Consider the following 55866-nt stretch of genomic DNA (forward strand, 5'->3'; position numbering starts at 1 on the left):
TCAATAAAAAATAAAGTGTCAAACTAGGCACAGGAGCTGAACAGAAAATACGGTTGTGAGTAGACATTGCCTTATGTCTATATAAAACAGTACAACATTCTCTGCTTTATCCTCCATCCTTTCTGTGTCAGAAAGTAGAGCCAGTCGGGGAGAGAAGACCTCGGGGCCGGCCAAGGAAATGGGTATGGGACTAACATACACACTCACTCATGCACACAAATATAATGAGACATGTATCTCAAATGTCTCTAGACTCCTATCTCTCTTCATAATCTGGGGATGTACAACTCCAGTCCTTAAGGGCAGTAGGGCCCTCTGTTTTTCCTGACTGATGTCATTGATTGACAGGAGGAGCATCCCCCTCACCCGGTGTCCTATAGGTCTAAATCAGCCACTGATTACAAGACAAACATTGCACCCCCCCTTCACAATTGAAGTTGTCCACCGCTGAGCTATGCGACGGAGAGTTTTACTGATTCGTTGAACGTTTTATCTCTTCTCCTCCTGTCACTTTTATTCTTCTCCACAGCCCCAGAAAGCAGTTCAAGAGGTAATCCAGGAACAGCAGGTAAGAGATATTGTTAGTACAGCATAATATGTCATATTATGTTTTTTTTTTCTAAAATGTTTCCTCTTACCTATTGTACTTGAGCGCTACTTTCATGGAGGTGAATATAGGCCTGAGCTAAGGCGGAGTGCGCGAGACACTTCCGTTCATACAGCACCTTCTTTCAGAGAATCAACAGATTACACCAACAGCTTCCACAAAAAGAGGCCAACGTCACTCAGCACCCTCGTCCATCTTATCACAGTTTTCGCTGCAGAGCCGAGTTTCAAAGAAGTTAAAACACATTGAGAACTGAAACCGTTAAGACTCCATCTTTCAGACACAGACATGAGAAGGGGAAGAATGAGTCAATGCTGAGAGGGGAAACCTGATATAACTGCTCTCTTCCCCTGTCGTCTTGGTTTCCTGACATAACCGTCTTCTCCCTAGCATTTCTTGGTCTCACAGCCAGACCTATTTCCCCACACCACTCATCTACACACTCATTCAAGTATATCATTACTCTCTCACACACACACACACACACACACACACACACACACACACACACTAATGTCTGTATTTTTGTGTCTTGTCACAGAGTCCTTCAGAAGAAACTGAGGGCCCCTCACAGTCACAGTCTCTGCCCGCTGAGGCTTCGCCATCTCAGGCTCCAGCCCAGGAAGTGGAAGAGGGGGAATAGACAGTGTGCCACAAAACTACCTCAAGGTTTGGGCAGAGACAAAGAGGTGTACAATCCAACCTCCATTGTCATGAGGATTCCAAAAAAAAAAAAAAAGATAATAGCCCTGCTTTGTAGAACAGTAGGCCTGATGGTGGTATTGTGATTGGAGTCTGTCCAGCACTGAGGCTGGGTCAATGATGGACATAGCTTTGGTCAGTTGATTGATTACTTAGGATTCGGGTCAGTGGGTGGGGCTGTTCAGAGATTGGTTGATGTGTGTGTGTGTGTGTGTGTGTGTGTGTGCGTGCGTGTGTGTGTGCGTGCGTGTGCATATGCGTTTGTGGTGTTAATGGTGGTGGCATGGTGGGGAGGGTTTTTTTTAAAAAAAGGATGCAGCTGCTGTCATCAAATTTGACTGACATTTCAAAACACATTACCGGGACAAGATTCGTGACCCATTTCAGCCCTTTGTCACACAGGAGCTCGACTCAAACGTCATTGTCTGTCCTGATTGTGAAGAAACACGCCGATATTTTGTTAGGTATACGTTGGAATGGGAATACATGAACATGAACAGAATTAAGTCTGAACTCAACAGTGACATGACATCACACGTCAGGTTTTGTTTTTACTACATTGCTCTAACCAAGCTCATAAAAACCTTAGGGGGACATACTTGCGAACATTTAGAACAAGTTTTTGTTTAAGTTTAAGCATCTGCCAATTGAAATTGTTGACATAGTTGGATATGATCAAATGCTACACGTTAGCTGTTCCCATTAAATAATCCTGGCACATTTAGCCCTATGCTAACCTCACCAGGTGGCAGTGATTCTTTCCTGTAACAAATTTTGCATCTGCCTATCAAAGATCCTAAACTTTTTCTACACAAACCAATGGCATTTCTTAAAATAGGTGAACTTGCCCAGAGGGATATATTTAAACCTCCAAATTCAAGGTTTACTTTTGTTCCACTTCACTTGGTCTCAAGTGTAGAGTGACAATATTGCGTGATCATCGCATCCTTGACTAGGCTACTAACGTTACGTTAGACAAAGCTTGTTATCACATATATAACAAAATTGTATGTTTTTGCTTATCCGTTCCACATACATCCACGTGCTTTTACAGAGAAAATGTAAAGGAGGTCCGTGCAACATTTAAGTTGATTGGACATCGTAAAAAAACAAAAAAAACAATATAGAACTTTGAAAATACATAAAGTGTCACAGTATGATGTGTTCTGCAATACGCATTATACTGAGACACTTCCTGTATTTTAAAAGTTCTATATCTTGAAAACTTGATTGCTGACATCAACAGTGGTCTAAAGAAATACCAAAAGATAGTTTTTGAGTTGAATTTTCCTTTAATAATACATATATAACGTTGTACGTATAAGTGCAGCCTACATAAGAAAATAAGTGGGGGTTTTGGTCTAACGGTAATCTTATACTATGATATTATATTCTGTATTTTAGGCCTATGCAAAATACAAATGAATCATTAAGTGTCTTGCGAGACACTGATTCAGCTTTGATCCAAACTTTATTAAACAAGCACCGTTCCTAGAAGTGGTGGAGCGCCGTTCCGGCAATGGCAGCACTGAACCCCTGTGTAGCAGTAGCCTATGTGTCGGTCTGCAAGAGGGACTCCAAAAAGTTCCTCATTAAAGATATTTGTCATCTTAATTTACAAGGTTCTGGCTGCACTTCCCTTCGCAACACACTATCACAATAAATGTAATTCTACATTTCAACGGAAAAAACATTATCTCACCTGGGATTCAAACTTGCCGCAAACGGCAAATGGTACCAGGAGCCAGGCTGGCTACACTGTGAGCTGATTGTCCACTTGAAGTTGCTTGTGTGTTTTAGTAACTTTGAATAGCAGATCCTGCCATTTGACTTCTGTTAAGGACGCTTCCATGGACAAGTGTTGGATCATGTCCAAATACGTATTTTAATTAGCTGATACGGAATTTGAACCAGATATAAATATACATACATACAGCCATCTGGTGAGCTATACGGCCACCTGGTGAGCTTAGCATGTGCCAGGTTATGTAATGGGAACAGCTAACATGTAGCCTTTGATCACGTACAACTACATCAACGATTTTAATTGGCTGATGCTTAAACTAAAACTTAAACTTGTTCTAATGTTCACAAGTATGGCCCCCAGGGATTTATTTGCCTTAATATAGCTATGCACATAGCTATTCAGGTGCAATTCACATGTCATTCTACTCAGTTATGATATTATTCCATTTTTATTGTGTATTTCTGATCTGTTTTTGACATTCACAATATTACTTGACACACATAAACCTCATTAAGACCTTAACTCACCTCAGTTCCTTTGCCTTTCAGTCTACCTCAGTCACAGAAAAGCAGAGGAGAACTCTTTATAGCCTCTCCCCATACCAAAAAAACAAACAAAGACACACACACACACACACACACACACACACACACACACACACACACACACACACACACACACACACACACACACACACACACCTACTCAGGACAATCCCATACACACTGTACCCACTAGCCTCACACTCTCACTTCCACTTCCATGCTGACTGACTCTTTAAGCGGGTCCCAGCAGCAGCCTTTAGTGGTAATGCTCTGATTAAATATCTGAGATCAGACTCGGGGCTCGATTCTATCAGATCCGTGCTACATTCACATAGCGGTTGTTTTGGAGGTGGAACTGCGTTAGAGCTGTCAAATTCACAAGCGGCTCCTTGAGTTACCTTATCGCGGACACTGCCATTGGATGCAACGAAACCACACCCGACTTTACATCCAACACATCTATCATGGATCATTTCTATCATGGATAGAGCCTACACTTTCTATCGAAGTTTTGGACTAACGCGGTAGGGATAATAAGGAAGGAAGGGAGGGGTTGGTGACACACATGATTAGTTAGCTCATACCGCAGTAATACTGGACCTCCAACACTGCCAAAACATCCCCGATGCGGATGTCGGCCAACGTGGGTTAACACGCGATCTGATAGACCAAGGCCTCGATTCAATCTACCTGGGTTCAAAATGACCCGATATTTTACTGTTTACTGTAGTTGGTTACTTACTCCTTACTTTTTTTAAATTGTTTTATCACAACCTCTGTGAGACCTTACATTTTTCTCTCGCTTCACTTTTTACGTAAGATACAATGTGATCATTATTTCATTTCAAACTTTCACACTACAGATGTGTTGCATTAACAATCCTAACATTAGTTGAACTGATGTCAATGAAGTGTGAGACAAGAAATAGTGAGTTAACACTTTGTTTTGGATCTTACTGTAATGTGTTTCTGGAGTGCGTGGACTTATCCATGTGCAATCTTTTTCTAGGGAAAGTTCAAGCGTTTAGTTTTCTGTCAGTTGCAAGTTAGTATGTCTTTGAGTCTTTTCCAACCTAGACTTTTTCTCTTGTTACTTCACCTCTTTGGATGGCATCACTGTTTGCGCTGTGGACTACCTCTGAAACTAGTCTGCTTTGGCCCTCAGTGGGGTGACTGGCTGGTTTTAGCTTTGCTTGTCCCCTGCAATCTTACCATAGCTATGGAACAACTATATCAGAGGTCCACTCATCTCACTTTGTTCGTAACAGTATACTGTATACAGATGTAGGATCTTAATTTGATCACATTTTTGTCACTGAGAAATGCAAACTTGTAGTATATTTGAGATTTAATGTATCAACCCTTAACAAAAATGTTAATGAATTATAAACCACATAATAATTCACATTTCCTGTTGCTGCAGGATTATGTTTCTGCTGTAGCAAACTGGATCAAATTAAGATCCTACATCTGTAGGTAAATAAACCCAAAGTACTATACTATGATGTCAGTAAGAGTGCCTCCTAACCTAACCACAGTCATACCTCAGCAATGTCAGGATAGCCACTATCTCTATTATAATCACAGTGTTGCTCTAAATGAGCTGACTGATATTGATATATTCAGTATAAATATTTTAGGAGTTTATTTCATGTACTTGTTGTTATGCTTTATGTATGAGGGTTTTTAAATATTGAATAGAGTAGTTAGGTTCTCTTATCTTGTAACATCTCCAGTTTTAATCTTTTTTGGTGTTTGCGATCGATGAATGAAAAAGTCTCCCTTTTCATTTTAGTCTTTCATATATTGTTTGATTTATTTTTGATTTCAATCCATTTGAACTTGAATACACAACTCAAAAGGCTGTTTTCTAATTTGCCTCTGATCTGTCTCGCTTCAATGTGTGTTTGCATGAGTATAGAGGTGCTACTTGGTCTTTCTGTTACCAATAAAAGGTTCACATATGTTTGTTTATGTATTCATCAAAAAATTGTAGCACAATAAGTGGTCGTTAAAATACTGTGGTTTAAATACTCTATTTTAGTGTATAGAAACCAATGCATCTGCTTTATTACTTGTTAACGAGGAAACACACTACTAGTAATACTCTGAGGACAAATGGAGAGTTCCCATAGAGGCGTAAGTGCTGAAGGACACATTTTGGACGTGTGTGGGTACATAACAGTATAGTAGTGTACACTGGGTGGGTTACAGTTCCCCAGGCATTGTCCTGCAGCAGTAATAGTTCTCCAGATCTCCTGATGTTGTGTTCTAGTTTTCCAATGTGCAGAACGTCCAGGTCTCTAGTCCACCACCATTATGGAAGCAGTTCAACATTTAGCAAAACCGTTTTATAGGAATCACTTGTCAAATGTGGTTGTCTACATTTAGCAGCAAAATACAAACGTGTGGAAATAAATAATACATTCGAGACAAAGTTCTCATTAGAGAAGGAGGTGGGAGATCCAGCAATTCTGCCACCAATATCACTTAACTATAGAGAAAGAGAGCGATCCAACAATGCACCGCACTTGGAAGTATTTGTGCAACCAATAACAACCAGTGCAAAATCATTACTCGCATCATTTCCCCATATATCCCACCGTAGTCACTGACGACAAGTTATAAACTGTAGACAATGAAAATAAGACTACGCTACAACTAAAACATCAGAATTCCCTTATAGCCCACCCTGAAAAAACATTCTCCAAACATCAGTCTGTTTCCATGGCCTTCAATCCAGTTTTCCTTTTTTTTCCCTGAGCGACAGATCTCTATGATGGGACAGCTAGTCCCCACTCCCCCCCAGTCCCCTCTCATGCATGGAAGAGTGCTGTTATGCATTGAGAACGTTGGCTACGTCTGTAAAGACCAGGCGACTGGGCCTCTGCGTCATCCCCTGGGAGGTGGTGAGAGTCTACAGGAGGTGGGGTGGGGGCAAAACGGTATAACTGTGAGACATGAGACACCATATTATTTTGTACTGCCATGGTCATAAGCAGTCATATCAACAGTTTTTTATTAATATTTTGTAACCAATGAATAATGAATCTGCCACTGCTATGACTGCTTATTACATATGTTTTAGTGATGTAGCGTTAGGAACAAAGAAAGGGGTGGGAAAGTGAATCGATTACTTATATATATACACACTTACAGTACTAGTCAAAAATTTGGACACACCTACTCATTCAAGGGTTTTTCTTTATTTGTACTATTTTCTAAATTGTAGAATAATAGTGAAGACCAACTATGAAATAACACATATGGAGTCATGTAGTAACCAGAAAAGTGTTATACAAATCAAAATGTATTTTATATCTTAGATTCTTCAAAGTAGCCACCCTTTGCCTTTGACAGCTTTGCACACTCTTGGCATTCTCTCAACCAGCTTCATGAGGTAGTCACCTGGAATGCATTTCAATTAACAGGTGTGCCTTGTTAAAAGATAATTTGTGGAATTTCTTTCCTTAATGCGTTTGAGCCAATCAGTTGTGTTGTGACAAGGCAGAGGTGTGGTATACAGAAGATAGCCCTATTTGTTAAAATACCAAGTCCATATTATGGCAAGAACAGCTCAAATAAGCAAAGAGAAATGATAGTCCATCATTACTTTAAGACATGAAGGTCAGTCAATCCGGAAGATTTCAAGAACTTTGAAAGTTTCTTCAAGTGCAGTCGCAAAAACGATCAAGCGCTATGATGAAACTGACTTTCGTGAGGATCGCCACAGGAAAGGAAGACCCAGAGTTTCCTCTGCTGCAGAGGATAAGTTCATTAGAGTTACCAGCCTCAGAAATTGCAGCCCAAATAAATGATTCACAGAGTTCAAGTAACAGACCCATCTCTACATCAACTGTTCAGAGGAGACTGAGTGAATCAGGCCTTCATGGTTGAATTGCTGCAAAGAAACCACTACTAAAGGACACCAATAATAAGAAGAGACTTGCTGGGGCCAAGAAACACGAGCAATTGACATTAGACCGGTGGAAATCTGTCCTTTGGTCTGATGAGTCCAAATGTGAGATTTTTGGTTCTAACCGCCGGATATAATATAATATAACTGTAGATCAGTGAACAATAGATCGCTGCTGGGGATTCAAGATGAGTCTGAACATAACGGAACCGTAAAGACTTCTGTGTCATCGTAGGTCTACAGGAGATTATCAGTATCATTGAACATGGGAGTGCAGCTGCAGCACTGCTTCAGGCTTGTAGTGTATATAGTACCTTGTTATTGGATCCTGTGAGGTTGCCGTCCCGGTTGTGGTCCAGTAGTTCCTGTTCCAGGTCATCCTGTTCCTCTGCCGGGTCAAAGTTATACATGGGCATCAGCTGGTGCCTCAGCTTCTCCAGTCTGGGCGGTGAACACAGGGCAGAGGGGGAACGAAAGGGTTAGAAAAATGTATCTCGTATTGAAACCTTTAATGGAATGTGAGAAACACACATTACTGACAGTTCTCTCAATGCTATGATTATTTGAGTATGCGTGAAGGACAGCCCTCCCTTTCACAAATCCGGCTGATAACTTCAACTCTTATATAATGAACTACATTGCAATTCAAGTCAATGTCCTCACCTCTTCCGTTTCCTGATATACAACATCTGGGATGGGAGACATGGTGGGGCACAGGAAGACACATTGTTAATTAGATAAAAAAAGGGGCAAAAGTGACTCGTTCATACTGAACACTGTCATGACAAACAGACATATTTTGTGGGCATGGAAACTAGGTAGTGACTAAAGCGATTGCTTTCTTACCATGACCAATGCCAGGCCAATTACGGTGATGATGCCAAAGGGCACCAGCACCATGCCCATCCCCGAGCCTTCTAACGCCACCTCTGACAGCTTGGTGGCGTTGTAGCTTGTCTCGTTGGTTGTTGTTATAGTAATGGTACTGGTCATGAGTGTTGTTCTGGATGCGGTGACATTGTCCCGTTCCATCCTTGCGTCCGTGGTAACGGCGAGGAGGGAGGTCATGGAGGTGGGGGTCATGCTGGAGACAGTGGAGAGAAAGCTAGCGCTGGTTTTGGCCATGGTCGAATCCATGGTTTCAGCTGAGATGAAACAACCGAGGAATGTAGAGAGTTGTCTTGTTGTGTTCCACTGCTGTGGGTGTCTCAATGTGTCTCTTTTCTGTATCTCAGTCACCCATGTGTGTCACAACAGCCACAGGTTGTCTCTCTCTGGACTGAGGTCTGCTGAAGCATTGGGAATGCATTGAGCACACCAGAACACACTCTACAGGCAGAACCTGAAACAAATCGTTTTACACCGTCAGATCGGAAAACAAACAAACATATTATGCACACTACAATAGCATATCATCTGGCTCTGGTTTGGTTGGAGGTTGGTTTTGGGTGTGCATGTGTGTGTGTGCGTGTGTGTAAGACAGGCCACAAACATCCTTCCTTCCGCAAACGGTTTGGAAAGAGTGGGAAGAGGTTTAGGTGGGTAGCATGTTTGAGGTCTGAGGGACACATATGTCAAACAGGAGGGGGTTTTCATTCTGATTATATAAATAAAAGGCAAAGCCTCTGATCACCTGCTGAAATTAGTCAGGTGTGTATCTTGATCTAAAATGACGAAACAAACTGCCACCAAGATGCATCATCCATAAATACTAAACTAAATGCAAAATAATCTTGTCTGTTTGTCACAGTGCTCATGACATGACTAGAATTTCGCCACGTAAAAGTATGTGTTTGTAGAAGTAGGTAAAAGCATATACATCCCCACCCCTGATTCCATCAGATTGAACCCATAACCCGTTGTGCCGACAGGGTAGCAGGTAGTGTTGTGGGCAGGATGTGGGCACCAGAAGCAGAGAAAAAGGTGTCAGAACAATGCAGATACAATACAGAGGAAAACAAATCCCTAGACATGGATCTATATAGACTTTATAAAGGGCTTGTGAAGGCTTCATTAAGCTTTCATAAGATATAATTAGAGGGTCAATGTATTGAAATGCTGAATTATGCCATGTGTATTGTTGGCCAATAGTATGGCAGACATGCGACACCCTACTATAGCGTCACACAAACCGTGAAAACAAAGACACATGAGCCATCCCGGGTCCCGCCCCCCTCAGAATGCAGCCTGCCTGCATGCCTGTCTGTTCACCTAATGAGGAACATGTGCAGTGCAAGCTCTCAACCAATCAACACCAAGAGCAAGTCTCAGCCTTTGTCACTGTCCAATTAGAGATCAAATACAGTACAAAGACAGTCAACATAAAATGTCCATAATATAACCTGTTTATCTCTTATTGTCTTATTCACACCATGGAATGTTGTTGCATAGTGATCATTCCTCTGTAAGCCAATGAGTATAAATAAATAAAGGCTTTTAATCCTGCCAACGTGACATGCAAGCTCTTGCCTTAAATGCCCTCCCAGATTAGTGGTATATGTTGTGTACAGTACCTACCTTTCGTCGATGTGGTAGGAGAAGCACTATAAAAAATGTTAAAAAAGGAGCCGTAGGAGGCAACAAGATAGAGGAGGCGTAATATCTTAGGGAGAAGGAACGTTTCCCCCTCTCTACACCTCCTCCTCTTCTGCTTCTCCCTGCTCAGCAGTAACGCAGGCAGCTGCTCCACTGACTGAGGGGCTGTTTACATGGAAAAACACACTCATTCTCACCGCTGCTCCACTCCATACAAAGCAACCCAACCCCTGGCTGCTTCCAAAGGATTCCCTGTCTATCTGTCCTTGCTCCCTTAGACCTGTTCCCCTATCTTGCCCCTTGTTGTGTTTCATATAACAGTAGAAGCTCCAGGGATTCTGCAACCATAGACCTGTGATCCAAAGCCCCCATCCCTCCTGTGATAGGTCGGATGGTGTGTAAGCGGCAGCTGCCGTTGGCTCCCTGAGCTGTCCATCTGGCTTTAGGGATGAAAATGGGATTTATTGGTTGGGCAGACCAGATGCTATCAGGCAGAGGGGGTGGCTGGCCTGGGGAACTTAACCCTTTGATGAATATCCTCTAAAAAGGCAAGGGACTGGAGATTCTCAGTGAGGCCAAGGTGCCTTCACTCAAGCCCTTTTCATTCATATAGTACCTTAAGGTTGTACAGATGTTTTGTTGTTGTCATTTTAAGAAATCATACATATGAATTACTATATATTTACATCAAAAGTCAATCAGTCAGCATACAAGGTAGTAATAGCCACATCTTTATATGAATTCAAATATAAACATCTGCATACTTGAGGACCAACATTGAAAGCAATTGTCCTGTTTTATCAACATGCATGATCAAAACAGGTGAAGCGTGATGTTCATAACAGTAACCTACACTGTCAACCCTGACCAATATAATGTTTCCTATTCATGTTTGCCTTCGTTGATTAATTTAGCTCATCTTGAAGGAGCCTCCAGTCATCATGGTCACAAATTCTGGGAAGAAAATGTTCTGCTTTTAATGGTAAAAAGGTTATTTGTTCAACGTTATCCAGGTCATTCTCAGCAAGATAAAAATCAAAACAGACTAGTCTACTCTGACCTTCATAATCAAAGCTTCCATCTCCATCTTTATCTGCCTCCGTCATTTGCTCTGCCTCTAACTCATTCTGTGGTTCTCCCACATTCATCAACACATACCTGCAAATAGAGGTGGTTTGTTACTGATTCTAAAAGTTATTTAAGTACATATTGGGGAAGAACAGTCTGCAAAAAGGTATCTAAACTGGAATCGAGCCATAGTTGCTGTAGGTATTGTTAGGCTTACTTCAGGGTATTCCACATCCCTCGGCCTCTTTCTCAAACGCCTTGAAAGCAGCTCGTAGCACAGCATGTTGGCCCCTTGCGCTTTCATGAACAAATGCCATCAAACCCAGGAAGCTCTCACGGTTAAAAGTACCTTTGCCTGTGATGACACAAAAACAGGTGATACGGGAGATATTACCACTGGCTATATATAGCTGTGTATAGGAAACCAAATGAGAATTTGACAGCCTTAGTTATACAATTTCTTTGGATGTATTTTGAATAAATAAAAATAAAAAGAAGAAAGTTAATGATGTCTTTAACGTTGTTAGTGGAATCAATATGTATTCGTACCTGGTGGTTGGTATTTATTGGTGGTAAGGAATGTATTACATTCCTAGACAGAGATAAACTAAATGTCTAGACCTGAGTACTAGCATTTCACAAGTGAATCCCAGTGAAACACTGACATCTAGTGATGACAGAGAAATCCGACATGTTATGTTACAGTACAATGGTTTTGATTTCTAAGTCTCTCACACTAAAATGAATCTTCACAGAAAAAGTGAATCACTCATCTGTGTGAGAAGAACAGCACCATTTGATAAAATTTCATACAAAATTTGACAGTAGAATACAAGCATTGTCGACTTTTTTTCGTCAGCTATAAAAGTTAATTGTACAATACAGCATATCATTATTATGGTAGATAACATTGTATTAGTTACTCAAATAAATAGTTAGTAAGATTATATATTATGCACATAAAACATATCAATGGTCACGTTAAAATGAATGCCATATTGTGAAAGATATGCTCACCATCTTTGTCCACATCTTCGGCTGTCTGAAGTAGATCTCTCTTGGTGGGATTGATTCCCATTAAACTCATCAGTCGCTCCAGGCCCTGTATCTTCACAGTTCCATTTCCTTCCTCATCAAACATCTCAAAAGCACCTTTATACTCAGTGATCTGTTCTTGTAATAGAGCATTTGCCATGCAAAAAAAGGGTGAATAAGAATAACTTTTGATGGAACTGAGTAAAGTTCAATCATCCAAAGATGTTATGTCATGTAGGCCTGTAAATAACGCATTCAGATTAAGAAGTTAATAGAAAGTACTTAACTACTAAATGTTCATGCCCAAGGCCAACGGTCAGTTTTAAAGAAAATGTAATACGTATAAAATATGAGCCCATGTTGACAAATTGTAGAATCCTACAAATTATAGAAAAATAGATGAATTCTTCCAAAAGCTGACTCACCATTTTGTTTGGTGCTAGAGAAATTGTCAGGAGATGTAAACCGACACGATTCATAGTGAGACTAAATCTACCTTTTTTTATTACTCAACAACCTCTGTTACCCTTTCCCCTGGGTTAGTTATACAAGGAAACCTTTTATGGTACTGTGTATAGGGGATGGGTTTACACTTTTTCCAAGAGATATCTATTCTGTACTTGCTGGAACTACAGTGCCAGGAGATTCACAGGTATACATCTTTTAAATATGACTGATTTCTGGCATGTCATTTGTCAATATAAATCCTTTTGATAATACAAATTAAACATAAATATGATTAGTATATAGCACATTTGGAAAGTATTCAGACCCCTTGACTTTTTCCACATTTTATTATGTTACAGCCTTATTCTAAAATTGATTAAATAGTCCCCCCTACCCCATCAATCTACACATAATGACAAAGCAAAAACAGTTGTTTTTTAAACTTTAATATTACATTTACATAAGTATTCAGACACTTTACTCAGTACTTTGTTGAAGCACCTTTGGCAGCGATTATAGCCTTGAGTCTTCTTTGGTATGACACTACAAGCTTGGCACACCTGTATTTGGGGAGTTTCTCCCATTCTTCTCTGCATATGCTCTCAAAATTGGATGGGGAGGGTCGCTTCACAGCTATTTTCAGGTCTCTCCAGAGATGTTCGATCAGGTTCAAGTCTGGGCTCTGGCTGGGCCACTCAAGGACATTCAGAGACTTGTCCCAAAGCCCCTCCTGTGTTGTCTTGGCTGTGTGCTTAGGGTCGTTGTCCTGTTGGAAGGTGAACCTTCACCACAATCTGAGGTCCTGTGCACTCTGGAGCAAGTTTTCATCAAGAATCTCTCTGTACTTGTGAAAGTCCTTTAGGTGCCTTTTGGCAAACTCCAAGCGGGCTGTCATGTGCCTTTTACTGAGGAGTGGCTTCCGTCTGGCCACTCTACCATAAAGGCCTGATTTGTGGAGCGCTCCAGAGATGGTTGTCCTTCTGGAAGGTTCTCCCATGTCCACAAAGGAACTCTAAAGCTCTGTCAGAGTCACCATCGGGTTCTTGGTCACCTCCCTGACCAAGGCCCTTCTCCCCCGATTGCTCAGTTTTGCCGGGCGGCCAGCTCTAGGAAGAGTCTTGGTGGTTCCAAACTTCTTCCATTTATGAATGACGGAGGCCACTGTGTTCTTGGGGACCTTGAATGCTGCAGACATTTTTTGGTACCCTTCCCCAGATCTGTGTCTCGACAAAATCTACGGACAATTCCTTCGACCTCATGGCTTGGTTTTTGCTCTGACATTCACTTTCAACTGTGGGACCTTATATAGACATGTGTGTGCCTTTCCAAATCATTTCAAATCAATAGAATTTACCACAGGTGGACTCCAATCAAGTTGTAGAAACATCTCGAAGATGATCAATGGAAACAGGATACACCTGAACTCAATTTCGAGCCTTATAGCAAAGGGTCTGAATACTTTTTCCCCCAAAAAAATTCTAAAATCCTTTTTCGCTTTGTAATTGTGGGGTATTGTGTGTAGATTGAGGAAAAACATGTTTTTATCCATTTTAGAATAAGGCTGTATCGTAAAAAGAATTGTAAAAAGTCAAGTTGTCTGAATACTTTCCGAATGCATTGTATCTAAATATGTTGTTAACCATCAAATGCAGTTGGTTTACACAGTGACATCGACTGCTCCGGGACTGAGCTGCTCTGAGACCATTCCATCTCACGAGCTTTCTTTTCAGCAGGTGCTTTTCAGTCCCGAGTGAATCTCTTTAGTACAACCTTAGAGCCAAAGGTTATTTCTAATAGCGCAGAGGAGTTCAATTCAACGAAAGAAGCTCCATAAGGAATATTTAGAAATTGCTACCAGTGCATGGGGATTCACAGTCATCACCAGTAAGAAAAAGCTGTAGGCTCATGGATCCTTTGGTCAGAACATGTTTCTGCCTTGGTTTTATTTTAGCAACAGATTTTAGATGTGAAAAAGGGCTTACGTTTTTTTTACGGATCTAGAACACTTTTTAAAATGTATAAATACCTAGCAGATACACAAACACTGTCCAAAACTAACTCTGGGTAGGAGATCTGTTCATAAGTAAGTAACCTTGCACGAGCCTGTCTCTGTAGTGTGAGGCAGCTTGATGTACAAGTACAGCCCCTGTGGATATGACTCTAGTTTATTGCAGTGCCTTACACTCAATCTATCTCCTTAATACTGAGTGCCAAACAGAAACACATCGGGTCCCATTTTTAGTATGACTCAGCAAGGGATCAAACTCCCAACCTTCCAATCTCAGGGAGGTCAGTCTAACCACAAGGCCACATATTAGTTAGCCCAAATCTTTGCAATTCTTCACCCTTCACAAATGCAGGCAGGCAGGCAGGCAGGCAGGCAGGCAGGCAGGCAGGCAGGCAAACTGGTGCAGCCAACTTGATCCTTATATTTGTTTGAGTCAAAACATAATTTCCTGTAAAATACTTATATGTAGCTGTAGTATAGAATATCATTTTACGAACTACTGTAAACACATAATATACCAAGATGAATGATCAATTTATTGGACAATTATTTTGGTATTTTGCATTGATTACTAGGCCTACTGTATTTTTTCTAAACGAATGGCCAAATTCATTTTGTGCGTGTGCGAGCGCTGCTGCAGAGCGTGGGGTTTCCCATAGCTGATTGCAGGGTTACCGCGCCCATCTTCGCCGTTCGGTGGCCGGGAGAAGAAGAGAGTGACTATTGAGAAAGGGCGGCTAAACAGACTTGTGTCATAGACTAAGAGGAAGTGGCTTCTAAATGAAATATAAATCGGACGAAGACATTAGTGGAAACCGATTATTGAGATTACAGTTGCAAATACAGGCAATCTGTGTCCCGTCATCAGCAGGGAGTGGAGTGATTGTTTTCCCGGGTTGGTCCAGGTTGTTGAAAAAAACTCGGGACTAGGATTTGCAAACTAGCGGTTCACGGGCGTTAGTTGATGCGTGGATTGGAGGTATACACCGTTAGCTACCTTTTCCAGTCAATGCCAAATAAAAAAAAGCCAACGCCAACTGAGAAAAAGGTAAGGGATTGTGAAATGTTGCACATTTGCAATTCAAACATACAATAGTGGGATTATTGGTCGATGTGTTAGATTACCCAATTGCCCGGTGGTGGGGTCGTTGGCTAACGCGCGTTCGTTTAGCCGAGAGAGCTCTGCTTGCTTTCCAGTTGACAGTGCTAACTAGCTATACCGTTAGCAATGTAACGTTACATTATGTGTTTAGCTACACAGACTGTACAGTAGCCTACCTATATTTTACAGCCTGAGTTCTTTGCAGGGATGTGTTGGACCCTGTCAAATTCATGAGAAACGGACATGGTAGCTAACTAACGTTACTGGCAGCAAACACTAACCAGTTAACGTTAGTTTGCTAATTTAGCTAGCCTAGGTACACAGTTAGTTACACCTGTATCTAGCTACAACAATGTTGCCAAGATGGCTTAATTTCCATTCAACATATTAGTCGTGCTTCGTTATCCCTAAAATGAATTTAAACTACATTGTTTATTAACGTAGTTACTTGTTAGCCGGCTAACATTTTTGAGATGGACGACCATGGCCTAAATGTAAGTACTAGGTAACTAACGTTAATTTGGAATCTGAGTGGTCAATTAGTCAGGCTAGTTTGGGCCCCGATAATGTTTATGGTCTGTGTTGAAATAAATTGAGGCTTTGTTAAATATGCCCTTTTGGTGAAGTATGACCACTTTTTCGACATTGCATTTGATTTGGCAACCCACACAGAACGTTGTCAGCTAGCTATACAGTTAACGTTAGCAAGACTAACGACGTTAGCTAGATGGCAGTTATAACACTAGCTGCAGGTTGACTAAATCAATTTCTGCAATTTATCCACCACCATAACGGTAGCACAATTGCTTTCGTTGGCTTTTGTGCTGTACACCTTAATCAAATTAAATGGCTACTGCTGGCTTTAACGACACGGCTATACTAGCTAACAAGGTAATTGGATTTTATTGGCCAGCAACACTCGCTAACTCCTTTTAGGTGCTGGAGTAACGCAAGTCCAACACGGGGGCGACAGGAATGCTGAAACAGTATTCTGTATTACATTTTGTTGGATCTTTTCTGTTTGATTCTTGTCTGCCCCCTCTTTCTGATAATCCACAGCGCACCCCGCTGAAAACGTCCCTTGTCTGATATACTGTAGCTAGCTAACGTTAGTTGGCTAGTGAAGTGTGTGCTAACGTGAGTAGTGTTGAGGTCACTGCTGTTGAGCAGGGTTGTTTGGTAAAACGTCGTTAAAGTGTACATTGAGGTAATATTGTAAATCCAGATCTACATCTCGGGGCCTTTTCACATGTTGCATTAAATAGTGAGATTGCACATTTATTTTCAAATGTAACATACAATGAAACTGAATTCATCTTCATTGGTAGTAGCTACATTAGTTAGCTATATTTGATTCGTCAATTCTAGTAGGCCTACAAGCGGCAGCGAACAAGATGGCGTTTGCTGCCTCACAGGTTTCCATTGATGCAAGACATTAGTATGCCATCGGTTGAGGTGGTCAGTGTAACTGTGTTGGTAGTGGTAGCTACCGAAACTTCTTTTACATAAACTTCCAATCCAGCTAAAAAAAAATAATTCAATGTGAATTACATAAATCTGGAAGTATACAGTGGATCCGAACCAATGTTTATTGAGAAGAGCAGTTCTTGCATTTGCAACATATCAACAAAGAGTAGTTGTTCAAACAAATATGGTAACCTCATCTGATTAACAGAGAGTACTTCATCAGGTTATTTTCAGGTGACATTCAAAATGGATGCAAATGGTGCTCTTGCAATGCAAGCAAATATTCCTACCACTACCACCTTGATTCGGTATTATGTAACAAAATTCATTTTTTTAATTTTTTTTTTACATTTGATAAAAGCAGATACACAGAGCTACAAAATTGTATATCATACACTGCATTTGAGGAGCAATGGGAAAGTAATTGTGTTTTGAAAGTTGATAAACATGTAGTCTCACCTTTATGAAAATGGCCATTGAATGGTTTGCTACCTACACCACTTCAGCATTGTTCACACCCTCTTAAGCTTTAGCCCCACAAATCTCTTTAAGGGTTGATCCGAGCATTCTGTCCTAACAACAGCAGTCAAGCACCCAAGCTAACTGGTTAACGTTGGCTAGCTTGCTAGCTACTTCCAGACACACATGGGAGAACAGCTCACTGACCATTTTACTCGCACTTGTAGAGCTGGTTAGGCTGTATTTATGTTATCCAGAGTGTTGGTGACTGCAACTGTGCTGCTGGCAGGAATTTACGCTTTTTTGCCCATGTTTACTGACACCGGCCATATTCAACAGGTGTTGAGCATTCATAAATTCGTCAGTTATTCTGCGCTCTGGTACACTCAGACGAGAGTGCTCTGAAATCGGAGTAAAATTTGTGAAATTTGTTGCACTGATATTACAGTATCAAGCTTTCTACAACACAGGCCTACGTTTGTGGTCTTTTAGTGCTTTATTATGCAATTACTTGAACATTTTTACATGATAAAAGGCAGCTCAATCTTTAACTAGAGATATAAAATACTGTAATATTATTTGGTGGAATGTGCTTTGTGGCTGCTCGATCTGGCAAGCAAAATGTTGTTTTGAAGACATTAATTTGCTTTGATTCTAGTGTTCCATTTGTACATGTGTTTGCAAGGCATGATAAAAAAGAAATCAAACCAAGCTCCTCACTGTTCTTCTACCTAAATTCCATTTCCCCTGTCTCATTCATTCAATTGCGTTCGGACCGCTCCCTCCACACACACGTGCTGAGTGCGCACACAAGCTCTGGTTAATCCTACAGGAATAAATGCCTATAAAAACCTACAGTGCATTTGGAAAGTATTCAGACCCCTTTTTCCACATTTTGTTACGTTACAGCCTTGTTCTAAAATTGATACAATTGTTTTTCCTCTTTAATCTACACACTACACCACAATGACAAGGCAAAACGTTTTTTGTTGTAATGTTTGAGAATTTATAAATAAATAAAAAACAGAAACCTTATGTAAATAAGCATTCAGACCCTTTGCAGTGAGACTCGAAATTGAGCTCAGGTGCATCCTGTTGCCATTGATCATCCTTGAGATGTTTCTACAACTTGATTGGAGTCCACCTGTGGTAAATTCAATTGATTGGACATGATTTGGAAAAGCACACATCTGTCTATATAAGGTCCCACAGTTGACAGTACGTGTTAGAGCAAAAACCACGCCATGAGGATTGTGTCGAGGCACAGATCTGGGGAAGTGTACAAAAAAGGTCTGTAGCATTTGAAGGTCCCCAAGAGCACAGTGGCCTCCATCATTCTTAAATGGAAGAAGTTTGGAACCACCAAGACTCTAACTAGAGCTGCCGCCTGGCCAAACTGAGCAATTGGGGAAGAAGGGCCTTGGTCAGGGAGGTGACCAAGAACTCGATGGTCACAGAGTTCCTCCGTGGAGATGGGAGAACCACTCAGACGAGAGTGCTCTGAAATCGGAGTAGATAGCCAGAGTGAATTTGCTAGCTACGTCTATCAGCAGTTGTCGCAGTGACATTCTATTGAAATGGATACTTGTTTCGTTTGAAGATGTAATCCGGAGACGGGTGTTTTCTATCTCCTTAGCTATCATACTCTAATTCTACTGATTTCAAAACTTGGTCCTACAGAAAGTGGAGCGCAACACTTATGCAGTTCTACTATGTGATATATATATTTTTAAACAGCGCTAGACAGGATTACCTACACATACTGACCAGCTCAAATAGACAGAAGTGTACTACATGGCAGACTCATCTGAACTCATGTCCAGCCAACTCATCTCAGCCAATCATGGCTAGCGGGAAGGTTGCTGGCTTTTTCTGTGGCTAAACCAACAAGGCTCGTAATTTAACAATTGTATTCATATTTACAGGTGGCATACAAGTCTGTTGTTAAGGCACGTGCAAGTTCACATGTTCAAGAAGGCATTTCTGCCAAAAACACATTTAGATTTTATTTTAGAAAGTTTACTTTCAAATGGTTCTCCTGTGAAGTAGTGACCCGCGACATACGCCTAGTTTACTCAAACCAGTCACATTTGACCACAACAATGTGTCCCTGTACAGTCAAATGACATCAGAACAGGAGTGTTCCGTGATCAACATTTGCACTAAAAAGCTAGCTGTTAGGCAGGTTTTCAATTGCCACTGATGGCCTTGTCTTGTGAATGTGCATGAATGGTCTGCGATGCCAGGGTAAACTTTACTGCAGGGTGTTTTCCTGTGATACACCCAATTACATGTATTTAATCCAGATCATAATTGTTGTGTGACAGAAGGTATGAATTAAACCCCCACCACCCTTATTCCAGATGTGTTTTGAGCATTAGTTAATTTTGATAAAAGGACAACCTCGATAACAATCTTGTAAGTATGTTGTGTGGAAGAGACTAATCATACATGCTTTTTTTCTAGGTGGAAAACAGATTTCTGACCCCAGTGTTTTTTCCCCAGCTGTTTTGTTAGTGGGTATAGATGGGATTAAATATTTACTGTCTGTGGATTTGAGCTTTTAGGATTACAGGCTTGGTCAGTGATAGTGCTGTTTATGGTCTTTTCTATGATCCAGCTTTAGCCATATGAAATTTGTTGCACTGATATTACAGTATCAAGCTTTCTACAACACATAGGCCTACGTTTGTGGTCTTTTAGTGCTTTATTATGCAATTACTTGAACATTTTTACATGATAAAAGGCAGCTCAATCTTTAACTAGAGATATAAAATACTGTAATATTATTTGGTGGAATGTGCTTTGAGGCTGCTCGATCTGGCAAGCAAAATGTTGTTTTGAAGACATTCATTTGCTTTGATTCTAGTGTTCCATTTGTACATGTGTTTGCAAGGCACAACAAAAAAGAAACCAAACCAAGCTCCTCACTGTTCTTCTACCTAAATTCCATTTCCCCTCTGTCTCATTCATTCAATTGCGTTCGGACCGCTCCCTCCACACGCACGTGCTGAGTGCGCACACAAGCTCTGGTTAATCCTACAGGAATAAATGCCTATAAAAACCTACAGTGCATTTAGAAAGTATTCAGACCCCTTTTTCCACATTTTGTTCTAAAATTGTTTTTCCTCATCAATCTACACACTACACCACAATGACAAGGCAAAACATTCTTTTTTTTATGTTTGAGAATTTATAAATAAATAAAAAAACAAACCTTATGTAAATAAGTATTCTGACCCTTTGCTATAAGACTCGAAATTGAGCTCATGTGCATCCTGTTTCCATTGATCATCCTTGAGATGTTTCTACAACTTGATTGGAGTCCACCTGTAGTAAATTCAATTGATTGGACATGATTTGGAAAAGCACACACCTGTCTATATAAGGTCCCACAGTTGACAGTACGTGTCAGAGCAAAAACCACGCCATGAGGTTGAAGGGATTGTCCGTAGAGCTCCAAGAGAGGATTGTGTCAAGGCAAAGATCTGGGGAAGAGTACAAAAAAAGGTATGCAGCATTTGAAGGTCCCCAAGAACCCGGTGGCCTCCATCATTCTTAAATGGAAGAAGTTTGGAACCACCAAGACTCTTTCTAGAGCTGCTGCCCGGCCAAACTGAGCAATTGGGCGAGAAGGGCCTTGGTCAGGGAGGTGACCAAGAACTCAATGGTCAGAGATCCTCTGTGGAGATGGGAGAACCTTCCAGAAGGACAACCATCTCTGCAGCACTCCACCAATCAGGCCTTTATGGTAGTGGCCAGACGGAAGCCACTCCTCAGTAAAAGGTACATGACAGCCCGCTTGGAGTTTGACTAAAGGCACCTAAAGGACTCTCAGACCATGAGAAACAAAATGATCGTCTCATGACACCAAGATTGAACTCTATGGCTTGAATGCCAAGCGTCACGTCTGGAGGAAACCTGGCACCATCCCTACGGTGAAGCGTGGTGGCAGCATCATGCTGTGGGGATGTAACAGCAACTGGGAGACTAGTCAGGATCGGGGGAAAGATGAACGGAGCAAAGTACAGAGATCCTTGATGAAAACCTGCTCCAGAGCGTTCAGGACCTTCGACTGGGGCGACGGTTCACCTTCCAACAGGACAATGAACCTAAGCACACAGCCAAGACAATGCAGGATTGGCTTCGGGACAAGTCTCTGAATGTCCTTGAGTGGCTCAGCCAGAGCCCTGACTTGAACCCGATCAAACATCTTTGGAGAGACCTGAAAATGTCTGTGTACCAACACTCCCCATCCAACCTGACAGAGCTTGAGAGGATCTGCAGAGAAGAATGAGAGAAACTCCACAAATACATGTGTACCCAAGAAGACTCGATGCTGTAAAGGGTCTAAATACTTAAGTAAATGTAATATTTCAGTGTTTTTATCTTTTATACATTTTGCTAATATTTCTAAAAACATGTTTTTGCTTGGTCATGGGGTATAGTGTGTAGATTGAGGAAAAAACAATTGAATACATTTTAGAACAAAGCTGTAACTTAACAATGTGGGAAATGTCAAGGGGTCTGAGTACTTTCCGAATGGACTGTATGTATAACTTTGAGCTGGATTGCCTGTCTTAGACATGAGTTTATTTTCATTGGTTTGTTATTGGATTTCCATTGAGGCTGCTAGCTAAATATGCTAGCATTCTGGTAATGGATGTTTTTTTTGGCACCCCCTTGTGTACTAAGCCGGTAATACTGTACATCCCGGGATGAGAGGACGTTATGACAATATGTAAATCTGGATACTGCCCAACCCCAGAAAACGGTATGTATGTAAACTGACCAGGGTTCAATGACTACGTACATATGGCAGCAGGGTAGAGTGCCAGGTAATGACAGTGAGCTTCTGCTCTGAGAGGTGAATGTCTGCCTGCATGGAAACAAACACATGACAACATTTATGGTTGAAAGAAACGTGAATTCTAGGGAGCAGAAATGCTGTGTTCAAGATTCTGTTCTCGTTTGATATCTTTTTTTTATCACAACAGTTTGGTTGTTATTATGCCCAAACCCCATTGGAACCAGCAGACTCAGGCTGCCCTCAAGAGACCTCAGATCAGTCAGTAAGCCACACCTCAAGGCTATTTGCCACAACTCCCTGCTTATCATGCAGTCAGCTGACCCTGATCAGGCGCTTGAAGAAATGATGGGGGGCATAGAAACTCCTTACAGTACTGGCTTATGGACAGACTCCAAGAGCATCTGGTTCACCCACATTTCAGATTTTTTTTCATTGTTTTCTTACCCTGAGGAAGTGCAGGGATGAAGTGTGACTGTCCTACATTTAGTCTTGAGCATCTTCTGAATTGTGTGCCCAAATTGACTCAAAGGAATGTAAAACCAGGCTTTAACATCAAACTCAATGAATGAGATCTTTGGACAAATGCCAGTGCAGAATTGGAAGACTTTAATTACATTTTATCCCTGCCATGATTAACGGTGACATTCTGATACAACAGTAATTAGTGCTTTACACTTCATTATAGGTCTAGGCCTAGTGTCTCCCTCCTGATTCATGTTAGTCACTCTTCTCATGTTAAGGTTCATTCAATGCACAATTTCTTCCTTGATGTCTCTAGGAAGGATGTAGTGGGAAGTTGTCCTGGAATTAAAGGTATACTTGGTGACATGACGTGGATGCGGAAAGTTGATAGCATAGTGGGACAATTTCTGCAACAACTAAGAGTGAAGCACGAGGCTCAACTTTTCCACTTTTTGGTGCCCTGGCTACGATGCTCTAACAGCGTGACGCGAACCCACGCACATACTGTGTGAGTGACGTCTTTCATCTCGCTCATCTTTATCTGCGGTGGTCCTCGTGGTAATGTCATATCGCTGAGTCTGCCTTTAACATAGGGCCATGACGATACCGCAATTGTTTTCCTCATGGGAAAAATGAAAACCCCCAAGAAGATCAAACTCTGGTCATTTAAAAAAAACTGCTGTATGTAAAATATTGTGTGCTATAAGCTTAGAAAATAAATACATGTGACTTGATGACAGCATGTTGTTTGTTTCTGACATTTGTGCTGTTTTCCTTAAGAAGTTAAATCCGCTTTGTGTTTTGTTTCCTTGCCACGATACTAACGAGTATTGGGATACTGGTATTGTCCTGGCCTTTAACAGTGCTACTTTTTATCAGCAAGACTAGAAGATGAATGTGCAACAACTTGCTAGATATGAGGGCTAGCCAATCGGAGAGGACCTTCGAGAATAAGGTGGTAAGTTTTTAGAGAACATCCTCAGTCTAGCACTCAAATTCTTGGGGACCGTACTGAGTGAAATCCTGTAAGTGACGTAAGGTGATGGGGTTAGCTAAGAGGAAGAACTCAAGCTAAAATGAAAGGTTGTTATTATTATTATTTGGTTTTCTTTTAATATAATACAACAAAATGATAGAATAATAGTCCTATTACATATGTATGACCGCTAGAGCTGGGCAATTTTAAGTTATATCTACTGCAGTCATATACCCTTGAAAGTGCCTCGGTTACGGTCTTTTTAAATGCCGAAACTAATTCCAGAGGTGGTTTCCTTTCGAAGCGCCACTGAACAGACATTTTACTTGTCTGTAAAGGAATACTGCTTCTGAAGTGGGACTAACATCCATCACTAGGTGACCAGAACTGAATCAAATAATCTTGAGCTGCCTGTGCGCAGACCATGCTCTTTTAAAAAAGTAGTTTAAAGTTTGTTAAATAACGTGACTTACCAAGACATTTAGTGGAAAGAACACATCTTCCACTAGGAATCGACTCCTAAGATTCAGTACTTTTGGAACGGCGTTGACTGATTTTAGTTTTTGTACTGCCGAGAACATGAACACTCGAGGGACTGAGAGGGGAGGCGCAGGTTGGCCACCAGGCAGACTGTCAGAACCGTGCACTTGGCCTATTTATTGGAATGCTGTGTTTTTGCAGTTTCTTGGCTTGCAATGTCTCGCAACTTCAGTAAAGCCTGGCCAAACATCAATGACTGGGCTAGGATATTTTACGCTTAAACAAACCGAAGACTGAACACGCACTTGGATCTTTAGCGAAGAGCAAGAGCTGGCGAGCTAGCAGCATTTTGATTTTGTGAGGAGGAAAACAGTTTTTCTTTTTGGGATTTTTCTTAATGTTTAACCTCTCTAGGGTAGGTGGCACCAAATCGTCCCACCTACGTAACAGCCAGTGGAATCCTGTGGCGCGTTATTCAAATACCTTAGAAATGCTATTACTTCAATTTCTCAAACATATGACCATTTTACAGCATTTTAAAGACAAGACTCTCGTTAACCTCTCTGGCGCATGTGGGACGAACTCGTCCCACCTACGTAACAGCCACTGAAATCCAGTGGCGCGATTTTTGAATCGTTTGAAATACTATTACTTCAATTTCTCAAACATATGACTATTTTACAGCTATTTAAAGACAAGAATCTCGTTAATCTAACCACACTGTCCGATTTCAAAAAGGCTTTACAACGAAAGCAAAACATTAGATTATGTCAGCAGAGTGCCCAGCCAGAAATAATCAGACACCCATTTTTCAAGCTAGCATATCATGTCACATAAACCCAAACCACAGCTAAATGCAGCACTAACCTTTCATGATCTTCATCAGATGACACACCTAGGACATTGTGTTATACAATACATGCATGTCTGTTCAATCAAGTTCATATTTATATCAAAAAACAGCTTTTTACATTAGCATGTGACGTTCAGAAAAAGCATAACCCCCGCAAACTTCCGGGGAATTTACTAACAGTTTGCTAAATTACTCACGATAAACGTTCACAAAAAGCATAACAATTATTTTAAGAATTATAGATACATTACTCCTCTATGCACTCGATATGTCCGATTTTTAAAATAGCTTTTCGGATGAAGCACATTTTGCAATAATCTAAGTACATAGCCCGGGATCACAGGGCTAGCTATTTAGACACCCACGCCGGTCAGCCTCCACCAAAATCACATTTCCTATAAGAAAAATGTTCTTACCTTGCTTGTTCTTCGTCAGAATACACTGCCAGGACTTCTACTTCAATAACAAATGTAGGTTTGGTCCCAAATAATCCATCGTTATATCCAAACAGCGACGTTTTGTTCGTGAGTTCTAGACACTATCAGAATGCTACATCACGGTCTCGCGCATGGCGCATTGGCGTGACAAAAAATGTCTAAATATTCCATTACCGTACTTCGAAGCATGTCAACCGCTGTTTAAAACCAATTTTTATGCCATTTATCTCGTAGAAAAGCGATAATATTCCGACCGGGAATCTGCAATGAGCCTAAACAGCCGAATTAAATTTCTCACCGGGGGCGAATCGTGCACGCGCCTCATTCAATGGTCCTCTGATCCGCCACTTACCAAAGGCGATAATGTGTTTCAGCCTGAGGCTGCCTCGTCAACCTTCAGGTTTTTCGCGGGTTCTGAGAGCCTATTGGAGCCCTGGGAATTGTCACGTTACAGCTAAGATCCTTACTTTTCAATAAACAGATGCAAGACGCACGACTCCTTGTCAGACAGGCCACTTCCTGCATGAAACCTTGTCAGGTTTTTGCCTGCCATAGGAGTTCTGTTATACTCACAGACACCATTCAAACAGTTTTAGAAACTTTAGGGTGTTTTCTATCCAAACCTGAACAATAATATGCATATTCTAGCTTCTGAGTTGGTGTAGGAGGCAGTTAAAAATGGGCACATATTTTTTCCAAAATTCTCAATACTGCCCCTAGCCCAAACAGGTTAATCTAACCACACTGTCCGATTTCAAAAAGGCTTTACAACGAAAGCAAAACATTAGATTATGTCAGCAGAGTACCCAGCCAGAAATAATCAGACACCCATTTTTCAAGCTAGCATATAATGTCACAAAAACCCAGAAGACAGCTAAATGCAGCACTAACCTTTGATGATCTTCATCAGATGACACACCTAGGACATTATGTTATACAATACATGCATGTTTTGTTCAATCAAGTTCATATTTATATCAAAAAACTGCTTTTTACATTAGCATGTGACGTTCAGAACTAGCATACCCCCCGCAAACTTCCGGGGAATTTACTAACAATTTACTAAATTACTCACGATAAACGTTCACAAAAAGCATAACAATTATTTTAAGAATTATAGATACAGAACTCCTCTATGCACTCGATATGTCCGATTTTTAAAATAGCTTTTTGGTGAAAGCACATTTTGCAATATTCTAAGTAGATAGCCCGGCATCACAGGGCTAGCTATTTAGACACCCAGCAAGTTTAGCCTTCACCAAACTCCGATTTACTATTAGAAAAGTTTGATTACCTTTGGTGTTCTTCGTCAGAATGCACTCCCAGGACTTCTACTTCAATAACAAATGTTGGTTTGGTCCCAAATAATCCATTGTTATATCCAAACAGCGGCGTTTTGTTTGTGCGTTCAAGACACTATCCGAAAGGGTAAATAAGGGTTACGAGCACGGCGCATTTCGTGACAAAAAAAATCGAAATATTCCATTACCGTACTTCAAAGCATGTCAACCGCTGTTTAAAATCAATTTTTATGCCATTTTTCTCGTAAAAAAGCGATAATATTCCGACCGGGAATCTGCGTTTAGGTAAATAGACGAAAGAAAATAAAGCACGGGCTCGACACGTGCACGCGCCTAAGCCCATTATCCTCTTATCGGCCACTTGCCAAAAGCGCAAATGTGTTTCAGCCTGGGGCTGCCTCGATATCATTCAGCTTTTTCCCGGGCTCTGAGAGCCTATGGGAGCCGTAGGAAGTGTCACGTTACAGCAAAGATCCTCAGTCTTCAATAAACAGACAAGAAGAACAAGATCTTGTCAGAGAGGGCACTTCCTGTAAGGAATCTTCTCAGGTTTTTGCCTGCCATATGAGTTCTGTTATACTCACAGACACCATTCAAACAGTTTTAGAAACTTTAGGGTGTTTTCTATCCAAAGCCAATAATTATATGCATATTCTAGTTACTGGGTAGGAGTAGTAACCAGATTAAATCGGGTACGTTTTTTATCCGGCCGTGTAAATACTGCCCCCTAGCCCTAACAGGTTTAAGGGTCCCAATTTGGTTAACGTTTAAACGTTCACACCCCTAGTTCTTATCTTAAATTTTTTCATTAATTTCCAAATAAGCTAATCCAATTTTATGGTAATATGAGGTCTAGACTGTGTCCTGCATTACTGTTACCTTTCACAATGCAGGTGTGTGGATCATTTCACAATTCACAGCTTGCTTTTTTCTCTCCAATGTTATCCGAAATGGGGGGATAATCTACTTATGTAATCTAATAGTCATGGTGTACTAATAGTTATTTGGGGGGCTTTATCTTGGTGCAGTATTTCCCCTATAATGAATCAGTTAGATGGTAGGTATCAGTGGCATTTATTTTACGTGTGTAATGCTATTATTCCGCAAAGGCTTTAGCAGTTCTTGAAAATGACCTAGGCGGCCTATGTGCTTCCTATGGCCATGTTTGGAATTACTTGACTAATAGGAAGATCCAACGCTTTTGGCTACTATTTTGGGTAAATTGTGTGTTAAGGTTGCCCTGAAGAGCGTGATCAGATCAGCCTGTATCCATATACATAGTTTATTGATCACTTGACACCATTGGCTAAACCAGTGAGCATCCAGATCATCGGCCAGTCATGTCTTAACAGGACTTGGCTAAAGTGTCTCAGGGTTATGTCACTAACATTGAGATGAGAAGATGGGACTGAGTCAGAAGCATGGTTGTGTGAGGGCAGGGAGCAGGAGAGGTGCTCTAATGAGTGTATATGGGCCTGCTGCACTGGCCAGGCCAACAGAAGTACTGTAATGTAGGCTATGGGAGTGTGGGCCTGCACTAGCCAAATAAACAGTGTCAGCACGGATGCACTTCTTCCTATGACACAATATCTGTCATGTAGCCTAATGACTACACAATACGTTTCCCTGTGGAGGGAAAGTTGCTGCTACTTTTCTGGCTGCGAGTTCTTTTTGAAGAGGACAATAAAGTCCATCTACACATCTATTATGAAAATATGCGTCATTAGCCTGTTCATTGAAGAGCGACACTGCTCTATGAAAGAATTTGCCCTATCCTTGATGGACGGGTGATTCCATGTATCACTTTTTCTGGAAGAACTTATTTAGTTTTATATATATATATATATATATATATATATCTCTAGCCTTGTTTGTCTGAATTGGGCCATTTCAAATGTGCTTTTACAGCACAATGAACGGAAGAGATGAATATGGTCAAAATGGTATTGACAGTTGATTACACATTTTCCAAGCCAGGTTATTTTTATTCATGATTTATCATATACTTACTGTTCATTGTTTAGTACTAGTTAGTGATGCACCGATATGACATTTTTGGCCGATATCCAATATTTTCCTTGCCCAAAAAAAACCCAATACCGATATTTAGAATTTTAGCTGCCTTTTTTAAGCATTCTAGTACAGTTAAATAGTTAACACACACATGGACGAAGTGGTCTAAGGCACTGCATCTCAGTGCAAGAGGCGTCACTACAGGCCCTAGTTCGAATCCAGGCTGTATCACATCCGGCCTTGATTGGGAGTCCCATAGGGTGGCGCACAATTGGCCCAGCGTTGTCTGGGTTTGGCCAGGGTAGGCCATCATTGTAAAAAATAATTTGTTCTTAACTGACTTGCCGAGTTAAAGGTTACACACACACACCACTGACCAAAAAGTTATTTTGTTTTCATTTACACATGTCTCCATTACCAGTAAAACATAATCAAATCCTATTTCTTTTACTTACTTGCTGTGCTGTTTCGTTGTTCATTTGTTCAGTCGTTTCATTCTCAACCAGGATTTCTCATACTATGGAACGCCGTTTGGGACTTTGCGTGTTAAATAACACTATTTGACGTGTCAAATGAGCTTGTTGGCCAATCAGGACCTGACTATGACTGCACGTCACATAATAATTTAACGAGTTCATACATTTTTTACGTAGTTATTACACAACTTTTCGTATTTCATATGTCACGATTCATCGATACCAAGACTATGATGCTGGTAAAGTTGTCCCGTGCACCTACAGTACTGGTCATAAAAAAAATCTAGCTAGCTCATGGATGCAAACAATGTTTTTCCCCAAAAACATAGCAAAACAACAATCTGTTTCAGTAGCTATAGTTAGCTAAGTGTCATCTTAAATAACCCTAATTTATAAGACAGTTCTTATTTGATTAATGGTGGTCGGACCCATCTGTGAAGCTAGCCACAATAGTGGATTTTGCGGTTAGCCTTCAAAATAAGTGTCATTGACCGTGATGCAAATGAATACAAATAGTAGAATTATGCCATAATTGAATAGATCATGCTAAACGAGGTTGGAGTGTTATAAAATCAACAAGACAATTTGTTAATTTGACAAATCTTCTGAAATCACACTGGATGTATTATACTTTCGAATTACATTGGGGGCATACTTATTTCACTGTACAGCCTTACCTATGGATTGTGGATCAATGACATGGGGTATCAGTCTACTCAGTGACACCCAGAGAACATTAGCGTTGTAGCTCTTATTGCGGGACTCTGAAACAGCTGTGAATTGAGCCACATTTATTGTCAACCTATGTGTATTGAACACTATTCCCAAGGAAAAACAATACTGTGTGGATATTTGAGTCTGATAACTCTGAGGAGAATGTTTTTTTTGGGGGGGGGGTACCGCATGAGTAGGCTGATACCGCATTTAATTGATCCCCAATCCTTAGGTAAAGATGTGCAATATGAATGTAAATACACACAATAGGCTGACTGGGGAGGTGATTTCACAGTCCCAGTCCTGCGGTAAGAGCTACAATGCTAATATTTGAGCAAACTCTTCACGGTTGTGTTCTGTGGGTGTCACCGAGTAGACTGATACCCCATTGCGTTGCTTCACATTCCAACCTTTGTTTAACATTATCTAGACTAAATATGGCATGATTTCACCAAGTGTAACCTTCTGCATCACTTTCAAATAGGTACTTTTATTTTGTAGGCAAACCACAAATTCCACTATTGTGCCTAATCCTTATTGTGGCTAGCTTCACACATAACCCGGTCTGGTCCAGCGTCACTAGCCAGATGAAGCTAGCTGGTTGCTTATAACGTTAGCTTTGGGCAACAGAGTTAAGTAGCTGGCTAGCTATTTATTTTCATGAACTGAAGTTCAATTTCAATAGGCGAACAAGTGGCTACCTAGCTAATACTTACTCTCAAGGATTCCTAAATCATTGCTAAGCATAATGAAAATGACTGCAGTTTCTACTGTTCATTGTTTTCAGGCTGGTTGTATTGGTGCCAGCTAGGTACCAAGCTAAAGCTAGCTACCCCAGAAGTTGCGGTCGAACAAATAATGCTTTATTACCAACGCGGTATTGTAAACACATCGTTTGTGGCCGGTGTTTGCTTGTTTGCAGACCTTTTTTTTTTATATACAGCTTTGACTAGGGATGTGTACCGAAACCCGGTATTAAACGGGCCCCGGGGCTAAATTATGAAAGACCGTAGTATTGATAAACTCCGACGTTATCGGTTCTGCTTTCAGTACTGGAGGGAAGAAAAAAAAAACATTTCCTATTTATTATTGCTATATAAACGTCTTGGACATTTTATCTCACCAACCGTTTCTGATTTGCAATAAGATTGAGACATTCGTCTGATATATTTTCACTATTCCCAATCCAGAGGCGCCGCGCGAGAGAGATGGATGTCTCTAACAACCTACAGCACCCTGCTCATAATTAGTGACGATGGCGGAGAGAGCTTAACGTTCAAAAGTGTGGTTACACTTCATCAGAGTCGTTGCCACAAGACTTGCTTGTAAGGGCAGAAACACGAGCAATCTATCCAAACATCTATCGAAAGTGCATCATGTACAGGCAGAGAAATGCCACTGCCTAGCTCGTAGTTCATCTCGTTGCCCGATCTACGTTAGGTATGTATGCTAGCAGCCTAGAGCCCACACACGGAGTTAACTAAATTATGCGAAAATGGGTTCATGATCAAAAGGAACCATTAGCCAGCTGATTGTTTCGCTAAATTCAATTACCCATTTAAAGATTTTGCATCTTTTTTGTTAAAGTTGCAGCTACAATGAACCAACCCACTCCTCCCTCTAATACCGCTGGTCCAAGCCAAAGACCAGCCCAAAGCCCCTTCACACTGGCAGCTAGTGGGAGGATGACTGAGGAGAGGGTGAATGAGTGCCACCTAGCTGTGACGAAGTTCATAGTGAAAGGCCTACACCCCTTTGAAACAGTGGAGTCCAAGGGCTTTAGGTAACAGTCGGTATATATTGAGTTGTATTATTTTTAGGATCTTAGTATAAATGGGTTGTATGTTAGTCCCATCACTCCACAATACACAACACGATAATTCAACACATGAAACAACCTTTTTTTTTTTTTTTTACTGTAGGGAGATGAGCAAGGCCCTCACCCCCAAATATACCCCTTCCTCCAGGAGTTAACTCGGTGACACATTAATTCCTACCTGGTATAGTGTAGAAAAGGCCAATGTGATCACTGAGCTGAAGGATGTGCCAAAGCTGGCCATCACAGACGGGTGGACCAGCCTCTGTCAGGACCACTATCTCACTGTTACAGTGCACTATACAAGCCAGAGCAGTGTAAAACAGAAGGTCCTCCACACCAGGACGGTGTGCAAATTGACGAAGTAGTGGCAGAGGAGATCTCAGACATTCTGAAAGAGTTTGAGATCGAGCCGAGCAAGATTGTAGCTGTGACTGTTGATAATGCTGGCAATATGGATGTTGCCATCAAGAGGCTACACATCCTGAAAATAGGATGCTTTGTGCACACATTGAATCTGGCAGCGCAGATCCATTGATAAATGGGCAGCATGAGTCAGAGCAGTGGTCGTGTGGTTCAAGAGATGTGGTCTTCCCTGTGGCTCAGTTGGTAGAGCATGGTGTTTGCAACGCCAGCATGGTGTGTGCAATGCCAAGGTTGTGGGTTCGATTCCCACAGGGGGCCAGTACAACAAAACAATTGTATTTTTTTGTTAATGCATGAAATAAAATGTATGCATTCACTACTGTAAGTCACTCTGGATAAGAGCGTCTGCTAAATGACTAAAATGTCAATGTAAAAGATCCTCGATGTCAAACAGTCTTGAAGGAAAAGCAGCAGCTCCTGGTAAGAATCTATTAGTATTATTTTGAAATTCCCACATTTAACAATTTAATTCAAGTGTGTGGTAATTAAATGTAGTTTTTTTGTTGTTTCAGGCCTTCCGCAAACACTCGCTCATCCTTGATGTCAAGACCAGATGGAACTCGCTCTGTCTAATGATAGAGAGATTCATGGAGCGGTATCCAGCGATCCAAGCAGCACCCTTGGACCCACGACTGAGAAGCAATGACCAAGGACAACCTGGACCGTCTGAAGGACGAGGAGTTTGTCCAGCTCATGAGAATCCTCTATACATCTACACTGTGTGTATCATGTGAATAGAATGCCACCTGTGGACAGATCATACCCATCCTCCAAAAACTGGAAGAGCACACCACTGTGAAGCATGAAGATACGTTTGTGGCAACCATCAAAGAGAAGGTGTGGGAGAACCTCTCCGAGCGTTATCAGGATGAGGACATTCAAGCCTTCCTGCATGAGGCCACAGCAATGGACCCCAGATTTAAAGGGAGGCCGGTGAGTGACGCCACCTGGGACAGGCAACTGTTGAGGCCAATGTGACAGGAGCAACACCAGGGCTGTCAGAGGAGCCGGAGCAGACAGACACAGAGCACCAGCAATAAGTGGAGGAGTCTGAAGGAGTGGAAATGGAGGAGACAGTCCCTCCATTGTACAAAACAAGGAATGCCTTGGAGGAGCTGTTCTCAGAGGAGGACATGGAGTTGAGGTTGACGATCCAACAGGACACCTCGTCCCTCACCCTCAGCGAGCGTGTTGACCTAGTGGTCGAGCTCTACAAAGGCCTGCCTCCCATTCCCATGGCTGAAGATCCTGTGATGTGGGAGAAGAGAGCTACTCTGCCCCTCACAAACATTGCAACAAGCTACCTCTGTGCTCAAGCCTCCTCCACCCCTAGCAAGAGGGTTTTTTTCGACCGCAGGGAACACAATAATCCAGGAGAGGTCCCGACTTCTGCCAGAGAAGGCAAATATGTTGATCTTTCTCCAGAAGAACTGTTAGTCCTTTTGCAGCCTACCTGCATGCCCCACCCGTGTTGCTCTATACCACTGTATTTTCTTTTGCAGGAAAATATTGTTTATTTCATTTGTTTTACATTTCCATCATCACAACATAAGTCTATGATAGTGATTTGTTCAAAACATTGCTGTTTCTTTGGTGTAAATATTTGTTTTTAATTTATTTTACATTTTAGAAAATGAAGCAATGTTAATTCTGTTCTTACATTTTTTTTGTTGTAAAAAATAACAAAGAACCAATAAGAATACCATTCAAGTACCGGATCGATAAGCAGTATCGGTAAGAGTAGTAGTACCGTTAAAATCTTAACGATACCCATCCCTAGCTTTGACAGTGCTACTGATAGTAGTGGTGGCGCTTGGCTTGCACACACAAATTCAGAACACACAACAGTCTGTAATAGAACTGTGTTATTTGACGTGCCGAATTAAAAGCTTATTTAACGCATCAAATAGTGTTATTTGACTCTGCAGTGACGCTATTACTGTGTAACTCCGGTAGGGCAACATGCGTAACAGTGCTCGACCAGTCGTTCAAAGCCAACATCACCCACGACCGAGAACGGTTGATTGTCAAGGGCAATGAATTACATAATCTTAGATTTCACCTATGAGTTGTCTCGCTGAAATGTTCTTACTCTTTCAAATGACTGCTGGACTTGTTGACTGCTCGACCCACACAGCAGACATTGTGGGCGAAGTTAGGAATGCTGTGTTGCATGTGTGACGCAAAATATTATGTGGCGTCATTACGTAATGTACCTACGTTATATAGGTATGCACGTCAGCTTTGACATCAGTTTTGCACATCGGCGTTAAACTAGACCTCAGGCCGATACCGATGTTGGCATTTTTAGCTAATATTGGCCGATTCCGATATGTTCACCGATGTATCCCTATTTAGTACCATAAATAATGTCTGAGGGATGTCAATTGTTTTCTGAGATACTTTTTTTCCCCCCTTCCTCTTTCAGATCAACAAGTGTCCCGGCAGCTGGAGCGAGGCAGACATACTAGCAAGGGAAAATGAGTGAACTGGACCAGTTACGCCAGGAGGCTGAGCAGCTCAAAAGCCAGATCAGAGTGAGTGTTAATCCCTCCATCTACCATCACTGGGGCAAGAGCAATTGTTCAAAACGTACATAAATCGTGTATTTCAGCACTATTGACTCGATTTGCAACGAACACACAGAACTTAACCTGCTCCTGCAGGTTACTGCTGGATTTCTTAACTCTACTAATGTGAGATTACATGCAGCTGCGGCCTAAACTAACCTTGATTGCAACAAAAAAACATTGGAATAAAACTGGTAGGCCAGCTGTTCTGACGCGTTACGGTGTCAAGCCTGCTTGATACTAGACAGTGGATATGGCATGGGAAATAGTCATTGTCTGCGTTCACTACTCCCGCCCCAATTAAATAACATCTTATCGGTTAAAAACAAAATTGAAATTTGAAAGCTAAATGGAAGACTATGACATACCGTAAAACTTCAATTAATAGCCCAGGCGTTTATTTGCATCAACCACTGAACACAACCGGCGCTTATTAGAGACAGGCTTCTATTTGAGCCTGACGTCAATGGCTTAAATACGGAGGTATCGAGGCCAGGCTTTTCTAGTGTTAACTACTTCCAGGGCCTCCTGAGTGGCGCGGTGGTCTAAGGCACTGCAGTGCTTGAGGCGTCGTTACAGCCCCGGGTTTGATCCCAGGCTGTGTCACAGCCGATTGTGACCAGGAGACCCATGAGTTGGCGCACAATTGGCCCAGTATCATCCGGGTTAGGGGAGGGTTTGGCTGTCTGGGATTTCCTTGTCCATTGAGCTCTAGCGACTCCAGGCGCCTGCAAGATGACTTCAGTCGCCAGTTGTATGATGTTTCCCCCGACACGTTGGTGTGGCTGGCTTCTGGGTTAAGCTAGCAGTGTGTCAAGAAGCAGTGCAGCTTGACAGGGTCGTGTTTCAGAGGGTGCGTGGCTATCGACCTTCGCCTCTCCCGAGTCCGTACAGGAGTTGTAGCGATGGGACAAGACTGTAACTACCGATTTGGATATCATGAAATTGGGAAGAAAAGGGGGTAAAAAGTACCCCAAAAATATATCTAACTTCCAAATAATAAGAAATATCTTTACAATCAAGACATTTTGTTTCTTCAATAAAGTACAATATGCTACAGTAGGCCTACTGGCCTTGTAGTCCTGTAAGAAAATACACTGCTCAAAAAAATAAAGGGAACACTTAAACAACACTATAACTCCAAGTCAATCACACTTCTGTGAAATCAAACTGTCCACTTAGGAAGCAACACTGATTGACAATAAATTTCACATGCTGTTGTGCAAATGGAATAGACAACAGGTGGAAATTATAGGCAATTAGCAAGACACCCCCAATAAAGGAGTGGTTCTGCAGGTGGTGACCACAGACCACTTCTCAGTTCCTATGCTTCCTGGCTGATGTTTTGGTCACTTTTGAATGCTGGCGGTGCTTTCACTCTAGTGGTAGCATGAGACGGAGTCTACAACCCACACAAGTGGCTCAGGTAGTGCAGCTCATCCAGGATGGCAAATCAATGCGAGCTGTGGCAAGAAGGTTTGCTGTGTCTGTCAGCGTAGTGTCCAGAGCATGGAGGCGCTACCAGGAGACAGGCCAGTACATCAGGAGACGTGGAGGAGGCCGTAGGAGGGCAACAACCCAGCAGCAGGACCGCTACCTCCGCCTTTGTGCAAGGAGGAGCACTGCCAGAGCCCTGCAAAATGACCTCCAGCAGGCCACAAATGTGCATGTGTCTGCTCAAACGGTCAGAAACAGACTCCATGAGGGTGGAATGAGGGCCCGACGTCCACAGGTGGGTGTTGTGCTTACAGCCCAGCACCGTGCAGGATGTTTGGCATTTGCCAGAGAACACCAAGATTGGCAAATTCGCCACTGGCGCCCTGTGCTCTTCACAGATGAAAGCAGGTTCACGCTGAGCACATGTGACAGAGTCTGGAGACGCCGTGGAGAACGTTCTGCTGCCTGCAACATCCTCCAGCATGACCGGTTTGGCGGTGGGTCAGTCATGGTGTGGGGTGGCATTTCTTTGGGTGGCCGCACAGCCCTCCATGTGCTCGCCAGAGGTAGCCTGACTGCCATTAGGTACCGAGATGAGATCCTCAGACCCCTTGTGAGACCATATGCTGGTGCGGTTGGCCCTGGGTTCCTCCTAATGCAAGACAATGCTAGACCTCATGTGGCTGGAGTGTGTCAGCAGTTCCTGCAAGAGGAAGGCATTGATGCTATGGACTGGCCTGCCCGTTCCCCAGACCTGAATCCAATTGAGCACATCTGGGACATCATGTCTCGCTCCATCCACCAACACCACGTTGCACCACAGACTGTCCAGGAGTTGGCGGATGCTTTAGTCCAGGTCTGGGAGGAGATCCCTCAGGAGACTATCCGCCACCTCATCAGGAGCATGCCCAGGCGTTGTAGGGAGGTCATACAGGCACGTGGAGGCCACACACACTACTGAGCCTCATTTTGACTTGTTTTAAGGACATTACATCAAAGTTGGATCAGCCTGTAGTGTGGTTTTCCACTTTTAATTTTGAGTGTGACTCCAAATCCAGACCTCCATGGGTTGATAAATTGGATTTCCATTGATTATTTTTGTGATTTTGTTGTCAGCACATTCAACTATGTAAAAAAAAAAAAAAGTATTTAATAAGATTATTTCCTTCATTCAGATCTAGGATGTGTTATTTTAGTGTTCCCTTTATTTTTTTGAGCAGTGTATAATGATTCACTATTGGCGTTCATGTTCTAGAAATTAATCTCCGCTATGCACACAACAGGGAATATTACTCTTAACTACAAGCCAAACCACAAAAAAAAATTCTTAATTATATCATTGTGCAAGAAAGAGTGGGAGCCCCCGGTGCACAACTGAGCAAAAGGACAAGTACATGTTTAGTGTCTAGTTTGAGGAGCAGACGCCTCAAGTCCTCAACTGGCAGCTTCATTAAATAGTACCCACAAAACACCAGTCTCAACGTCAACAGTGAAGAGGCGAATCTCTGGGATGCTGGCCTTCTAGGCAGATTTCCTCTGTCCAGTGTCTGTGTTTTGCCCATCTTAATCTTTTCTTTTTATTGGCCAGTCTGAGATATGGCTTTTTCTTTGCAACTCTGCCTAGAAGGCCAGCATCCCAGAGTCCCCAGTAGAATTGTAGAAACTCCCCAAATACAGGTGTGCCAAGCTTGTAGCATCGTACACAAGAAGACTCGAGGCTGTAATCTCTGCTGAAGGTGCTTCAACAAAGTACTGAGTAAAGGGTTTGAATACTTATGTAAATGTGATATTTCTGTTTTGTAAAGATTTATACAAACCTGTTTTTGCTTTGTCATTATGTGGTACTGTGTATAGTTTAATGGGAGGGGGACTATTTAATACAGTTTAGAATAAGGCTGCAACGTATAAAAATGGGAAAAGTCAAGGAGTTTGAATACTTTCCGAATGCACTGTACACATTGGGTTGTTATTTGACCTGAAATGCACAAGGTCCTTTTTTCTGGACCTTTGTATAATTTTGAGCCACACAAAATTGTGTGTTTTGTACTCCGACAATTAATCCACAGGTAAAAGGGGAAACCTAGTTAGTTCCTAGTAATCTCTCCTCCTTCAGTCTTGTTCTTCTTTGGGCTTTATATGGCGGTTGGCAACCAACTTTAAGGTGCATTACCACCACCAACTGGACTGGAGTGTGGACCTCAGTTCGTCTTTCAATCACCCACGTGGGTATATGCTCCTGAAAACCGATGAGATGGCAGAGGTGGGACTTGCAGCGCATCAAACGTCAAAAATAGAACCAAGTTCTATTTTAGTGCCTGGCTACGCAGACGTGCGCGAGCAGTTTGGATGAAATGATTGAATAACGTGTAAATGTATTTTGCAACGCTCGCGCACGCAATGCCGGCAGTGTGGTGATCATGTTGGTCTGCTCAAGAAGCAAGATGAACATTTTCCGATATTACCAACCAGAGGGCGAAGTCATCTTGCAAAATGTTAGTTACAATCAGGACTTAACACGGATGCCCGGGTTACGGAGCGGTAAATCGGTGCTGGATGAAAGTTGCAATTGAGATTGGGTGATTTTTAGCACGTATTGATGGTTTAACGAGACCTCAGCAAGCCATAATCTAGTGGCAAGCAGTGGTTGCAATTGGCCCATTGAATTGCCATTTTGCTCTCATAATCAAGTCTCAACATTGTCATAACAAAGCTACACCATCTTTAACATCTTATTTATTTTACTTATTTATTACATTTGTGTGATGGTTAATTATCGTCCTTTTTCAGGATGCCAGGAAAGCATGTGCAGATGCCACACTATCACAGGTAAAAATTAAAATTAAAATGATATTGGGCTCTTTTACCTGGGATATCCAAAACATTCAACACAATCTGCTATTGATGGCATTATGTAACAGTCTTTTGGGGTTTTGCAGATCACAGCCAACATTGATCCTGTTGGCCGTATTCAGATGCGCACAAGACGGACACTGAGGGGACATTTGGCTAAGATCTATGCCATGCATTGGGGCACTGATTCCAGGTAAACCCAAGTATAATTTTTATAGTGTCTTTCGCAAACTAGGGATTTTTTCCCCAGTGATAAATAGTTGAATGACTCCCGTTGTCAAGTGTAGAAGTTGGTATTGTTTACATTTTTATGACCCTTGGCATGAATTGGTGATTCTACATGATATACAGTAGTCATTGTGGGAGAGCTTTAAATGTAAGTAGGTGTTATGACTAAGCATGTGTTGCTATTATTGTAAAGTTACAAGGCAAAGCAGTCTTGATAAATTGCCTTTAGTTTGCTATTCTATTTCATGCAGAATGTAGTTATTGTTAAAAAAAGAAGTATACTTACTATTTCTCATAGGGAAACCGTTATTCCATGAACTTGCATGTTTCTACTCTTTCTTACAGGCTCTTGGTCAGTGCTTCCCAAGATGGTAAACTCATCATTTGGGACAGCTATACCACAAACAAGGTCATATACTTCAGTGGCTTACCTTTCAAAGCTCTGTACTATACGTTTCCATTGCAATTCTAGGCGTTGCGTTCAGTCCCTTCAACCATTCTACTTCAGTTTTTTTTTTTTTTAATTCACCTACGCGCCTGTTATATGAGATTATTACTTCAGGCGTGCAAAGGTTTCATGTTTTTTATCACCTCCTTGCAGGTCCATGCCATTCCTCTACGCTCTTCCTGGGTCATGACCTGCTCATATGCACCTTCAGGAAACTATGTGGCCTGTGGAGGTCTGGACAACATCTGCTCTATTTACAACCTGAAGACACGCGAGGGGAATGTACGTGTGAGCCGGGAGCTCGCTGGACACACAGGTAGACTACATTTTCTGTTTGGTGGCAGGGTTTTTCTTCCGTTTTGTTTTCCTATGAAATCCTTATCTTTCGTTATCTTCTACTTAAACTACTGTGGGAACATTTCTGGACTTCTGAAGATTTTTTGTTATGTAGAAATGATATCTCTCAATTCCAGGTTATCTGTCCTGCTGTCGCTTTGTTGATGACAACCAGATTATTACAAGCTCTGGAGATACCACCTGGTAAGTAAAGGAATTACTCCCCCTCCTGTAGGGATGCTGCGCTCTGTCTGTTCAATACTACAACACTGTTCATTTTCCTGAAGTGGATTAGATGTGCATTTGGATAGAAACTCATGCTTGTTTGACTAGATTTTTAATTTTTTTAACAGTGCCCTTTGGGATATTGAGACTGGCCAGCAGACAACCACGTTTGCTGGGCACAGCGGTGACGTCATGAGCCTCTCCTTGGCCCCCGACACAAGGCTATTTGTCTCAGGTGCTTGTGATGCCTCGGCCAAGCTCTGGGACGTCAGAGAGGGCATGTGCAGACAGACCTTCACTGGTCATGAGTCTGACATCAACGCCATATGTGTAAGGGCAGCATCCGTTATCAATACATGCGTCTATGCACATATATTGGCAATTAGTGTATTTTACATAATACCATTCAATCAAAATGTATACATTTCACTTTGATTCAAAAATATATTTGATACAAATTATTATTAAGTAAAATATAGTCAGTATATTATACCCTTTACTGTTTGTTGTCTCTAGTGATGGTGGAAAAAATAGATAGTAATCGCAATATTATTTTGGATGATATTATGTCCATACTTTGACTCCAAAACTCAGTTATTTTTCATCCTATAGCTTGTTCTCATCTTCCTTTTAAATAGTGAGCCAGTGTGTTTTCAGCACTTTTTATTTCCATCACTGATCAAAACTCCTTTTCTCATGCTCTTGTCTCTCTGCAGAAGGCACAGTGAGCATTATGTTTGGAACATTGAATCGCAATACATATATAGAGTCATGACAAATGCAATACATATCGTATCGGCACCTAAGTTTCGTGGTAATATTGTATCGTGAGGTCCCTGGGAATTCCCAGGTCTTATAGTCTCAGTAAGTCATTATTGTGTGATCTGATCTGTGCTTTACAGTTCTTCCCCAATGGCAATGCCTTTTGTACGGGCTCTGATGATGCCACCTGCAGACTCTTCGACCTTCGTGCCGACCAGGAGCTGATGTGCTACTCGCATGACAACATCATCTGTGGCATCACCTCTGTTGCTTTCTCCAAAAGTGGCCGTCTCCTCCTGGCTGGATATGACGACTTCAACTGCAACGTGTGGGACACACTGAAGGCTGACCGTGCCGGTGAGTCACTGATAACCCCCCCCCCGAGCATAGGTTGCAATAACGCAGTATATTTTCCCGCATAAAAAAAAGCGGGACAAATATTTTTCTGCGTTTTTGTAAACTCCAATCTAAAATGCTTCTTATTGTCATTTCTGCTCGGCTTCAGTCACAGTTCGCTCCAAATCATGAATATAAAAGAACACATTTTGTGATTCAGTTGCACTTCTCCAATCAGATGAGAGATCTTTGCTCTCGTCTTGACCAGACTGATATGTACGGTACTTTTCTCCGGTGTCGTCTTTTTTCTCCGGTAGCAAGTTAAACAGCAAGATTAACTTCAAGCAACTTTCATTGCAAGCTAATTTACTTGTGTGGCTGCTAAGCCAAATAGTGTTGCACTTTTGTTGTCATCCAATGAGAACGTGAAACAATTTTTTTGGGGGTGTGAAGAAAAAGTACATTTGCAGGCCTCCTCTAATGAAGCAAAAAAAAACAAAAAAACTTTTAATATAAAATGCAGGTGAAATGGTTGAAAACACATTCTTTGGATGGTCTGCGTTTTGAAAATGCAGTTTTCTGAAAGCTAATGCAACCCCTGCAGAGACGTCTCATTGCACACCAAACATGCACGTCTCAACGTTTATCTTGTCCACATATTAGTCAAACACATGTCCTGGAAATGTTTTATTCAAAAAAACTTAGCTACCACAAACTGATGTTTATTTTAACTTAACTTCTATGGGCTACGTGGGACGCTAGCCACCTGCGGGGGACAGCCAGTGAAATATCAGGGCGGCAAATTCAAAACAACAAAATGTCAGAATTCAAATTTCTCAAACATATACAACTATTTTACACCATTTTAAAGATACACCTCTCCTTAATCCAACCACATTGTCCGATTTCAAAAAGGCTTTACAGCGAAAGCAAAACATTAGATTATGTTAGGAGAGTACATAGACAAAAATAACCACACAGCCATTTTCCAAGCAAGGATATATGTCACAAAAACCCAAAACACAGCTAAATGAAGCACTAACCTTTGACGATATTCATCAGATGACACTCCTAGGACATCATGTTACACAATACATGTATGTTTTGTTTGATAAAGTTCATATTTATATCCAAAAACAGCATTTTACATTGGCGCGTGATGTTCAGAAAATGTATTCCCACCAAAAACTTCCGGTGTATTTACAAAAATACTCATCATAAACATTGACATAATACATAACAATTATTTTAAGAAATATAGATACAGTACTCCTTTATGCAACCACTGTGTCAGATTTTAAAATAGCTTTACGGAGAAAGCACATTTTTTCAATATTCTGAGTACATAGCTCGCCATCACAGCAAGCTATACAGACACCCGCCAAGTTCGGGGTCACCTAAACTCAGAATTAGTATTATAAATATTCTCTTACCTTTGCTGATCTTCGTCGGAATGCACTCCTAGTACTTCTACTTCCACAATAAATGTTGTTTTTGTTCAAAATAATCCATATTTATGTCCAAATACCTCCGTTTTGTTCGTGCGTTCAGGTCACTATCCAAAGGCATGATGCGTGAGCGTAATTCGAGACACAAAGTCAAAATGTTCCATTACCGTACTTAGAAGCATGTCAAACGTTGTTTAAAATCAATCTTTATGGTATTTTTAACGTAAAATTGCGATTAACATTCCAACCGGACAATAACGTATTCATTCAAGGAGAAAAAGAAGGAACAGCGCACTCGTGGGACCACGCATATCCAATCCCTTTGTCCCCAGGCAGTCCACTCAGTGACTGAGCTCCTATTATCTGCCCAGTAACAGGAGACAGATGAAACAACTTTCTGAAGGCTTTTGACAGCTTATGGAAGCCTTAGGAAGTGCAACCGTGACCCCACACACTGTAGTTTCGAAAGGGACTAGAAAGAACTACAATTCTCAGATCCTCCACTTCCTGGTTGATTTTTTTCACAGGTTTTTGCCTGCCATATGAGTTCTGTTATACTCAGACACCATTCAAACAGTTTTAGAAACTTTAGAGTGTTTTCTATCCAAATCTACTAATAATATGCATATTCTAGTTTCTGGGCAAGAGTAGTAACCAGTTTAATTTGGGTACGTTTTTTTCATCCGGCTGTGAAAATACTGCCCCCTATCCCCAACAAGTTAACTATAATGTCAATATAATGAAACTGCATCATTCCCAGCATCCTAGTAGATCCCCGGCACAAAAAGTCTTAGACTAATGCTATGGTTCTGTTTTAGGTGTGTTGGCTGGACATGACAATCGTGTTAGCTGCCTGGGAGTCACTGATGATGGCATGGCAGTTGCAACAGGATCCTGGGACAGTTTTCTGAAGATCTGGAATTGAAACCTGAAGGTGCTTTCCCTTTTTGTATTGCTCAGCCTTAGCTACTTGTATACAGTGCATTGTTCACTATAGTTCAACCCTGACTCGCTCTTTGCCCTTTCTTTTCCGCTTTTTATTTTTCAGATGTCATTTTGAACTCCAAAGTTGACTGGAAGACCATTTACAACAACTTAAGAATGTAAAATTTCACAGCATCTTCTTCAACACCGTTTTAAACTGACTTGGAAACCACAAAAACGAAGGGAAACCAATGCCTTTCCTACACAAAGAAGAGCACAATTGTTTATCGCCTAGTTTAAAAGATTTCCTGTGGTATCAAATCAAACTTGTGCATTCCTTCTTGGACCATTTTATGTTACCTTGAATGAAAAAACAACACTATCATCCCATGCAAATGTATGCGTCTCAAAAGCAAATGTTGGAGCGTAATTGTACAAATATTTAACTTTTTTTGTTGAAGAATTCTATTCTCTGAAGGTTATAGTTTTATTCATTGGCTTTCGTTTGTCATGTTTCCTCAGTGGTTTTAGATATGTTTTAAAATTAAAGCTTTTCATTTTAATCTAATTTAATCATGTAAGAAAGATGGGACAAAATAACATGAGAGCTTGAAAGCAAAAGCTTGACCAGATTACATGAGCAGCTTTCAGAACGTTTCTATGATGTATTTATATAATAGCGGTTTGTTTAATCACAGCTTTTTTTTGCACTGAAAATAAGATTTGCTTCAACTAATATTGTTAACTAACCAAGCACATGCTATAAATTGTGATGAACGCTCATTCCAAAGCTAAAGGGTATGTGTAACTTATTTTCAGTTAACCCCTTAACTGTCTTTTGTTATTTGGGTGGGGTTTAGAATGGGGTTCTGTTGTTTTTGTGGCAAGGCTGGATTTAGTTAAATGGGTGGGGGATTTTTTTTTGGTTGTCCACTTCTCAGTGATAGACCTCACCTGACTAAATAGACAGACCCTTCCTGTGCTTGGAACTGCATTTGCTATGAATGTGAATGAAATGTACAAATCAATGTCAGAAAATAATGATCTGAAATGTCATATTTTTTGGGGTCTGCCATGGGTTAATTTAGGTGTGCATGCTGTACAATTGCTTTCCAAGGTGCAAAGGCCCAAGTCGTCTGTCTTTTTCGTAAGGATAGTAACCTGTTAACTATAATTTGAACTTTATTCAAGTTATTTTTGGCTAGACTGCATACATTTATGTACTTACACTGGCAAGGCTATGCACCAGAGAATTAAAAGTGAAGAATGATTTCCTATTGACTGCAGACTCTGAAATATGCTTACCAGTTCTAATGATGCCACTTTTTATAATTCATAAAGGAATGATTGGGAGCTCTGTTGGGTGGTTCACACAATCTCGCCTTTAAATTTTCACAACCAATGGAACAAAACACATTCTCAGATTTCTGTCCATACTAAAATGTAATATTTTTTTCTTTGTCTTTTAAATATGTCAAAAAGCATCTGAATGACAGATTTTTTTTTTCACTGTATACAGAAGCACTTTCTTTAATAGTTGTGACATTTTGTTTTTCTTTTTTTCCCCTGCGATGTACAATAAATGTGATGTATTTGTGTGGCCACAAGTAAAATGAATTGCAATTCAATTGAGATGGACTTCCTTTTCTCCTTCCATTGATAAGATAGAGCTCTGCATCCTTGTACTCTTCACCTTTTTTGTATTTTATTTCAGTATGTTGGTGTTCCACAGCGAGCTGGATGCAAGATAGATAATGTACTGTTATTGAAAAATGTAATAAAAAGATGTTTGAGGTGTCTCTTGTTAGTTTATTCTCAGATTACTTGTCATAAATGTTCTCTTCCATATGTACATTTACTATGTTTGCTGAGTGCAGAAACGATCCATGCAAATAAGGAGAAAAGAACCCTACGCTAAACATTCACATTCCAACAAAACAAATTCATAGCGCAATAGGCAACTTAACTTGAAACAACGTTAAGTTTTGCTAGTTTTGATGTCTCATGCATAAGAACCATGAAATGACTCTTGATAACTCAACAGTGCAATAATCAATAACAATGTATTACTAGAACCAAACACGAGAAATAAGAATATGAACTACACAAAGTAAGCATTCTATATACAGGAAATATTTAAAGTCAGCTCCAATACCAAATGTACATGTGCAGAAATACTGTTGTTATGGAGGTACTGTAGCTATGTATAGGGGACTAGGCAACAGGATATAAGAGAGTAGCAGCAGCAAATGTGTAAAGTCAGTTTAAATGTGTGTGTGTATTATGTGTGAGTGACCAAATTATGGAGTTAGTGTGTGGGGAACTGAGTGTGCATCGACTGCAAATATTGAAATAAAAGGTCATTAAAGATACAAGATAAACTCAGTCCATATAGCTAATTTGTTAGCTATTTATAGTATTGCTTGGGGATAGAAGTTGTTCAAGAGCCTGTTGGTGTCAGACTTGATGCACCGGTACCTTTTGCAGTGCGGCAGCAGAGAAAATAGTCTATGGCTTGGGTGGTTGGAGTCTTTGACGATTTTCCAGGCCTTCTTTTCACACCGCCTGATATAGAGGTCCTGGATGGCAGGGAGCTCGGGCCCAGTGATGTACTGGGCTATCCGCACAATGCTCTGTAGCGCCATGCGATCGAGGGCGGTGCTATTGCCATACCAAGCAGTGATGCATCCAGTCAATATGCTCTCAATGGTACAGCTGTAGAACCTTTTCAGGATTTGAGGGCCCATGCCAAACTTTTTCAACCTGAGGGTGAAGAGGCACTGTCGCACCTTCACTACTGTGCATGTGTGTTTGGACCATTTTAAGTCTTTAGTGATTTGGACACCAAGGAACTTGAAGCTGTCTACCTGCTCCACTGCTGCCCCATTGATGTGGATAGGGGCGTGCTTGCGCTCTGTTTCCTGTTGTCCACGATCAACTCCTTGGTCTTGCTGACGTTGATGGGGTGGCACCGCACTGCCAGGTCACTGACCTCCTTGTAGGCTGACTCATCGTTGCCGATGGTCAGGCCTACCACCGTTGTGTTGTCAGCGACCTTTTGATAATGGTGTGGGAGTCATGTGTGGCCACAGTCGTGGGTGAACAGGGAGTACAGGAGGGGACTAAGCACACACCCCTGTGGGGCCCCTGTGTTAAGGGTCAGCGTGGTGGAGGTGATGTTGCCTACCTCACCACCTGGGGTCGGCCCGTCAGGAAGTCCAGCATCCAGTTGCAGAGGGAGGTGTTCAGACCCAGAATCCTAAGCTTACTGAAGAGCTTGGAGGGGCCAATGGTGTTGAACGCTGAGCTATAGTCAATGAACAGCATTCTCACGTAGGTATTACTCTTATCTAGGTGGGTGAGGGCAGTGTGGAGCGCAATTGAGATTGTGTTGTCTATGGATCTGTTGGGGCGGTATGCAAATTGAAGTGGGTCTAGTGTGGCTGGGATGGTGGAGTTAATGTGTGCCATAACCAGCCTCTCAAAGCACTTCATGATTACAGAAGTGAGTGCTACAGGGCGGTAGTAATTTTGGCATGAAGCCTTAGAATTCTTAGGACAGGAATGATTGTAGTCATCTTAAAACATGGGGATTACAGACTGGAACAAGGAGGTTGAAATTTACAGTGAATATGCCATATGGCGACTGGATCATATTTGTTTTTACCTTGGAGGATAAAGGATTCTTTCCGGGTCATACAATTCATTATTAGAGACAGACTTCTATTTGAGCCAGGCCTCTATTTCCTTAATACACTCAGTTTTTTCTCATTTACATAGTTAATTGTGTAACCATTCACTTACAGCCATTTTGATACATTTCTTCATTTCTTGCACTAATGTGTTGTCATTTACATGACAGCTCGATCAGCTGTTCGATTTCACTTACCAGCATGTCAACTGAGCCAGGATCACATTAAAACGGATTGGGAAGTAGGTCCCGAAATGCTCTTCCAAGCGTTAGAGGTGAGCGGTCATCACTTGTGTGGGACACTTACTAACGCTGTTTTCTGTTAGAAACATGCACAGCCAAGGGAAGGAGGCATGATTACCTTTTGAAAGACTCCCTCCAATAAGAATGATTTCCTCTGAATCCACTGATTAGGTCACTCATCTGTAGAATGTTTTTGTATTTCCCCGGCATGTTTGCGTTCAGTTCGTTCAGTTTCCCAAATATGTCTGTTACACAGGCAAGGAGACATATTTTATTTTCATTACACAGAAAGTCAACCAAGTCTGTTTTTTAATCCATTGTGAATGACAACAGGTCCTCTCGAAAAATCTTTCTAGCACTCCCCCTCGATAACCACCAAGCCTCGGTGTGAAATAGAACATTGTTGTGCTCTGATCCCATATATCCATCTTTTCAGTCTCCTGAGGGGGAATAGGTTTTGTCGTGCCCTCTTCACGACTGTCTTGGTGTGCTTGGACCCTGTTAGTTTGTTGGTGATGTGGACGCCAAGGAACTTGAAGCTCTCAACCTGCTCCACTACAGCCTCGTTTAACAGTGTTATCTGACAAAGGTATTAATGTGAGTTTTTGTGCCTCTCCCTCGCTACACATTGTTTACAACATATCAATTGCGGCCGGTAATATCAATTAAGTCTGCAATAGTGTGTGGTTCATAGCTTAGAGGGCCTAGCTGTTCACTGTGGGAATGATTAGTGCAACGATCAAGTGCAGCCTTTTCCCATGATCTAAGGGTGCTCTCTGGTTGAATTTTATCTTTTAGATTTGAATACATTTCATTTAGATTTTTAAGGTTAACCACATTACAATGATTTTGAGATACAAAGACGATATTATAAATATGTCCTTTTTTGCAGGCTTGTCTTTGGTTCGGGGGTGGAAACCCATTTTCACTTCAGGCCACCCATTTTCATAGGTCATGAACCCTAGTTTGGGAACCGCTGGTTTAGATGGTTTCGATTGAGCTGTGTTTTTTCTTTAGTTTCTTACCAAGCAACTACCATACATTTGAGCTACTGTACCGCAAGAGTTTGTACTTCTGTTTTTAGTCAAAGGATGAGTCAGTCAAAAGTAGGCCTACTCATGATGGGTGTAGTTACTTCATGCGTTGTATGCATGTGCTTACTGCGACTCCTGACGTTGGCTAGGCTACTAGATAGCTACTTCCCACGCCGTTGCCAGACAGAAGTGGGCATTCTGAACATTTTCGGTGAGCCGGCTAATTTGGCTCCGTTCACGTGAAAGAGCCGGCTCATTTGGCTCCCAAACGGTTCTTAATTCAAAATGCTTAAAAATCGACCTAGAATCATGAATACATTTTCAAATCTCCAATATAACGCGCAAACGGTAGGATACTATTATGTCAAATCGTGAAATGTACGTAAATTATTAAATGCAAAAATAAGCGTGGACCAGATTGACATGCTCTCCCCTCTATTTATTGTTTCTAATGTGAGGATTCACCCTCTCCCGATTTTTTTTGTAACTTGTCTGCAGAAAACATTGTTTAGAGCTCAACAAGAAATAGTAGCAGTATGCAGGGAGCCAAATGAACGTCTCTTTCACCGATTTTTTATTTTATTTTTATTTTTTCTCTTTCACCGATGCAATTCGGTTTCCGACGTTCACCAGAAAGATCTCTTCAAAAACGGCCGTCCAGCCATTCAACGACCCATCACTAAGCGGGAGCGAAGGGCACTGTGTCCTAGTGTTGTTGCTGTTCATAACCTCACATCATGGCCGATCCTTGCCGTTCCGCCGCCCTAGCGAGACCAAAAACTGCCGCTCCCTGGCAAAACTAGAATAGTCCCAGTAAGCGAAATTACGTTGAAAAGACGTGTAAAATGCATCTTTTTACAGATGTTGAAGTTGGGTTCAATTTAGGTTCTGAATTAAAGGTGAAAATAATTATTTTCCGGACGTTTAAAATATGTATTTTTTCCCGGTTGTTAAAATCAGGGTAATTTTTTTATTCTGAATGAAAGTTGAAAATACGTAATTTATGGACGTCAATGTTTGGGTCAAATCAAGGCTGGTCCAGACTCATGTAGGCTTGCCCTGGCATGACGTTTTGATAACCATGTAAATCTCTCTCGGACAAGGTGACTTTTATCAATATATTCGGCTCTATTTACTCTCAGATTCTAAAATGGTAATTAGCATCAAAGTAGACATCATGCAAGCCTACAAATCCCTGCAAGCTCCTGCACGTCATCTCAAGCTGACACCTTTGCTAACAAGTATTGTGTCAATTTAAAACTTGCACAAGACAGTTAATTTTTTTTCTTCCAATTTATTAATTACAAAATGTAGCTAACATTAGATTGTTAATCCAGAGATTCTTACCTTTGCCTCAATTCATATGTCTCGTCCAGATCATCATTGCATTTGTAGTTCTTTATAATAGCCACATTATCAGCTAATTAGCGGTTCATTTTTTTGGGGTGGGGGGGTAAATACAGGGGAATATAGTGATAAAAGTCACCTTGTCCTAGAGAGATTTACATAGTTTGACCACTAGGTTTTATGGGTATTATGACTCATACCGTGGTTTTCTATTAGTCCATATTCCTGTGACTAATCAATTTTGCTATTTAAGCTCTGAATATCAACTACCCAACTTTATCAGGAGTTATCGTAAACCTATTTGCAATGTGTTAACACAGCGGGAAATGCAGAAGTATTTTCTTTTTTGCTATGAGCTTGTCAACAATGGACAGATACAAACTACAAAATCATGACAATGGGGTGAAACTCCTGGACAACAGTTGTGAATGTCCATTCCATATTTTCCATTTCACTTTGACTTGTCCTGTTTTTCGGATGTGTTTTTTGTTGATATGACGTATTTTTTATTTGATTGGGTGCCATTTAGGTTAGGCTATTTGACTGCATGATGTAAAAAGTGTTTGTCTCATTGTCATCCATTTTATCTCCAGCCTGTAGGCTACAGAAAAGGCCACATACTCTTTCTACCATATACTATATCTGCTACATGATGTATGTTAGATTATGTTTTTGACTGTATGTTGGTGGAGTGCCACAGGGATGCCTCTTTCTTTTATTTTTTTCTTCTTTTATTTTAGGTACTTTTTACCCCTTTTTCTCCCCAATTGGTAGTCTTGTCCCATCGCTGCAACGCCCATACAGACTCAGGAGAGGCGAAGGTCGAGAGCCATGCGTCCTCCGAAACACGACCCCTCCAAGCCGCACTGCTTCTTGACACACCGCTGCTTAACCCGGAAGCCAGCCGCACCAATGTGTCAGAGGAAACACCGTACAGCTGGCGACAGTAGTCAGCGTGCATGTGCCCAGCTACCACAAGGAATCGCTAGAGCACCATTGGACAAGAACATCCCAGCCGGCCAAACCCTCCCCTAACCCAGACGACGCTGGGCCAATTGTGCACCGCCTCATGGGTCTCCCGGTCGCAGCCAGCTGCGACACAACCCGGAATCAAACCAAGATCTGTAGTGCGATGCTGTGCCTTAGACCGCTGCGCCACTCGGGAGGCCCAGGGATGCCTCTTTCCAACAGCACCTTGAGGCGCGCTGGGAATGGACAAGCTAAATATTTTTCACCCCTGCCTTTGACAAAGTGGACACTGCTTATCACAGTGCGACATCAGCGCTCACCTAAAAAGCTCATATACCACTGGTTGAGAGGAATTTTCATTGTTTTTGGGAATAATTATGAGGTTTTATGTGTTGTTGTTGGAGGTGCGTCTTGGTCAGTTTAGCTCAGAAAATGCCACCCTCGTCAATCTGCCGCCTAATCCTGCCTAATGAGCGGGCCGGCCGTGCTCCCCATTGAGTAGACTATGTATCAAGGTGACATCTAGTATATGGTTATCAATATTAGTCATTTCTAGACCAGGCTGCTGCTAACATACTTGAAATAGAATCATGGGAGGGAGGAAAAGAAATTGTACCTCCGGCGACACGACCGTGCAGCTGCGGAGTAGGAAGCACCTTTAAGTGTTCAGCAGGCACCTCGAAACAACAGCGGCACACTGGTCGGCAGTTTATTGTCGTGCAGCACAATCAGCCACACAAAATGGTCTTCAGTGCCAACAAATCTGGCCAATAGCTGATTCACTTTCCATATACCCACTCCTTTCGACACACCCACTCACCCATACTCCGGTCGCCAGCTACCCGTACTTGCTTTGACTGCGTATTTTGGCGATTCTTACTTTGCGATCAAACGATTTCTGGAAGTTGTTAAGTGTTTTGTGTTTGCCAGTTAGGAGCAGTTCTTAGCTGCTTGCAGTTTCTTACTACCGATAAAAAACAATGATTGCCATCATTTTTTCATGTCACTACTGAATTATTTAATGTAACAAATCAAACATTAAACCAAAGATTATTATAACTAACCTCATTGTTCTATCTGTGATTAAACCATGTTTAGATGTTTGTCTCCATTTAGCTTTGTTTCATCTGGCTGTGAACACATTGGACTGTAGTGCGATATTGCATACAGAGTTTTTAAGGAGACTTAAAAAACAAGTCTGCTGAATTTTTTTAGGTCTACTTGGACATACCTGGGAACCCTACTCTGCACTGGGGCCTGCAGTAGGACATTATCTGAGCAGACATCTGCCTACGGCTGCTTTCATCCTTCCACTTGACATTGTGCCTTGGATGTTTTTGGACAACTGTCAAACTTGAACAAACTTGAACGCATGTACTGGAAACTACTTCTCCTCCAAGGTGCTTCACTCCTGGCTATCATACTGGTAAAACGGCCTCTGTTGCATTGCTGTTTTGATGGGCCCCAGCATTTAATCGCATTAAGTCACTGCTCTCTCCTTGCTGTTGTTATGCTTGCGAGTTTTGTGCCTTGGTTGTGTTTATTATGGGTGCTGGCTTTATTCTAGTCTGTGATTGGGTTCTGGCTTGCTGCCTATAACTGTGGTGATCCTACAAACTGTGTGATTCAATCTATCTATCACACTGTGTGGATTGAACTTTTAGCTGATTACCTCGCCAACCAATTTTATTATAGTGTGGATTTTAACAGTCTTTTTCCTAAATGGCGTCTACCACTTTCCGTCATACGGGGAAACTGATTTTTTTCCGGATTGGCGGATACCACCTTCAGAGACTATGGTAACCGTTTCATCCCATGTAGGAGCTGCACCTATTTTGCACAATTCCAGGATAATATAGACCGGACAAATTTCCAACGTGGAAACTGCCAGCTTATTGAGGAATATACTGTATGTCTGAGCTGGACATCCAGAGTAAGCAAATTGAGACTGTCGTGGAAATTCACCACTAAGGACTCAAACTCAAAATAAGTGAAGCAACCTTTATTAATTATGCGGAGAGGTTCACAAACTGAATACAAGCTTGATGAAAAACTCTGAAGGGGAGGTTGCCTTTCAGGCTCTTTATACAAGTTATAAGCATGATTTACATTATTCATTATTTACATAGGCATTGGTTCCTACATGTGACTGACTTATAGCACACAAGCCTTCTTACCTTGAAAGTGAGATATTTTATCACTTCTCTAGTTCTCAGAGCAATGCTCTGGGAGTACTGCCAAATGATGAGTGTTAGTGTGGTTTACTCCTTTGTGCAGTCAACTCAGCAGCATTGTGCTAAACATACTATGATCACATAAACACAAGAGATTTCCATCACAAGACATTGGAGTCCTGGATAGGTCCCGTTCTAAGACCTTTTCCTTTTCTACTCCTCAGCCTGGTCGGCGTGCCACTGCCTCGCCACTCTCCGACTGACTGGCCAGGCCTGCCCTGCAGAGACCCCTCCCTAATGAAGTCACCTCTCCCCTCCCATCTCACCCGCCCTTACTTTTCAAATGTGAATTCCATAAACTTGAATACCCCGTCAATGTTCAAATCACGTAGAGGGCTTGGCCTGTTTCACGATAGTAACCAAAGTCCACGTAAGTCCGTTTATAACATTCTATCATTGGTTACTCTAAGAGTTCCCCATATTGACATTTACTGCGGGCTCAGGGCCTATGGCGCTAACCTTGGAAAAGTAATTCCAATTTCGACTCCTTCCTTTATTACTAATAGGATAGATCAAATGGTGCTGTTCTATGCAATCTTATTACCATACCAACTATATCAATATCAACCACCAGACAGGGCCTGCAACCGCCTATGGAACGTAGCTTGTTTGAGTTGGAGACTCCAAGTGACTTTAAAAATCGTTAAGGACTTAGGTTGATGCATCTTTACATTAGGAGCTTACTTCCTGGATTACATCAAGATCTAGGCTATGCAGATGAATCCGGACATTCTGGTATTGACGGAAACTTGGATCTCTGGGGAAATTCTGGACTCTGATATTAATATTGAGGGTTATAATGTGTTCAGAGCTGACAGACAGGGTAGAGGTGGTGTAGTGGCCCTTTCCCCAAAATATTTGCTACTATCTTTATTAAGCCTTTGTCTGGGGAAATATGTATCCATAACTGTTATAAGGGTCTACCATCCTCCCTCGTCTAACCTTCGTGCACTTGAGGAGTTAACTAGTTTGTCTTCTTTTATTAAATCAGAAGTTATTATCCTGGGTGACCTAAATTATGTTTGGGAAATGCAGGTTTCAGACAATCTAAAAGCCATGTAATGATCTACCTCCATCACTCCAGTATCCCTGCCCATTGTAAGTATGGTAATGGAACTGACCCTGTATACAGTGCATTTGGAAAGTATTCAGTCCACTTGACTTTTTCAACATTTTGTTAGATTACAGCCTTAGTCTAAAATGAATTAAATTGTTTTTCCCGCCTCATCAATTTACACACAATACCCCATAATGACAAAGCAAAAAAAGGTTTAAAACCCCCCCCCCTGAAATATCACATTTACAGTACTTTGTTGAAGCACCTTTGGCAGCGATTATAGCATAGAGTCTTCTTGGGTATAAAGCTACAAGCTTGGCACACCTGTATTTGGGGAGTTTCTCCCATTCTGCTCTGCAGATCCTCTCAAGCTCTGTCAGGTTGGATGGGGAGCGTTGCTGTACAGCTATTTTCAGGTCTCTCCAGAGATTTTTGATCGGGTTCATGTCCGGGCTCTGGCTGGGCTGCTCAAGGATATTCAGAGACTTGTCCCAAAGCCACACCTGCGTTGTCTTGGCTGTGTGCTTAGGGTCATTGTCCTGTTGGAAGGTGAACCTTCGCCCCAGTCTGAGGTCCTGAACGCTCTGGAGCAGGTTTTTATCAAGGATCTCTCTGTACTTTGCTCCCTTCATCTTTGCCTCGACTAGTCTCCCAGTCCCTGCCTCTGAAAAACATCCCCACAGCATGATGCTGCCATCACCATGTTTCACCGTAGGGATGGTGCCAGGTTTACTACAGACGTGATGCTTGGCATTCAGACCAAAGAGTTCAATCTTGGTTTCATCAGACCAGAGAATCTTGTTTCTCATGGTCTGAGAGTCTTTAGGTGCCTTTTGCCAAATTCCAAGTGGGCTGTCATGTGCTTTTTACTGAGGAGTGGCTTCCGTCTGGCCACTCTACCATAAAGGCCTGATTGGTGGAGATCTGTAGAGATGGTTTTCCTTCTGGAAGGTTCTCCCATCTCCACAGAGGTACTCTAGAGCTCTGTAAGAGTGACCATCGAGTTCTTGGTCACCTCCCTGACCAAGGTCCTTCTCCCCCGATTGCTCAGTTTGGCCGGGCGGCCTTGGTGGTTCCAAACTTCTTCCATTTAAGAATGATGGAGGCCACGGTGTTCTTCGGGACCTTCAATGCTGCAGAAATGTTTTGGTACCCTTCCCCAGATCTGTGCCTCAACACAATCCTGTCTCGGAGCTCTACGGACAATTATTTCGAATTGCTCTGACATGCACTGTCAACTATGGGACCTTATATAGACAGGTGTGTGCCTTTCCAAATCATGTCCAATGAATTGAATTTACCACAGGTGGACTCCAATCAAGTTG

At 41.6% G+C, this 55866-nt stretch overlaps 3 protein-coding genes and 1 pseudogene across 7 annotated transcripts in view; 2 read left to right on the top strand and 2 right to left on the bottom strand.

Annotated features, from left to right (window-relative positions):
* The window catches only part of LOC115150949 (high mobility group protein HMGI-C), a 10271-nt gene extending 4706 nt beyond the window's left edge, over positions 1–5565 (top strand). For all 5 annotated transcript variants that reach the window (XM_029694804.1, XM_029694805.1, XM_029694806.1 and 2 more), the window contains exons 4-6: positions 132–182; positions 530–568; positions 1149–5565. In XM_029694804.1, coding sequence (XP_029550664.1) covers positions 132–182; positions 530–568; positions 1149–1250 — 192 coding nt within the window. In that variant the 3' untranslated portion in view covers positions 1251–5565. The remainder of the gene's footprint in view (positions 1–131; positions 183–529; positions 569–1148) is intronic.
* A 41-nt stretch (positions 5566–5606) lies between these two features.
* On the bottom strand, positions 5607–10424 carry LOC115150948 (uncharacterized protein C3orf18 homolog). The gene is made up of 5 exons (XM_029694803.1): positions 10035–10424; positions 8364–8859; positions 8181–8206; positions 7832–7958; positions 5607–6518 (listed from the first exon to the last, which is right to left on the bottom strand). Exons 2-5 carry the CDS (start codon positions 8652–8654, stop codon positions 6438–6440), a joined length of 525 nt encoding a protein of 174 aa, XP_029550663.1. The 5' UTR covers positions 8655–8859; positions 10035–10424; the 3' UTR covers positions 5607–6437.
* A 333-nt stretch (positions 10425–10757) lies between these two features.
* LOC115150950 (calglandulin-like) lies at positions 10758–12315 on the bottom strand (annotated as a pseudogene).
* A 2961-nt stretch (positions 12316–15276) lies between these two features.
* On the top strand, positions 15277–45765 carry LOC115150951 (guanine nucleotide-binding protein G(I)/G(S)/G(T) subunit beta-1). The gene is made up of 11 exons (XM_029694811.1): positions 15277–15658; positions 34831–34939; positions 39197–39235; positions 39346–39452; positions 39833–39896; positions 40089–40251; positions 40409–40475; positions 40625–40826; positions 41399–41615; positions 43861–43976; positions 44091–45765. Exons 2-10 carry the CDS (start codon positions 34883–34885, stop codon positions 43965–43967), a joined length of 1023 nt encoding a protein of 340 aa, XP_029550671.1. The 5' UTR covers positions 15277–15658; positions 34831–34882; the 3' UTR covers positions 43968–43976; positions 44091–45765.
* Positions 45766–55866: the final 10101 nt, after the last annotated feature.

The sequence above is a fragment of the Salmo trutta genome, chromosome 16, assembly GCF_901001165.1.
Source record: "Salmo trutta chromosome 16, fSalTru1.1, whole genome shotgun sequence".
Taxonomy (NCBI): Eukaryota; Metazoa; Chordata; class Actinopteri; order Salmoniformes; family Salmonidae; genus Salmo; species Salmo trutta.

Bases quoted from the DNA above. Each gene is read 5' to 3' on its own strand.
- LOC115150948 (XM_029694803.1), bottom strand. From the start codon at position 8,654: ATGGATTCGACCATGGCCAAAACCAGCGCTAGCTTTCTCTCCACTGTC. The intron at 7,959-8,180 runs GTGAGGACATTG...TTCACCGCCCAG, and splicing joins TATATCAGGAAACGGAAGAG to ACTGGAGAAGCTGAGGCACC. The intron at 6,519-7,831 runs GTACTATATACA...CACCTCCTGTAG, and splicing joins TCACAGGATCCAATAACAAG to ACTCTCACCACCTCCCAGGG.
- LOC115150951 (XM_029694811.1), top strand. From the start codon at position 34,883: ATGAGTGAACTGGACCAGTTACGCCAGGAGGCTGAGCAGCTCAAAAGC. The intron at 40,827-41,398 runs GTAAGGGCAGCA...TGTGCTTTACAG, and splicing joins CTGACATCAACGCCATATGT to TTCTTCCCCAATGGCAATGC. The intron at 41,616-43,860 runs GTGAGTCACTGA...GTTCTGTTTTAG, and splicing joins ACTGAAGGCTGACCGTGCCG to GTGTGTTGGCTGGACATGAC.